Source organism: Cnephaeus nilssonii (assembly GCF_951640355.1).
Source record: "Cnephaeus nilssonii genome assembly, chromosome: X".
NCBI classification, from domain to species: domain Eukaryota; kingdom Metazoa; phylum Chordata; class Mammalia; order Chiroptera; family Vespertilionidae; genus Cnephaeus; species Cnephaeus nilssonii.
The window spans coordinates 119,526,339-119,598,427 of record NC_137071.1 but is presented as its reverse complement, the minus strand read 5'-3'; the positions used below and the strand labels follow the sequence as shown (position 1 = coordinate 119,598,427).

At 41.6% G+C, this 72,089-nt stretch overlaps 1 pseudogene across 1 annotated transcript; it reads right to left on the bottom strand.

The window, feature by feature from the left end:
- Nucleotides 1-21,107: 21,107 nt before the first annotated feature.
- On the bottom strand, nt 21,108-46,479 carry LOC307095428 (ATP synthase subunit C lysine N-methyltransferase-like; annotated as a pseudogene). Its single transcript has 3 exons — nt 46,441-46,479; nt 22,011-22,030; nt 21,108-21,675 (listed from the first exon to the last, which is right to left on the bottom strand). The product of its transcript is annotated as an ATP synthase subunit C lysine N-methyltransferase-like (transcript).
- Nucleotides 46,480-72,089: the final 25,610 nt, after the last annotated feature.

Genomic DNA, 72,089 nt, shown 5'->3' with positions numbered 1-72,089 from the left:
CTTTATACATTCATCTGTTAAAGGACATCAATAAGTCTATATAAAAGGAAAACATTCAAAGGATTAAGTAATAAATAATTAACTGATAAAATATGACAATATATTTCCTTTATCTATATCATTGACTAATGAAAAATAATAACTATTATCTTTTTTGGTGAGTTAACATTGATATATTTTAAAGCCTTATATTTCTGTAAATATAGGCACATGGTTTTACTTGCACAGTTTTTCCTAAATGAGGGTATTTCATTACTATTTTATTTACTACTAGAGGCCCAGTGCACGGATTCATGCACCGGTGGGGTCCCTTGGCCTGGCCTGTGGGGATCAGGCTGAAACTAGCTCTCCGACATCCCCTGAGGGGTCCCAGATTGTGAAAGGGCGCAGGCCAGGCCAAGGGACCCCACCAGGGCACGATTGGGGCTGGGGAGGGCCTGCAGGAGGACCCCAGGGCGTGTCTGGCCCATGTCACCCAGTTCTGATCAGCCGGACCCCAGCAGCAAGCTATCCTACTGGTTGGAGCATCTTCCCCCTGGTGGTCAGTGCATGTCATACAACTAGTGGAATGGTTGAACGAAAGGTCAGACAGTTCGTATATTAAGCTTTTATTATATAGGATGGCTGTGACACCTTAGTAAACACAAAGCCATCATGCCTCAAAAAAAGATAAGAAGCAAAATGTCACAGCACCAGAGTCAGAGGATCCCGGCCAGAGAGGTAGGCTGGCCTAAGTCTGAACTCAAACTGCCATTCATTAGCTATGGGAGCAGAAGCAAGCAAGTTTTTTTTTCTCTGAGGCTCAGCTTCCTCCCAGAGTCCTGAGTGAATCGGGGTCAGCAGAGGAGGAGCAGAAAGAGATATCATTTGGCTGAAGCCTTGACTCTAGGTGGGCCTCAAATCTGGGCTGCTGCCTGGTAGTAAATTTGTGTGGAATTGCTGGGAGAATGGTCATCAAAAAGTTGATCCTAAGTGAAATTCATGGAACCCTGGCACTAAATGTTGGAAGGTTAGTGAATGTCTTCAAAATTTGAATCATCCCTAGCCATAAGGACCTTTAAGGAATAAATGAGATAATAGTCAATGTGAAAGCTTAAAACTGTACCTGATATCTGGTCAGTACTGTACTAAGTCAATGGTACTTGCTTTTATTTTGTTACTAGAGACCCAGTGCACGAAATTTGTGCATGGGTGCGATCCCTAGGCCTGGCCGGTGATGGAAGCACTAGAATCTGGCATGGAAGTGCAGGTCCCAGCTGACCTCTGGGCCCTGGGCAGCACCTGGGACCCCGGGCCCCTGCGCATCCCCCTCTGCCTGAGTCATCGGGCCCCCGCCCAGCTCCCTCAGTGCCTGGGAGCCAGACAGCGGTCCCGCCCCCTGCCGCCCCCCCCCCTCCGGTGGTCAGCACACGTCATAGCAAGTGGTCAAACTCCCAGTCGAACTCCCGGTCGATGGGACAATTTGCATATTAGGCTTTTATTATATAGGATTATTATTGGTGGTGGTAAAACCACCTACATCTTAGTATCGTGAGCAGAGTACTAATGAAATAAAGCAAGTGAAGTTTTTAGCAAAGAGCTTGAGGCATAATGAAATTATTTCTCTTCCCTCTTCTCATTCCTTACTGAGAAATGTTCACCTCAAATTCAGACCACTCCATGAAGCTTTCACTGTTTCATGGCCCCTACCTAAACACAAATGGATTTTTCTGTGCCCATGGGTCAGGATACAGGGAAACATGGTGTGGGAGACCTGGATTGGGTCACTAGGCACTGAGCTACAGGGAAGCATCCAAGTTTGCACTGAGATTGTCCTGGACTTTGTGGACTTAAAAAAAAATTCCAACTTTATATATATACTAGAGGCCCAGTGCACGAAATTTGTGCACTGGGGGGGGGGGGGGTTGTCCCTCAGCCCAGCCTGCACCCTCTCCAAACTGGGACCCCTCAGGGGATGTCCTACTGCTGGTTTAGATGCGATCCCTCAGGGATCCGGATCAGGCCTAAACAGGCAGTCAGACATCCCTCTCACAATCCAGGACTGCTGGCTCCTAACCACTCACCTGCCTGCCTTCCTGATTGCCCTTAACCGCATCTGCCTGCCAGCCTGATCACCCCCTAACCACTCCCCTGCTGGCCCAATTGACACCTAACTGCTCCCCTGCCAGCCCGATCACCCCCAACTGCCCTCCCCTGCCAGCCCAATCATCCCAACTGCACTCCAACTGCCCTCCCATGCAGGCCCAATCGCCCCCAACTGCCCACCCCTGCCAGCCATCTTGTGGCAACCATCTTGTGGTGGCCATCTTGTGATGACGTGAGGGCAGCCATCTTGTGATGACATGGGGCGGCCATCTTGTGACAACATGGGGCAGCCATCTTGTGATGACGCGAGGGCGAGACGCCACCTAGGCTTTTATTAGTATAGATTTTATATATATCTTATTGATTTCAGTGAGGAAGATAGAGGGAGAGAGAGAAATGCTGAGAGAGAATCATTGATTGGCTGCCTCCTGCATGCCCCCTACTGGGGATCAAGCCCAAAATCCAGGCATGTGCCCTGACTGGGAATCCAACCATGACCTCATGGTTCATACATCGACACTCAACCACAGAACAACACCTGCCAGGCTCAATATCAACATAACCTTAACATAAAATAATTTTTAATGTTAACACCAAAATAAAATCTTTTTTTCAGTATTATTTTATATTGGTTTTAGGTGTACAGCATAATGATTAGACAATTATATACAAGTGTTCCCCCTAATATTTTCAGTACCTACCTGGCACCATACATAGTTATCGCAATAGTATTGGCTGTATTCCCTATATTGACTCTTCTGCAACTACCAATTTGTACTTTTTAATCCCTTAACCTCTTTCACCCAGTCCCCCAACCCCTCTCCTCTGGTAATCACCAGTCTGATCTCTGTGTCTGAATCTTTCAATTTTGTGTTTGCTCATTTATTTTGTTAGGTTCCACATATAAGTGAAATCATATGTTATTTGTCTTTCTCTAACTGATTTATTTCACTGAGCATAATATCCATATCGTTGTCTGTAGTGACTGCACCAATCTGCATTCCCACCAAGAGTGCACAAGAGTTCCCTCTTCTCCACATCCTCACCAACACTTTTTTGTGGATTTATTGATGATAGCCATTCTGAAAGGTATGGGGTGATATCTCATTGGGGTCCTAATTTCTGATGATTAGTGATGTTGAACATCTTTTCATATTCATCTGTATGTCCTCTTTGTGGAAGTGGCTATTCAGGTCTTCTGCCCACTTTTTAATTGGGTTTTTTGCTTTTCTGGTGTTGAGTTGTATGAGTTCTTTATAAATGTTGGATATTAACTCCTTATCAGATGTATCATTGGCAAGTATATTTTGCCATTCAATAGACTGACCTTTCATTTTGTTGACGGTTTCCTTCGTTGTGCAAAAACATTTTAGTTGGATATAGTCCCATTTGTTTGTTTTTTCTTCTGCTTCCCTTGCCCAAGAAAATATATCATTAAGAAAATATTGCTAAGCCCTAGCTGGTTTGGCTCAGGTTTGATTCTGGTCAAGGGCACATGCCCGGGTTGCAGGCTTGATCCCCAGTAGGGAGTGTGCAGGAGGCAGATAATCAATGATTCTCTCATCATTGATGTTTCTATCTCTCCCTCTCTCTTCCTCTCTGAAATCAATAAAAAAATATATATTTTTAAATAGTGCTAAGAGAAATGTCTGATATTTTACTTCTTTTGTTTTCTTCTAAAAGTTTTATGGTTTTGAGTTATATTTAAATCTTAAATCCATTTTGAGTTTATTCTTATATATAGTGTAAGTTGGTGGTCTAGTTTCATTTTCTTGCATGTATCTGTCCAATTTTTTCAACACCATTTATTGAATATACTGTCTTAAGGCATTGAATGTTTTTACCTCTTTTGTCAAATATTAATTGACCATGTAGGCATGGGTTTATTTCTGATCTCTTTATTATGTTCCATTGATCTATGTGTCTGTTTTTATGCCAGTACCATACTGTTTTGATTACTATAGTCTTATAATATAGTTTGTTGATTATTATAGCCTTTGTATTATAGTTTGGTATGAGTTTGCATGATACCTCCAATTTTTTCTTCTTTCTCCAGATTGAGGTGGTTATTTAGGGTCTTCTGTGATTCCATATAAGTTTTCTGGATTATTTGTTCTCGTTCTGTGAAAAATGCCATTGGTGTTTTGATAGGGATTGCATTGGATCCATAGATTGTTTTGGATAGTATATACAACAAAGGAAACCATCAACAAAATTAAAGGTCAGCCTATTGAATGGGAAAATATACTTGCCAATGATACATCTGATAAGGGGTTAATATTGAAAATTTATTTTAACGATGTTAATTCTTCCTATCCATGAGAACAGTATATACTTCCACTTATTTGTGTCTTCTTTAATTTCTTTCTTCAGTGTCTTATAATTTTCTGAGTACAGGTCTTTTACCCCCTTGGTAAAAAGTATTCCTTGGTAAATTTATTCTTAGGTGTGTGGGAGTTTTTTTGTGCAATTGTAAATGGGATTGTTTTCTCAGTGTTCCTTTCTGATAGTTCACTATTGGTGTATAATAATGCAACCAATTTCTGACTATTTTGTATCCTGCTATTTTACTGAATTCATTTATCAGTTGTAGTATTTTTTGGTGGAATCGTTAGGGTTCTCTCTATACTGTATAGTATCATGTTACCTGCAAATAATGACAGTTTTACTTCTTACTTTCCAATTTGGATGCCTTTTATTTCTTCTTAATGTGTGATTGCTGTGGCTAAGACTTCCAGTACTATGTTGAATAAGAATGGTGAAAGTGGACATGTCTGTCTTGTTCCTGATAATGGAAACACTTCTAGTTTTCCCCCATTGAGTATAATATCAATTGTGGGTTTGTAATATATGGCCTTTATTATGTTGAAATATGTTCCCTCTGTTCCCACTTTACTGAGAGTTTTTATCATAAATGGGTGCTACATTTTGTCAAATGCTTTTATGCATCTAATGATAGGATCCTATGGTTTTTATCTTTTATTTTTTATGTGGTATGTCATGTTAATTGACTTGAGGATACTGTACCAATCTTTCATCCAATAAATAAATCCCAGTTGATCATGTTCTATTATCTTCTTAATGTATTGCTGAATTCTTTTTGCTGATATTTTGTTGGTTTTTGCACTTACATTCATCAAGAATATTGGCCTAGCCGAAACTGGTTTGGCTCAGTGGATAGAGCGTCGGCCTGCGGACTGAAAGGTCCCAGGTTCTATTCCGGTCAAGGGCATGTACCTTGGTTGCGGGCACATCCCCAGTAGGAGGTGTGCAGGAGGCAGCTGATCGATGTTTCTCTCTCATCGATGTTTCTGACTCTCTATCCCTCTCCCTTCCTCTCGGTAAAAAATCAATAAAATATATTTTTAAAAAAAGAATATTGGCCTATAATTTTCTTTCTTTGTAGAGTCTTTATCTGGTTTTGGAATTAGAATAATGCTGGCCTTGTAAAATGAGCTTGGGAGTCTTCCCTCCAATTGAATTTTTTTTGGAATAGTTTGGGAAGCATAGGTGTTAGTTCTTCTTTGAATGTTTGGTAAAATTCACCTGTGTAGTCATCCAGTCCAGGACTTTTCCTTGCTGGGAGTCTTTTAAATTACTGCTTCAATTTCTATTGTTGTAATTGGTCTGTACAGATTTTCTATTTCTTCTTTATTCAGTTTTGGAAAATTGTATGTTTTAGGAATTTATCCATTTCTTCCAGATTGTCCAATTTGTTGGCATATAGTTGTGCATACTATTCTCTTATACTCCTTTGTATTTCTGTGGTCTCAGTTTTTACTTCTATTCCATTTCTGATTTATTTTTTTGGATCCTCCTGTTTGTTTGTTTTTTCTTTATGAGTCTGGTAAGATTTTTGTCAATCTTGTTCATCTTTTCAAAGAACCAGCTCTTGGTTTCATTGATCTATTTTATTTATTTTTAGTTTCTATGTCATTTATTTCCGCTCTAGTCTTTATTATTTCCTTCCTTCTGCTCACTTTGGGCTTTGTTTGTTGTTCTTTTTCTAGTTCCTTTGGATGTAAGGTTAGATTATTTATTTGAGATTTTTCTGGTTTCTTGAGGTAGGCCTGTAAGTGCTATAAATTTCCCTCTTAGGACTGTTTTCACTGTGTCCCATGGATATTGTTTTGTTGTATTTTCATTTTCTTAAGGTGTTTTGTGATTTATTCCTTGATCTCATTATTAATGCATTCGTTGTTTAGTAACCTGTTTTTTGTTTGTATGTTTTTCTGTTTTTCTCTTGTGATTGATTTCTAGTTTCATATCATTGTGGTCAAAGAAGATGCTTGATATAATTTAAATACCTCTTAAATTTATTGAGACTTGTTTTGTGGCCCATCAGAAAAAAAATTCCATGTGCTGCTTTGGGGTGAAATGCTCTGAAAACATTAATTAAATCAATCTGGTCTAGAGTGTCATTTAAGGCCACCATTTCCTTGTTTATTTCATGTCTGGAAGATCTATCTATTGATGTCAATGGGATGTTAAAACCCCTATTATGACTGTACTATATTCTTCAAAATTTGCTTTATATATTTAAGTGCTCCTATGTTGGTTGCATAGATGTCTACAAGGGTTAAATCTTCTTGTTGGATTGATCTTTTTATCATATGTAATGTCCTTCTTTGTCTCTTATGATAGCCTTTGTTTTATAGTCTATGTTGTCATATAAGTACTAGTGGCCTGGTGCACGAAATTTGTGCATGGGGGGGGTCCCTCAGCCCAGCCTGCTGGCTCCTAACTGCTCACCTGCCTGCCTGCCTGATTGCTCCTAACCACTCTGCCTGCCGGCCTGCTCACCCCCAACTGCCCCCCTGCTGGGCTGCTCACCCCCAACTGCTCCCCAGCCGGCCTGATGACCCCCAACGGCCCCCCCACTGGCCTGATCACCCATAACTGCCCTTCCCTCTTGGTCCCTAACTGCCTCTACCTTGGCCCCACCACCATGGCTTTGTCCAGAAGAATGTCCAGAAGGTCTCCTGGAAGGTCTCCCAGGCTAATTAGCATATTACCCTTTTATTAGTATAGATTGAGGTCTGGTGCACAGTTGGGGACCCGCTGGTTTGCCCTGAAGGGTGTCCTGGATCAGGGTGGGGGTTCTCTTAGGGGGCAGGGTGGCCTTGGTGAGGGGCCTGTGGTGGTTTGCAGGCCAGCCACGCCCCCATTGGGGTAGGCGTCCCTACTGGGGATGATGCCGGCCTGGGCGAGGGGCTGAGGGCTGTTTGCAGGCTGCCCATGCCCCCAAGCGGGGACCCTCACCCCATGGGGGCATGGCCAGCCTGGGTAAGGGGCTGAGGGCCATTTTCAGGGTGGCCACACCCCCTTCAGAGTAAGGATACCCACTGAGGTTCCTGGCCAGCCTGGGTGAGGGGCTGAGGGCTGTTTGCAGGCTGGCCATGCCCCCCAGCATGGACGCTCACCCCATGGGGGCCTGGCCAGCCTGGGTAAGGGGCTGAGGGCCGTTTTCAGGCTGGCTACACCCCCCAGCAAGGACCCTCACCCAATGGTGGCGTGGCCAGCCTGGGTGAGAGGCTGAGGGCTGTTTGCAGGCCCCTCCCTCAGTGGCTGGCCCAGGTGACCCAAAACTCCCAAATGCTCAGGTCGGCTCCGTGCTGCCACCCACAGGCCCCACCTTCAGCGGCTGGCCCAGGCAGGTGGGAAGCTTGGCTTCCTCCATTGCCGGGGGAGGCCCAAGCCTCCCGCCTGCTCTGGCTGGCTCTGTGACCGCCACCATCTTTGTCCCACTAATTTGCATATTCCCTCCTGATTGGCTGTGGGCATCATGGAGTGATGGTCAATTACCATATTACTCTTTTATTAGATAGGCTTGTTATCCCAGCTGTTTTGTTTTCATTTCCATTTTCAGAAAATATCTTTTTCATCCCTTTACTTTCAGTCTGTGTATGAGAGAGAAACATCATCAATAGGCTGTCTCCTGCCCTCCCCCTACTGGGGATCAAGCCCACAACCTGGGTATGTGCCCTGACTGGTGATTGAACCAGCAACCTCTTGGTTCCTGGGTCAACACCCAACTACTGAGCCACACCAGCTGAGCTTCCCTATGTCTTTTGATTGGAGTAATTAAGCCATTTACATTTAAAGTGATTATTGAAAGATATGTATTTATTGCAATATTCTTTTAACTATGTTCCTCTTTTTTTCCTTCTTAAAGAAGTCTCTAACATTTCTTGTAAAACTGATTTTGTGGTAATAAACTCGTTTAGCTTTTTCTTTTTAAAAAATATTTTTTATTGATTTTTATTGAGAAGAAGAGAGAGGGAGAGAGAGACAGAAACATCAATGATGAGAGAGAATCATTGATTGGCTGCCTCCCGCACACCCCACACTGGGGACCTTGAGACCACAACCCTGGGCATGTGTCCCAACTGGGAACTGAACCGTGACCTCCTGGTTCATAGGTCGGTGCTCAACCACTGAGCCATGCCCACTGGGCTCCTTTAGCTTTTTCTGGGAAGCACTTTATTTCTCCTTCAATTTGAAATGATAGCCTAGATGGCTAGAGTAGTCTTGGTTGTAGATCCTTGGTTTTTATCACTTTGAATATTTTGTGCCAATCTTTTCTGGCCTGAAATGTTTCTATTGAGAAATCAGCTGGAAGTTTTATGGAGGCTCTTTTGTAGGTAACTAACTGTCTTTCTCTTATGGCTTTTAAGATTCTCTCTTTGTTTTTAATTTTTGCCATTTTAATTATGATGTGTCTTGGTGTAGTCCTCTTTGGGTTTATTTTGTTTGGGACTCTGCACTTCCTGATTGTGTGTCTTTTTCCTTCACCTGATTAGGGAAGTTTTCAGTGATTATATCTTCAAATAGATTTTCAATCCCTTGGTCTCTCTTCTCCTTCTGGTACCTCTATGATGCAGATGTTATTATATGTCATGTTGTCCATGAGGTCCCTTAGACTATCCTCATTGTCTTTAATTCTTTTTTCTGCTCTGATTGGGTGTTTTCTGCTATCTTTACTTCCAAATCACTGATTTGATCCTCTGCTTCATCTTACCTACCATTGATTCCTTCTAGTGTATTCTTCATTTCAGATATTGTGTTCTTCATTTCTGGTACTTTTTTATGTTTCCTATGTCTCTTTTATGTTTACTATCTCCTTGTTTAATTTCTCACTGAGTTCATTCATTCTTCCCCTAAGTTCCTTGAGCATCCTTATAACCATTGTTTTGAACTCTCTATATAGTTTATTGCTTGCTTCCATTTTATTTAGTTCCTGGGGATATTTTTCTGTTCTTTCATTCGGGGCATATTTCTTTGTCTCAAAATTTTGGTTGCCTCTGTATTTGCTTCTGTGTATTAGATAGATCTTCTATGTCTCCCAATCTTAGTATAGTGACTTTATGTAGTAGGTGTCTTATGGGGCTCAGTAGCAGTCTCCCTTATTACTCGAGCAAGATGCTCCAGGAATGTCCCCTGTGTAGATTATGTGGGCCCTCCTGTTGCAGTTGAGTCTTGATTGCTGTTGGCCCCTCTATGCACAGGGGTGATCATCAGGCTGGCTGACTGTGAGCATTGACCCTGAATACAGTGTACAGGCTGCTGTTTGGGTGCTGACCACGTGAAGTGGAATTCATCTCAGCAGGATCTGCTGGCTGCCAAGATCTCCACTTGTGGAGCTAATTGGATCCTGCTCTGATCTTGTCTTAAGTTTTGCACTGGGTTTGTTGTTCTGGGGCTTCTTTGGAGAAATTCTGATTTAGATCCATGTCAAACTCTGCCTTTGACTAGCCCTGGGCAACCTACTTACAGCTACAACACATTCCACAGTGTGTATCTGCCAGTTCTGGGCCTTGGTGTGTGAGGGAAAGGCCAAGTTGCACACCAAGCCTGGCTTCCACCAGCATTGAGCTCACAGGCAGGTCAGCAAAAAACCCAGGGCTCCCCAATATCCACCTCTGCCTGCCTCTGCCTTTTAGACTCAGTCACTAAAAGAGCCTCTGATGGTACACAAGTTGCATAAGGTAGGTTCTCAGTGAGTCACAGGGTAGGGCTGAGTGTTGTTCATCAGATTATTCAACTTTAGTGCTAGTGCTGGATCTGAGGCCACTCAGAAAACATCCCAGGGTATAACAAGGCTAGCTACCACCCTCCAGGTGCCCGTAGACCTCTGTGGTGGGACGGGGGAGAGGTGTCTCAGGGAGTCATTGGGGTGAGAACAGCAGGGTTATCAGGCCCAAAGAGACCAAGATTTGGCTGTGTGGAGAGGCTTCTGCATTGGTCGGGCATGCAAGGGGGAAAAGGCCCCCTCCTAAAGCCACACAACTTAGTCTGTCCCAGATTCTGCCTAGACCTCCTAGAAAGCCCTAGCTCAGTGGGTAGGGCCACTGGGAGTTGGGAGGGTGGGCTAATGGATCTCCTGTGAGAGGCATTGGAGGTCAGGGTCATGGGAAGATTCAGGGAATGGCTCCAGCCCAGAACTATACAACTCAGTCACTGACACCCTCTGAGTCTGCCCACACCTCTACACCTGAGGCTCAGGCAGCTGACTCCTCCACATGGAATGAGCTCTACAGTGCATGTGACAGAGAATCTGGAGGGTGGGGCTATTACTTCTTCCAGTCTGATGCCCTATGGAGGGGAGTTTTCCACCCAAGAAAGATGGTATCTGTGATGTGGGAGAGGGATTCATCACAGGGACCCTGGTGGTTGTCCCTTCAGCTCTCTCCTGAGCCACAAACCTCAGTCTCTCTTCACATGACTGTAGTCCGCTCCAATAATTGACTAGGAATGTGAGTTGAAATGTTTGTCTATCCCTCTGCCAGAGCCCAGGATAAGTGGCTGTGAATGAGATTTTGTGCATTGGCCTTTTAAGAGTGTGCCTGGATCCTGGCCAGTGTGGCTCAGTGGTTGAGCATTGACCTATGAACCAGGAGTTCACAGTTCGATTCCCAATCAGGGTACATGCCTGGATTGCAGGCTTGATCCCCAGTAGGGGGCATGCAGGAGGCAGTCAATCAATGATTCTCTCTCATCATTGATGTTTCTATCTCTCCCTCTTCCTTCCCCTCTGATATCAATAAAAATGCATTTTTCTTTTTTTTAAAAAAAGAGAGTGCCTGGAGTTCTTACAGACTCCTGTTTCTCCCAGGTGGTCAGAATCCCTACTAATTTTCACATCCAGATGTTGTGTTGGCGCCTCTTCCCGGGTCTGGTGTTTTGGGCTGGGGAGCCCAGTGTGGGGTTGAGAACACTTGCTTCTCAGGGGGAACCTTTGCAGCTGAGATAGTCTCCAGATTCTCAGCCACCACATGTGGGAGTGAGGCCAACCCTTTTCACATCTCTGCCCTTCCTACCAGTCTCAATGTGGCTTCTGTAAATCCTTGGTTATAAGATTTCTGTTCAGCTAGTTTTCAGTTGGTTATTCAGGATGATTGCTCTATATTTGAATTATAATTCCAGTTTAGTCCTACTCTGCTCCCATCTTGGATTCCTTGGACTTCGTGGACTTTAGTTGTAGTTGCTATAAGGGCAGGAAGTGAGGTGACACAGTTTGGGTTTTCCAGATGTGGAATTTGGGGTACAAGGTGTGTAGACATCAATATCTTTGAACGGAATAAGTGGGAGCCAGGATTGGGTGAAGTCAAGTGGTGATATCAGCCTAGGAAAACCTTGGCCAACCCAACATGGAAGTCTGAGGTGAGCATTACTCATAAGAGTGTCCCACAATAAACTGAAAAGGCTGGGCCTTAAACCCTCCTCTCTCTTTCAATCACTGGAAACTGGCTGACCCGGGAAGAGCATGACCTGACATGGAGTCAGACCCCGAAGTGACTGATAACAGGTGTCTGAGCACACACTCCACAGCTGGACAGCAGATCCTTCCTTGAAAGGAATCAGGATGGCATATTCTCTGTGTCCACCACCCAGGGGAAGGGGTGGTGGTGGTGGTAAACCAACAATGGAGTAACACATAACAAACTGTTGATTGGTCAGAATAGTGAATTCTAACCATATCTCAATATGTTAAGGAAGAGGATTGGCAGCCATCTCTTGATAAAGGATAGTAGGAAAAGTGAGTTGAAATGTCTGTGCACCAGACAACTTTCCATGTGCAGTAAGATCAACTATTGCCAAATGGATCAGGTGCAATTGGTAGGGTTTTATATAGGATGAGAACAGGGAGAAGTTAGGATGAAGGGAGGAAAGGACTAGAGGTAGAGCAAATCTTAGCCCAGGGCTATCCCAGAAATCTATATGGCTCACAACAATGTTCCTCATCCCTTGGGATGATTCTTAGACTCACCATCCCACCATCCCACACCAATCTACTCAATCAGAATCTCTGGGGTTGAAAGAAACTTATAATACTAATTCCAAAGAATATATTCACCCCTATGCTCATTGCAGAGTTATTGACAATAGCCAAGATATGGAAGCAACCCAAGTGCCCATCAACAAATGAGGGATATATATATATATCCTAATATATAAAAACCCTGGGTCATAATGACCAGTAACAACCGGAGGCTGACCAACAAGAAGTCAGTGCTGGCCCCGCCCCCAAGCAAGCAGTTAGGGGCAATCAGGCAGGCAGGCAGGCAGAGTGATTAGGAGTGATCAAGTAGGCAGACGGCCCCTTGCAGGGCTGGCCCCGCCCCCCAGCGAAGAAAGAGGAAGGCCCAGGCCAGCCAAGCCATTGCACCCCAGCCTGTTGCCTGCATAGGGAGGCCACCGGTGGCAGGGGAGGGGGGGACAGCACTGCACAGATGGCAAGCAGTGGCAGCGGCGGGGGTGGGGCCATCTGCCTGCAGTCCCAGGAAGGAAAGCCCCAATAGGCCCTAATCTCAGGCCAGGCCTAGGGACCCTACCTGAGGGGTCCCGGATTGTGAGAGGGTGCAGGCCGGGCTGAGGGACTCCCTCCCCCGAGTGCACAAATTTTCATGCACTGGGCCTCTAGTATATATATATCCTCCTCTTCATTATTCAATGGAATATTACTCAATCATAAAAAAGAATGAAATCTAACCATTTTCAACAGCATGGATGGACCTAATGGGTATATGCTCAGTGAAATAAATCAGTCAGAGAAAGACAAATATCATATGATTTCACTTATAGTATATAGAATCTAAAGAACAATGTAAATGAAAAGCAAAGATAAACAGACTCATAGATATAGAGAACTAATGGTTGCCAGAGGGGAGGGAGTTTGGGGTACTGGGTGAAAAAGATGAATGGATTGAGAAGTACAAATTGGTATTTACAAAATAGTCACGGATATAAAGCACAGCATAGGGAATATAGTCAATAATATTGTAATAACTATGTATGGTGCCAGGTTGGTACTGGAAATACCAGGGGGAACACTTGCAAAGTATATGATTGTCTAACCATTATACTGTACACATGAAACTAATACAAATTAATATTGAATGTAAAAAAACAGTAAGGAAGTAATCAATTAGGTTCCATCCTCTTCAAAATTTCATTTACTTAAACTTTATATTAACTGAAAAACTTTTTGCTGTCTTAAACAAAAAAGAAATGTAAGATAATAAATGTGGTGTTTTAAGAAAAAAAAATCTCTCAGGTTAGAACCAAGAATCAGCATGTTTAAACAACCCCAGTGCTTCTTCTGCAATTTGAGAACCCTGCAAAGGATAGGTCAGGATAGATGCATGCCTATGTTCATGGAATACACTCTACAAGACTGCACAAAGTACTTTCACTGTATAGAGTCTGTAAGAAGAGATGATCCAACTAGCATCCTCAATCATAAGACTCTAATGGGAGAGATGGCAAATCCAGTGGAAAAAGAACCAATGGCACAGGACATGAGGACATATGTAAGATTTTGTTATTGAACTTCTCAACCAATTACCACCATATAGAGTAAATCATCCATAAATGTTGAATGTTGTATTGCATATGCCACAATCTGAATTGGATCCTGAGTTATGAAAATAAAGTAAGAACTCTCTCTAGTCAATGTCCTGAACTCCTAGCTCCAAGGCAGAAGTCCTTAACCCAGCACCCATAGATAGCATTTAAAGGGGCTCATGAACTAGGATAGGGGGGTGGTGGTAAACATAGCTTCTTTATGAGAACCAGCCATTCACCAAAATTTAGGATTTCCTTAAATCAGTGATGGGCAACCTTTTGAGCTTGGTGTGTCCAACTTCGCCAAAAGAACTGAGTATAACTCGGGTAGTGTGTCACTTTGAGGAAAAAACATTATTTCGCAAATGTTTCATCCTCAGGAGCAGCAAATGTTTCATCCTCGGCATGCAGCCACCTCAGCGGCCGCGTGTCATCAGAAATGGCTACGCGTGTCAGTGCTGACACGTGTGTCAGAGGTTCGCCATCACTGCCTTAAATCATGGATATAGGCAACAAATCACAGTAGAATTAGCAATACCTATGACTTGGTCATCAATAGAAACCATGCATATGTTTTGTATCACTTTATTTATTTATTTATTTTTTGGCTTATGGAAATAATCACTTTAAATGAAATCTTTTAGGCACTTGGGTGTAGAAAGTGCTGGAGTGTTTTGTATCACTTTAATATTATTGTAGATATCTTAAAATATGGTTTACTCATCAGTACTTTAATACTGTTACTTTTTCGATTTCTAGATCTTGATATTTAGTATGTTCATAGAGAAGTACATGCATTATATCACATATTTCTTTTAATTATTTTGATAATTTTATTTTTATACTAGAGGCCCAATGCACAAAATTCATGCACGGGTAGGGTCCCTATGTCTGTCTGGCCAGCGATCAGGGCCGATCTGCAGGATGACTGGCAGGGCGATCGGGGGTGGGGTGGGGGCCCTGGTGGCACTTGCCTTGGCTGACCTGGCACCACCCCTTGCCACCGCTACTGATTGGGGCCTGCGGGCTGGGGGCAGCTCCTCCACTGAGTGTCTGCCCCCTGGTGGTCAGTGTGCATCACAGTGACTGGTCATTCCGCTGTTCAGTCAATTTGCATATTAGGCTTTTATTAAATAGGATCATTGGTTCCTTGGTAATCATATATATAATTTTATACCTTTAAACTTTATTCTATGTCAGGGTCTATAGACTTAATCAAATTTGTAAAGAGGTGCATAGCACACAAAAAGTTAAGAACTCCTAAACAATAAGAAAACCCACTGCATGGGAGAACATATTTGCCAATGTTATCACAGATAAAGGTTTAATCACCAAAATTTACAGGGAACTCATACAAATTAACAAAAGGAAGGTAAACAATCCAATAAAAAAAATGGACCAAGGACCTAAATAGACACTTTTCAAAAGAGGACATACAGAAGGGCAAGAGACATATGAAAACATCCTAAAAGTCACTAATCATCCAAGAGATGCAAATCAAAACAACAATGAGATACCATCTCACACCTGTCAGAATGGCTATCATCAACAATCAACAAATGACAAGTGCTGGCGAGGATGTGGAGAAAAAAACCCCTGGTGCACTGCTGGTAAGAATGCAGACTGGTGCAGCCACTGTGGAAAACAGTGTGGCATTTCCTCAGAAAATTAAAAATGGAACTGCCAGGAGAGATCAACCAAAGGACTTGTATGCATGCATATAAGCCTAACCAATGGACACAGACAACAGGGGGTGAGGGCATGAGTGGGGGTGGGTGGGGGGCAATGGGGCGATAAGGACACATATGTTATACCTTAATCAATAAAGAAAAAAAATTTTTAAATGAAACTCCCATTTGACCCAGTAATCCCACTTCTAGAAATATATCCCAAGAAATCAGAAACACCTATCAGAAAGGATAGATGCATGCCTATGTTCATAGCAGCACAATCTACAATAGCTAAGATTTGGAAACAGCCTAAGGGCCCATCAGCAGATGAGTGGATTAAAAAACTGTGGAACATCTATACAATGGAATACTATGCTGCTGTAAAAAGAAGGAACTTTTACCATTTGCAACAGCATGGATGGAGCTGGAGAGCATTATGCTAAGTGAAATAAGCCAGTCAGAGAAAGATAAATATCACATGATCTCACTCATTTGTGGAAGATAATGAACAACATAAACTGATGAACAAAAACAGATCCAGAGACAGAGAAGCATCTATCAGACTGTCCAACCCAAGAGGGAAGGCAGGGTAGGGGGTGAGAGGGAGAGTAAGAGATCAACCAAAGGACTTGTATGCATGCATATGAGCATAACCAATGGACACAGACAGTAGGGGAGTGAGGGCATGTGCTGGGGGGTGGGAGCGGCCGGGGAGAGGTCAATGGGGGGAAATGGAGACTTATGTAATACGTTAATCAATAAAGAATTTAAATTTTAAAAAGTTAAGAACTCCTATGGTTGAAAAGTCTATGTAGCTAGTGGTTACCTACATTAGGTCATTTGTATTTCAACCACCTCCTAACCCCATACAACACAACTACTCTCAACATTTTGGCCAGTTACTTCCTGGATAAGACACATTAGAAAGAAGAGACAGAAAATTTTGCTTTAGGTCCTTTAAGTTGAGTCATGCAGTTATTTCATTCATTCATTCATTCAATTCAACAAATGCTTATTGAGCACCTATTATGACTTAGGCACTATGGTGGGTACTGAGGATACAGTGATAAATAAGATAGATATTGTCTTTCTCCTCAAGGAGTTTACATTGTAGTTGGGGAAACTAGTGAGAAGCAAGTAAACAGACAATAAAATTTCCAGATTTATTGCTTTATGCAGGGGTAGAGACCCTTTTTTCTGCCATTTGGATATTTATAACATCATTTTCTGGCCACAGAAAATTATCAACTTAAAATAAATAGCCTGCTAAAATATATATATTTTTAAAATTAGCCTGCTATATTTAGTCAAACATTAACTCACCCCTAATGTCTTGGCAGGGCCAGACCAAATTATTTCGCAGGCCTTATACTGCTCATGGGGTGGATATTCCCCACCCCTGGTGAAAAAAAAAAAAACACAAAGAAGGGATAGAGATAATAATAGTCAGTATTTATTGAGTGGAATACTTAATATGTGCCAAATATTGCTCTAAGCTTTATACTGACTAGCACAAATTTATATGGTTCCCATAGGTTTAGTATTCCCATTTTAGAGATAAGGAAATTAAGGCACATAGAAGTGACCAATGCCATAACAGCTAGAAAATGACAGAGCCCAGGATTCAAATCCAAGCATCAGTTCATTTTTAGACATGTTAAGTTTGAAATGTCTATAAAATATCTAAGTGGATAAGTTGAATAAGCAAGTGGGGATATGAGTGTGGGCATAAAAAAGGCCCAAGATGAAGATCCAGATCCAGAAGTCATAAGCACAGAATTGGTTTTTAGAACCATAGAGTTAGATGAGATCCCCTAGGAAGAGAGTGCAGGTAGAGAAGAGAGGTAAGTCCAGGACTGAGCCCTGAAGCACTTTAACATTTAGAGCTTAAGTAGAGGAGGGGATACATCCAAGTTAAGATGAAAAGTCCCCAGAATCCATGAGAAGGAAGGACATTTTAAAGAGAATAGTGTAATCAACAGGGTCAAAAGTTCTTCATCATCACTGTATTATTACTCTAGGACCATGTGGGATTTGTAAAGGGGACCCAGTTTAAGAAATGATAATCCAGTGATATGTAGTATAACCATGATGGCTATATATTCTTGGTTTGTCTGGGACCGTCTTAGTTTACACCATTGTCCTACATTTAATCCAATTTAGCATTTGTCTCACGTTTTTTATTTTTTAACTGTTACAGTTGTGCTAAGATAATTTGGTTTGGGTTTAATAGGTCTCCTTTAACTTCCAGTTTCTACAGACTTCTTTCTCTCTTTGGCTCTTACATGATTAAATCTGAAAGACAATCAGTGATAATCCATCTCTTTTCCTAACACTTTCCAAATCTAACATAATTAACCTCCTCATTAGGGAAAGCAAGCATGGAGCTCACTGATGAAAGGAAAGATGCCCAGATAACAGCAGCTGGGGACAGCTAACAACCTTAGTTCTCAGGTAGTAGTGGAATAAATATTTGACACTGTCCAGCTACCAGCCACATCACTCCCTTCCTCTCTGAAATTAATGAAATATGTGCAGGAAATAAGAGCTAAGCAGTCCTGCATACAGTATAGAGAGCATTCTAAACATTCTTGCAACAGTGGTTGTGTAATTTATTAGTATGTAAATCCACAACTATTTATTTTATTGTTTGATAATGCTTTTCTATATTGCAAAAATACTCAGCAGTAATGAGCACAAATAAATGAAAGTATTTGTTTATGAAAATGTAGATACTAAGATGATGTACATGAAACTCATGAAAATGTCGATTGCTGTTTATCAGCCAAGGGGACCAGAGTAATATAACTGACTACACAAAACTAGGAGACACCTATCTGCTGAAGAAGCATCATCATCTATCTCAGAATTCAGTAGTTATTTTAATGTGCTCAAGGACCCCACATGCAGATACAGAAGATTTACATATCTCTGTGAAGCATAACTTTTCATGTAAATCAACTGGTTGTTCTAAATTCATTTTGCTCATTTTTATTATAAATTTTCTTGTGCTTGTATGAAAACTGAAGCAATAGCTGTTGGCTGAATTAGCCAAACAAATGGTTCCATGACACCAGCTTTATATCGGTGTCTTCAGGTGCTTCAAATAGATGAGAAGTGAAATTAATAATGAAAATTATTTCATCCCATGCATGGAATCAAATAACAATGTTGGAAGTTAATTCTGATGAAGGTGAAACAAAAATGCTATTTATAAGTTCAGTAACAAAGTTTATCATTCAAGATAAAAATATTTGTTTTATTTTTTTCAGTGATAATATGGACATAAATTTTAGCAGAGGAAAATATTTTTATATGAAAATAATGTTCTTACTCAATTAAGAAATTTATACAGCAGGAACATCGTCGAGATTGGTTATAGTGCACATATAATTAATAACTGCATCCAAACCAACTGCATGCCCAGGTGGGGTGTCGGTCCCCAGTGGGGGGCATGCAGGACGCAGCCAATCAATGATTCTTTCTAATCCTTGATGTTTCTCTCTCTCTCTCTCTCTCTCTCTCTCTCTCTCTCTCTCTCTCCTCTCTCTCTCTCTCCCCCTCTCCCTTCCTCTCTGAAATTAATAATATATATATATATATATATATATATATATACATATATATATATTTAAAAATAGTATGATTTACAGATATGAACTAATTGAAGGTGTGAACAATTTCAAATTCATTAGCCTTAAAATTCAAGTTTGAAAATGATTGCAGACAATTTTATTATTAAAAATTTTTAAATAATCAAACTGCCCTGGTCAGTGTGGCTTAGTTGGTTGGAGTGTTATCCTGTATACTGAAAGGTTGCAGGTTCTATTCCCTGTCAGGGCACATACCCAGGTTGCGACTCTGATCCTGGTTTGGGGCGAGTTCAGAAGGCAACCAATTGATGTTCTTTCTCACATTGATGTTCTCTCTCTCTCTCTCTCTCTCTCTCTCTCTCTCTCTCTCCTTTCCCTCTCTCTTTAAAAATCAATAAGCATATCCTCTAGTGAGGATTAAAAATAACAATAAATCCATATTGAAAAAAATACACACTTCACAAAAATATCAGTGATTATTATGAAGGCAGGACTAAGAAACTGATCAGACTATGTGCATAGGTAGCAATAATAATTTACTTTACTTACACTATTTTTAAATGTTCAGATAATTAATATAAATAACTTATCTCTTGCTTTAATATACACCTATTTGATTTTTTAATGACAGATATTACTTTTGACTATGTGTTGTTGTGTGTGAGTTTCTTTTTTTTTTGCACACTGGTATAATAAGTCAATTTTTGGTGAAAAAATATTTTTTAAATCTAAAAAAATATTTATTGTTTATAAAATTAAATCTTTATTCTTGAAAGTATTGCATATGCCACCCTTTCTCCCCCATTGACCCCTCTAACCTGCCCTCGCCCCCACCCCAGGCCTTCACCACCCTGTTGTTTGTGTCCATGGGTTATGCATATATTAGTATGTATACAAGTTTTTTGGTTGATCTCTTCCCATCCATCCACCCACCCCCACCTTCCCTCTGAGATTCGACAGTCTGTTCCATGTTTCTATGTCTCTGGATCTATTTTGTTCATCAGTTTATTTTGTTCATTAGATTCCACATATGAGTGAGATCATGTGATACTTGTCTTTCTCTGACTTATTTCACTTAGCATAATACTCTCCAGGTCCCTGAATGCTGTCTCAAAGGATAAGAGATCCTTCTTTTTACTGCTGCATAGTATTCCATGGTGTAGATGTACCACAGCTTTTTTATTCACTCATCTACTGATGGGCACTTGGGCTGTTTCCAGATCTTAGCTATTGTAAATTGCACTGCTATGAACATAGGGGTGCATACATTCTTTCTAATTGGTATTTTGGGTTTCTTAGGATATATTCCTAGAAGTGGAATCAGTGGGTCACATGGCAGTTTGATATTTAATTTTTTGAGGAAACTCCATATTGTTTTCCATAATGGCTGCACCAGTCTGCATTCCCACCAGCAGTGTACTAGGGTTCCCTTTTCTCCACATCCTTGCCAGCACTTGTCAAAAAAATATTTTAAAACTATGTAGTATTTTTAGAGCCTCCTTCACTCTCCAAAGTGTCTCAGTTTGGACAATTATCACTTAACTGTAGCATACTTAGCACATTAGCTTTGTCAGCAGCTGGTCAGGGCTTTAATCCCAGCTCTGCAATTTAGTAGCTATGTAACCTTAAGTATGTTACTTAATCTCTCTCAAACTCAGTTTCTTTGTCTTTAAAATGGGGATGATAATAATGGCAACTTGCTCATTGGGTTGTTGTGAAAGTGAAATGATAACGTGTATAAAGGCACTTAGCACAGTGCCTTGGCATATAGTGCTCTCAATAAACAAATTGTTATTATCACTGTTGTTACTATTATTGAGAAGTTATGGTCATGATTTCTGTCAGATTTTCTTTTCTTTTCTTTTCTTTTTTTTATAGAAAAGCACTCTCAATAAATTTTATATTCGAATGATTAACCTTCAGGACCTGTTTTTGCTCCTAAAATGTTCACATCATAAGCCCACACAGTGCCTATCCCCTGTCCAGTGACCAGGTCCAGGGTCCAGTTTGGGGAAAGAAAACTGGCAAGTGATGACTCTAGGGTCACCCTCAAGTTCAAGCTCAAGTTTCTTCTTTAACCGCAGCATCAACTGAGGCACCCCCAAAGTAACAACATTTGAGTACTGTGAAAAAGTAACCTTTCACAAAATTGAAGTATAAAATTTGGCTGAGTCCTATACCCCTTCTCCCCAATCACAGTATCTGGAGTACCAAACTAGCCATGGGCTTAGTTCATAGCCAACTAAGTTGTGAATCCTTCTTTTGCAGCTATCACAATCAGTCCATCACCACTACCAATGTCCACCAGAGGTCCTCTTCTGCTTCACATTTTCCCATTTCAATCTGCATTGCAATTGCAGATACAAAAGGCATGCAAATTTTTCGGAGGGCTGGTATTATAAATGGAGTGACCACAGGCATGCACAGCCACCAGTGTTCTACCAAACCATCCCAGTAAATAAGAAGTCCCACCTGCTTTTCTTCAAACTGTTGGGTTCAAGACTTGTAGGTAGTACATATACTAACAGACTTTCTTCTTTAAGTGTTTCTGGAGGTGTACCTCTTCCTCTGTTGTCAGATTTTCTTTATTACTGACTTGGTGTCCTAACAAACATTAGCAGATTGGTTGCTTGACCTTGACTTTATCTAGAAAAGAGACCCAGTGATCAGGAAATCCACCAAATTAAATTATGGCATAGGTCATCATTTTCAAGAATATTTTCCTTAGACTATTGGACCTGCAAGATGCTCTGCAGTCAAATGACACTGGGAAACCATAGCCATGTCTTGCAAATTCATAATATTGTATCAGTACCGCATAAGTTCTGAGAAATCCTATAATTAAAAAAATAATTTGTTTAAGCCCCATTTTCCAAATTTATCTACACTAATGAAAGAGAAACATGCAAATTGACCATCCCTCTGCTACGCCCACCAGCCAATCAGAGTGAGTATGCAAATTAACCAAACAAAGATGGAGGTTAATTTGCATACATAGGCGCGGAGCGAAGACTAAAGACAGCTTAGAAGGAAGCCAAGCACTGCAGAAGGGAGCGAAGCAGCGGAGATGGGAGGGAGCCAAGGCAGTGGAGAAGGGAGCGAAGCCCGCTTCGCTCTGGCTGCAGGAAGCCCTATTCTTGCAGGAATCTTCCTGCAATGGGCCTCTAGCATAATATAAATGTGTGTATGTGTGTATGTGGTGCCTCAAAATTGATGAAGTCTTCTACAAACATATTTTGTGAAACACAGATATAATCTAACTTCTTAATTTAAAAAATGTGAGGCCCAAATGGGAGGAAGACTTTCCCAAGGCCACACAATAGTAATGGGTATGTGGGCATGGATTCCAAATCTTCAAATCCTTGTGCCTTTTTTTCCAGAAAAGTCTTTTTGTATGTAATAATCTTTGTGCACATATACATTTTCCTGGGCTGTATATTAATTAGCAGATGTGTAATACCTTTGAAAGTCCAAAGACAAGAACATTTTATAATTGCCACAGGTTTTGTATTGTGAACTTACAGTTTAACAGCCTCCATCCTCTCTTGGACTGAGGATTTCTGTTCTTTTTTATTTTTTTTTATTTTTATGAGTTATTTGAGCCAAACTGATAACAAGTGCCAGGAAGCAAAACCTCAACAGATTGAGAAAATGCTCCCCCCAAAATGGCAATTTTGCACTTTATGTTATACATTACAATAAAAAGAGAAGACGTAAGTGGGTTAAAGGAAATCCATTGGTGACAGATTAGGGAGGCGGGAGGAAAGCAAAGCAGGGGGTAGGGGTGAAGGGACCTCTGGGATTGGATAAAAACTAAAATGATAGACCCATACTTCTTTTACATAGGTGGGTACAGGTTAGTTAACAGTCAACAATTAACATGATACAATAACAATCAGGGGGTTTGTGGTCTCCAGTCTTGTACAGTGCCTGTGCTTTGAGGAATCGGGAAAAGGGGAAATAACAGTGTTATTGCAAAGGCATTTTTTAAATAAATCTTTATTGTTCAGATTATTATAGTTGTTCCTCTTTTTTTCCCCCATAGCTTCCCTCCACCCGGTTACCACCACACCCTCTGCCCTTACGCCCCCTCCCCACTGTCCTCATCCATAGGTGTATGATTTTTGTCCAGTCTCTTCCTGCACCCCCCACATCCCCTTCCCCCTTAGAATAGTCAGTCCACTCCCTTTCTATGCCCCTGATTCTATTATGTTCACCAGTTTATTCTGTTCATCAGATTTTTTATTCACTTGATTTTTAGATTCACTTGTTGATAGATATGTATTTGTTGTCACTTTGTTGTTCATAATTTTTATCTTTACCTTTTTCTTCTTCCTCTTCTTAAATAATACCCTTCAGCATTTCATAAAATACTGGTTTAGCAGTGATGAACTCCTTTAGCTTTTTCTTATTTGTGAAGCTCTTTATCTGACCTTCAATTCTGAATGATAGCTTTGCTGGGTAGAGTAATCTTGGTTGTAGGTTATTGCTATTCATCACTTTGAATATTTCTTGCCACTCCTGTCTGCCCTGCATAGTTTCTGTTGAGAAATCAGCTGACAGTTGTATGGGTACTCCCTTGTAGGTAACTAACTGTTTTTCTCTTGCTGCTTTTAAGATTCTCTCTTTTGCCCTAGCTGGTTTGGCTCAATGGATAGAGTGTCGGCCTGTGGACGGAAGGGTCCCAGGTTCTATTCCAGTCAAGGGCACATGCCTAGGTTGCGGGCTCGATCCCCAGTAGGGGGCGTGCAGGGGGCAGGCGATCAATGATTCTCTCTCATCATTGGTATTTCTATCTATATCTTTCTCCTTCCTCTCTGAAATCAATAAAAATATTCTTTTAAAAAAAGATTCTCTCTTTGTTTTTTGCCCTTGGCATTTTAATTATGATGTGTCTTGGTGTGGTCCTCTTTGGATTCCTTTTGTTTGGGGTCCTCAGCACTTCCTGAACTTGTAAGTCTATTTCTTTCACCAGGTGGGGGAAGTTTTCTGTCATTATTTCTTCAAATAGGTTTTCAATATCTTGCTCTCTCTCTTCTTCTGGCACCCCCATAATTTGGATGTTGGTATGCTTGAAGTGGTCCCAGAGGCTCCCTACACTATCTTCATATCTTAGGATTCTTTTTTCTTTTTGCTTTTCCGGTTGGGTGTTTTTTGCTTCTTCATATTTCAAATCTTTGACTTGATTCTTGGGATCCTCTAGGCTGCTGTTGGATCACTGTATATTATTCTTTATTTCAGTCAGTGTATGCTTAATTTCTAGTTGGTCATTTTTCATATCCTTGAGGATCTCACTAAATTTCTCAGAGGTTTCTAGAAGATTCTTGAGTAACCTTATAACTATGGTTTTGAACTCTATATCCAGTAGTTTGCTTTCCTCCATTTCCTTCATTTGTGACCTGTTTCTTTGTCTCCACACTTTGGCTGCTTCCTTGTGTTGATAGAGTGGCTTTGTGTGCTAGGTGTCCTATAGGGCCCAGTGGCTCAGCCTCCCTAATTACCTGAGGTGGACACTCTTGGTGCACCCCTTTGTGGGCTGTGTGCACAGTCTTGTTGTAGTTAAGCCTTGATTGTTGTTGGTATCACTGGGAGGAGCTGACCTCCAGGCCAATTGGCTGTGAGGATCAGTTGTGTCTACAATGGGAGAATTTCTGTGCTGGAGACACCCTTATGGGGCAAGACTTGCTTCAGTGGGGCTTTGGCGCTCACTGAGTCTGCCCCCTGAGTGTGTCTCTTATGGATGTGAAGCGTTGAAATCTGGATGATCTCACTCTGACCACTGGGTGCACTGGTTCTTGGATCTCTAAGGAGGTGCAAAGTCAGCCACTCCCTGAGGCCACCCAGCAGGAGCTACAGAGAGATCTGCAGATTCCTCCTCTTTGTTTGGGGTTTGGAGGTGCCCAGATGAGGCCCAGCTGTGAAGCAATGCAAGCTGTTGTCCAGCTTTGGGCCTTCTTTTGGAGGCTCTGGGGCTCTTTGACCCAGCTGCAGTACGTTAGGTTTCAGATTGCAAAGGGCCAGGCCATTCATATGCAAAAGCCTCTGCGCACAGATTGGGTGGGGTTGTAAATTGGATGGGGCGGGGTCTCAGGGAATCACCAGGGTGGAGCAAACAGCAATGGCTGACTGTCAGTCCTGCCCTGAAGAGTTCCCTGGGTCTCTGTGTCCCACGGCCCCATGCAGGAACAATGAATGGTGCAAGCACCTCTGAGAGAAAGCCGTCCTCGTGTTCCGGCCCGATGCCAGACAGTCCAGTTTCTCCCTGTTTGAGTCTGGGTCCCCAGAGTCTCACCCAGAACTGGAGTTCAGAGTAGTCAGGAGCTTGTATCTCCCTCCCAATTGAAAAAGACAACAGCGTACTCAGTTGCCAGACCTTTTTTGCGCGTGCCTCCGTACCTCTGCACTTTACTTCACACCTCCGTACCTCCTCCCAGTCTCAGTGTGCTTTTCTCTTTCCTTCTAGTTGTATAAATTCCACTCAGCCAGCCTTCCCGTGGTTCTGGATAATATCCGTTTTGTCTTTTAGTTGTAGTTTTGAAGTGGTTGTGTGAGACAGCAAGTTCAGGTGTTTACCTATGCTGCCATCTTGGTTCTTCTGCAAAGGCATGTTTTAACAAGTATGTTATCCTAAATTCAAAAAGACAACAGGCCCTGGCCAGGTGGCTTAGTTGATTTGAGTGTCATCCCATATACCAAAAAGTTGTGGGTTCGATTCCTGGTTAGGGCACATACATAGTTTTAGGGTTCAGTTCCTAGTCATGGTGTGTACAGGCGACAACCCATCAATGTTTCTCTCACATCAGTGTTTCTTTCTCTCTCTCTCTCTCTCTCTCTCTCTCTCTCTCTCTCTCTCTCTCTCTCTCCTGTCTCACTAAAAAGCAAAACAAAACAACAGCAAAAATCAGCCCCGCCAGTGTGAGTCAGTGGTTGAGCATCGACCTATAAACCAGGAGAGGTCAGCATTCAATTACCGGTCAGGGCACATGCCAAGGTTACGGGCTTGATCCCCAGTAGGGGGCATGCAGAAGGTAGCTGAGATTCTCTCTCATCATTGATGTTGCCATCTCTCTCTTCCTCTCTGAAATCAACAAAAATATATTTTTTAAAATCAACAAAAACATATCCTTGGGTGAGAATTTTATAAAATAAATGACAAGCTTAGTTAAGGTGAAGATTGACCTTTGTTAAGAAAAAATACTTCCAGAGAACATGACTACTTGCCATGAACTCCCTTTAATTAAAAGGTTTAAAATCCCACCATCCTATGTGGTTACTTTAGGTCTCTGAGTTTGTAAGACCACCATGCAGGCCTCTCCTGAGCTAGTCAGGTTTAGTATATGGCCCCTTTTCATCCATAGCTGATATGTATGAAAAGCATTAAAATGTGTATACACAGTAATTATACTTCTATGAGTTTACTTAATTGAGATGTGTGCAAAAAATATGTTTATGAGTATTCAAGAGAACATGCTATATTCTTTTCTCACATAACACTATAGCATGAACATTCTCCATCTCAATAAGATATTATTTATAAATATCTTTATTAAAAGCTGCATAATATTTCATATTGGAATGCCACACTATTTAGTCACCTCGCAAGTGTTGAATATCCATTATTTCTGAAATTTCATCATCATTAATAATGTTGCAATGGATACCTTCTCTGCATAATTTTCAGAATAGAATCACTGGGTAAAAGGTTGGGTGCACTTAAAATATGGATGCATATGTTTAAATTTCTTTCAAATTAACTTTGAGTTTTAACTCAATTTCAATTAGCAGTATACAGTATATGAACAATATCACTGAAATTTTATTAGTGTTTTAAAAATAATTAAAAAAATATATTTTATTGTTCAGAGTACTATAGCTGTGCCCCCCTTCCCCCCCCCCCCCCCCCCCCCCCGCCCAGGGACTTTGTCTCTTGAAGTGATGAGAGTTGAATGCCAGAGGGCGCTCTTACCTTAGGCCAGTGATGGGCAACCTTTTGAGCTTGGTGTGTCAAACTTCGCCAAAAAACTGAGCATAACTCGGGTAGTGTGTCACTTTGAGGAAAAAACTAACTCCAAGACTCTAGTCGCAAATGTTTCATCCTCAGGAGCAGCAAATGTTTCATCCTCGGCATGCAGCCGCGTGTCATCAGAAATGGCTACGCGTGTCAGTGCTGACACGCGTGTCATAGGTTCACCATCACTGCCTTAGGCTATCAATTTAGATTCAAGCAGCGGGAGGTTACAGAAGCAGCAAGTTTCAGGAAAATTAAGTTTCCCTCTCTCCCTTCTTCCTTCTCTCTCCCCTCCCTCACTCCCTTCCACTCTCTCTAAAAATCAATGGGGAAAAATATCAGTTATGGCAGGGACCATAGACCACAGTTAATAGGGTAATGTCTCTTGAAGTGATGAATATTGAACGCCAGAGGGCGCACTTTCCTTAGGCTATCAATTTAGATTCAAAGGACAGAAAGGTACAGAATCAAGTTTCAGAAAGATTGAGTTTCCCTCTCTCCCCTTCCCTCCCTCCCTCCCTCCCTCCCTCCCATCCACTCTGTCTAAAAATCAATGGAAAAAATATCCTCCGGTGAGGATTAACAAAAAATGTAATCAATCAATTTTTAAAAAGAAGATTGAGGAATCGCTGGGTGATAAGGCAGTTCCATTTTTAATTTTTTGCCACTTCTGGGAATATATCTAAAGAAACCCAAAACACTAATTTGAAAGAATATATGCACCCCTATGTTAATTGCAGCATTATTTACAATAGCCAAGATTTGGAAGCAGCCCAAATGCCCATCAGTAGATGAGTGGATAAAAAAGATGTGGTACAGGGGGTCAACAGAGGTGGGGCACAGACCTTCACCCCCCCAAGTTTGCAGGGGCCTGAACCCTCACCCCTGCTGAAGGAGATCTCCTGCCCCCATGGCTGCTCAGCTTCACGTGCCCAGCTCAAATAGGGACCCAGGTAACAGAGACTTGGCCGACAGCAGATGCCCTCTCACTGCAACAAGACTTGATGGAGATGTCTTGCACCCATGATCTGGGGAACTGGGGTCTATGATATCTAAATCCAGCCTAGCACCAGGAATGCTCAGGGCCTACTCAAGAAGGCAAATAATCCTCTCCACTAATAATTACAGGGTAAAACAAGATGGTTGTTAGAGTATTAAATTTGACAGTAAAATAGTAGTCAAGTTTTCAGACTAATTTAAATTGGCCAATCAAAATAAGCAAATACTCTAGAAAAATCAATTGTACTGGACAAAAAAGCTGTTCCTAAAGTGTTAACTAAAATTTTTATTGGTAGTTCATCTCATGGTAAAATTGCGTAACATATAATGAACCTAAAGCAGTCACATTTTAGTGCAAAAAAGTAAAATTTAAAAGCTATCAACATTACAGCATAAAATTTCCAAAAGCCTCCCAATATTTAAACCAAAAAAAGGGGGGATAGTAGAAGAATATCATGTAAGGAAAAATATCCTGCAAATAAATTACATCTAGAAAATTTTTACTTTAGAAAATTAACTTTCATTTGTAATGCTAACAGCAAGACACCCAGGTAAAACATACATGGTGTCAAAACAAGCCAAAGGAAAATCGTTTGGGCAAAAAAATGAAAAAGGATCGCAAGTCAAATTTATAGAAAATATTCCTTTATTAACTTTTGGTCGAGAATATGTTTGTATATTTTCAGAAAACAACTCCGAGACCATGTGGATTCCTGCAACAGAGAGGAATTGACAGGAGTGCTCCAGCCATGAAGTCAGAAGAGAAACAGTCCAGAGATGGAAGACACTGACCATGCCTTGCCATACTAGCAGTCAGCAGATGTGTGTCACTGCAGATTGCCCAGGACCAAACCAGAGAGGGTCGGACCTGCATTACCACCATTTGTCCACCATCCAGAACTGAAATATAATTGCTGTTATGAACACATAAACAACTGTTGGACATAGAAATTGGGACTCAAAAGAACTGTTGGCCCAGAAAGAAACTCACTATAGACTGATTCATTTGCCTCTCAGCATAACCATTATTGCTTGTCTCATTTTTGGTTCCTATAAGTGTATTCCTAGTATCACATGAGCTCACTCATCTAGGGGAAAAGATGAACAACATAGACTGAAGAACAAGAACAGCATTGATCAGACTGTCAGATCTCAGAGGGAAGGTAGGGGAGGGTGGGGACAAGGGAGATAGATCAACCAAAGGACTTGTATGCTTGCATATGAGCCTAACCAGTGATCACGGACAACAGGGGGAGGGGGGCATGCGTGTGGGGGGATTTGGGAAGGGAATGGGGGGGTTGATGACAAATATGTGATACCTTAATCAATAAAGTAATTTTTAAAAATGCAGATTGCCAGATAGCACACACAGACCTTCTGATTCAGTAGATTGGGAGTAGGGCCCAAAATAATGAATTTTAATAAGTTCTTAATGCTGAAGCTGTTGGTCTGAAGACCACTCTTTGAGAACCAATGCTGCAGAGAGAGTGTGTGTGTGTGTGATTTATTTTCTCTCAAACCTGTCTTGGCATCAGGATTTAGCATGCTAAACTTTTTTTGTCTGCTTACTCTAACTCATGATGGATTGTTCTTAAATATTTTTAGGCTAAATTCATGTTAAGTGGAAATATTTTTTCCTGTGGCCTAGATTATTAAAAATACCCTCCAAAAGTGGGGGGAAAAAAAAGATGTGGTACATTTACACAATGGAATACTACTTGGCCATAAAAAGGAAGGAAATCTTATCTTTTGTGACAGCATGGATGGACCTAGAGAGTATTCTGCTAAGTGAAATAAGCCAGTCAGAGAAAGACAAGTGCCATATATGATTTCACTCATATGTGGATTCTAATTTTAAAAATAAACTAACAAAATAGAAACAAACTCATAGAGAATACTGACAGTTGTCAGAGGGGAAGGGGATTGTGGAGCTGGGTGAAAAAGGTGAAGGGATTAAGAAAAAACACACCTCATAGACATAGACAATAGTATGGTGAATATCAGAGGGGAAAGGGCTGGGGAGGTAGAAGAGGTTAAATCGGGGATAAATAGTGATGGAAGGAGAAGACTTGGGGTGGTAAGCACAATATATAGATGATGTAATATAGAATTGTACACATGAAAGCTATGTAATTTTATTAACCAATCTCACCTCAATAAATTCAATACAAAATAATAAAAATAAGACTGAGGAAGTCAGAAGACACTGTCACTGTAGAAGCAGTGATAATAAAATTAAAGTCATGGGAGACAAATTAGAAAAGAAAGGAGGCCAAATAGGACTATATCAATGTATAAAACTTCTGTTTCATAATTTTTAAAAAACTAACATTAAAAAGTAATGTGAGCCCTGGCCAGTTTTGCTCAGTGGTTCAATTCCCAATCAAGGGCATGTATCTTGGTTGCAGATATGATCTCCAGCTCCGGTCAGGGGGCATGTGGGAGGCAACCATTCGGTGTGTTTCTCTTTCTCTCTTTCACCCTCTCCTCGCTCCCTTCCACTATCTCTCTGAAGATTAATGGAAAAAATAACCTCGGTTGAGGATTTTTTTTAAAGTAATGTGAAAAAATACGTGTGTATGTGTGTGTATGTATATATACACACATATATATATCCTATACAAATCTATGAGACCACAAATTTCTAACAACCAAAGTATATCAAGTTCATATTAGATGAAATTATATAGAAATAATAATTGGCAATATTTACTAAGCATATTCTATGTGTTAGTTATCTTACACTACCTCATTAACACTTAAGTCTATGAGGTAGGTATAGAGAAGTGTCTTCATTTTACACATAAGAAAACTGAGGCTTAAAATCCTATATAATAAAAGGCTAATATGCAAATCGACCGAACAGCAGAACAACCGGTCGCTATGACACGCGCTGAGACTGGATCATGGCTGGCGAGCACAGCAGCAGTGGTAAGAGTGGGCCTAAGGTGCGAGAGGGTGCAGGCCAGGCTGAGGGACACCCCCCCCCCCAACCAGTGCATGAATTTTGTGCACCGGGCCTCTAGTTTTAAATAATTTGCCAAAGTTTACACTACTAAGTAAAAGAGACAGTTGAGACTCTGTCTCCCTTCAGAGTATTCAACTACTCCTAACTTCCTCCCCATGGCTTATAAGGCCCAGTGAAGCCTGGCTCCCACTTACCTCTCCAGTCTTTCTCATCACAATTTGTACAGCAGGACAGAAGTACTTTCAGTTCCTTGAGCAGGTCATATTCCGTGCATAGGAATCTCTTCCCTCCATCTTTATCTGAGTCAATCCTATTCATCCTTCTGGTCTCAGCTTGGACATTATTCCCTCCAGAAGTCTCTGCTTTCCAAGTCTGGCTTAAATAACCTGCTTCTGTGCTTCTATAGTTCCCCATCATTTCAGCACACTGCATGGCAAGTGCCCATTTCCTGATCTGTGCCCTCTGTTAGATTGAAAATTTGAGGAGAGCTGAGACTAGGTTTGTCTTGCCCCCACTGCATTCCCAGCTACTGACACAATGCCTGGCATATGGTAAGTTCCCTAGACATGCCGAAACGCCTCTACTTGAGATATTTCTTAGAGCCACAAGCTGTATGGAGAGCAAATGTCATCAAGTCTCTGCCACCAGCAGATAGTTATTTACTCTCATTTTGGTCTCTGGAATTGGTGCTCATCAGACATGTTTGCAGTGATTTTTCTATATCTTTTTCTTTTTAAAAAAAAATATTTTATTGATTTTTCACAGAGAGGAAGGGAGAGGGATAGAGAGCTAGAAACATCGATGAGAGAGAGACATCGACCAGCTGCCTCCTGCACACCCCCCACCGGGGGATGTGCCCGCAACCAATGTACATGCCCTCGACCGGAATCGAACCTGGGACCTTCCAGTCCGCAGAACGAGGCTCTATCCACTGAGCCAAACTGGTTTCGGCATGCAGTGATTTTTCTTAGGTTTGAGCAGTTTAATGAACATTATTAACATATATCTGATACATACAAAAGCAGTAGAGAGTGTTGAAAGTTCCAGTAGGAAAAATCATAGGGCTACAATAGAAATGAAATTAGAACAAATATATATAAAAATTACCAGTGTTGCACAAAAATATACATGGATAATTGAAGAGCAGTGAACATTCTAATGGGCAAACTCTGGATCATGCAACGTGTGAAGAATGCTGTGCCTATGATGATCAAAAGAATAAGAGCCGAAACCGGTTTGGCTCAGTGGATAGAGCATCGGCCTGCGGACTCAAGGGTCCCGGGTTCGATTCCGGTCAAGGGCATGTACCTTGGTTGCGGGCACATCCCCAGTAGGGGGTGTGCAAGAGGCAGCTGATCGATGTTTCTCTCTCATCGATGTTTCTAACTCTCTATCCCTCTCTCTTCCTCTCTGTAAAAAATCAATAAAATATATTTTTTTAAAAAAGAAATCTTAAAAAAAAAAGAATAAGAACCATGTATTTTTGACTAAGGAAATGAGAGTCCTAAGCTAACTCCTAGAGTACCTTATTGGGGGCAGGGTGCAGGGTGCAGGGTGGAGCTACAGGTTTTTGCCCACTTTCAAGACATCTTTTTTCAACCCTTTTATGACACACTGCTATCCTGAGCTTCTCTGAAAACTATTAATGTGAAATCTTAAATTTAAAGGTGTAATGGCTTTGAGCCAGGATAATCAATCTTTATGAAGAAGGGCCACATCCTTAAAAAAAAAAAAAAAAAGCAGTGAATTTCTCCCCATTGTGCACCACCTTGGTCTATTTGTATAGGCTTTTACAACATATTGTTATCTAGATTTAGTAATGGTATTACTACTTTTTTATGTTTTTGTTGGTTTTTAGAGAGAGAGAGAAAGTGAGAGGGATAGAGATATAGAAGCATCAATGAGAGAGAAATTTCATCAAGTGGCTGTCTCCTGCATGCCCCCTTCTGGGGATTGAGCCCACAACCTGGGCATGTGCCCGTTCCAGGAATTTAACCAGTGACCTCTTGGTTCCTGGGTCAAAGCTCAACCATTGAGCCAGACTGGCCGGGCTATTACTACTTCTTGAGTGCCTGTTAGAGGTTTGGCACTTCTGAATACTATCTCATTTAAGCCACAATGTACCTGTGAGACTTATATTATTTATCAAATTCTACAAGTTAGGAAATGAGCGCTCTGAAAGGATAAGTATCTTCCCCATAGTCACACAACTTTGAAGTGTTTATGTTGGAATTGGAAGTATCATTTGTTGGGTCTGACATGCCTATTACACTACACCAGTGTGCTTCCCCTGTTATCTAATTTTATCTTCACAACAATCATGTGAATGAAGGTAAGAAAATTATTTTCCCCATTTTAAAATGAAAGCAGTGAAGCCCAGAAATTATCAAGGTCCCACTACTAGGTAATAATAGAGATAGAAGTAAACTAAGAGCTTGTGTCTCTAAGTCCAGTGCTTTTTCCATGTCACTGTACCTTTATTTCTACATTTATTTGTTACAGGCTAATGATAGGAGCCTTTACAAGGGTTGGACCTTCTTAATGGCCAAGGTGTATGTGCCTGGGGTGAGGTAATGAAGGGGCTGACTTGCTGTGTTGGTGGGATTATTTAGGGGTCAAAATCCAAGTGGCCCCAGCCCTTGGATTTTATCCCCTAGCTCAGTGATGGCGAACCTCTGACACGCGTGTCAGTGCCATTTCTGATGACACGCGGCTGCTGAGGCGGCCGCATGCCAAGGATGAAACATTTATGTTATTTAAACTATAAATATCGCAAAATAATGTTTTTTCCTCAAAGGGACACACTACCCGAGTTATGCTCAGTTTTTTGGCGAAGTTTGAAACACCGAGTTCAAAAGGTTGCCCATCACTGCCCTAGCTGCTAGGCACTTCCCACTGCCCTGGCCTTTGGTAACATTCCTAATCTGTCCAGTAGAAATTGCCCATTGCTGACATTTAGTCTTGAGTTGAAATCTATGGAATATTATTCAGCCATGATTAAGAAGAAAATCCTGCCATTTGTGATAACAGGGATGGACCTTGAGAATGTTATTCTAAATGAAAGAAGTCAAACAGAAAAAGACAGACTTTCAGCTATAAAATGAGTAAGACCTGAGGACCTAATGTAAAACATGGCGACTATAGTTGATAACACTTTATTGTATAATTGAAATTTGCTGAGAGAATTTAAATGTTCTCACCAAAAAAAGGAATAAAAAAATAAATATATGAGGTGATAGATGCATTAATTAACTAGACAGTGGGAGACCTTTCACAGTGTATCCTCTCTAATAAAACAGTACTATGCAAATCATCACTCCGCTACACTCACTAGCCACACCCACCAGCCACGCCCACCAGCCAATCAGAAAGCAAATATGCAAATACACCTAACCAAGATGGCTGCAGCCTCGGAGATCGTTGGTTGTTGGAACAGGGCTATTGGAGCCGAAGATCAGAGGGGAAGATCGGAGCCAGCGGGAGTCCCCCACAGGTGATCAGAGCCACCTGGGGGTCCCTGCCCAGGGCCCGAGCCTCAGCCAGAGGCTTGCAGCCTTGGCTGGGGGTAGAGCCCCTCCCATGGGAGCCAGCTGGGGGTCCCTGCCCAGGGCCCGAGCCTCAAACAGAGGCTTGCGGCATTGGCTGGGGGCGGAGTGGGGCGATCAGAGCCAGCTGGGGATCCTGCCCAGAGCCCAAGCCTTGGTCAGAGATTTGCAGCCTTGGCCATTGGGGCGGGGCCTGGCGATCGGAGCCAGCTGGGGCCCCCTGAGGGCGATCGGAGCCAGCTGGGGGTCCCTGCCCAGAGCCCAAGCCTCGACCAGAGGCTTGCGGCCTTGGCCTTGGATGGAGCTGGGCGATAGAGCCAGCTGGGGGTCCCTGCCCAGAGCCCAAGCCTCGACCAGAGGCTTGTGGCCTTGGCCTTGGATGGAGCTGGGCGATCGGAGCCAGCTGGGGGTCCCTGCCCAGAGCCCAAGCCTCTGCCAGAGGCTTTAGGCCTTGGCGGGGGGTGGAGCCCGTGAGCGGAGCCAGCTAGGGGTACCTGCAGGTGATTGGAGCCAGCTGGGGGTCCCTGCCCAGGGCCCAAGCCTCAGCCAGAGGCTTGCAGCCTTGGCTGGGGGTGGAGCCAGGCGATTGAACCAGCTGGGGTCCCCTGCGGGAGATCGGAGCCAGCTGGGGGTCCCTGCCCAGAGCCCAAGCCTCTGCCAGAGGCTTGCGGCCTTGGCTGGGGGTGGAGCCAGCTGGGGGTCCCTGCCCAGGGCCCGAGCCTCAAACAGAGGCTTGAGGCCTTGGCCAGGGGCAGAGCCTGGCAATCGAGCCAGCTGGGGGTCCCCTGCCAAGGGCTGGAGGCTTTAGGCCTTGGCAGGGGCGGAGCCAGAGATCACAGGAGATAGGTGTGAACTACAAAGGAAATACCTTTTCTGACCGCTCATTGGGTAAGCTCCCTGTATGCCACTGGTAATATTCTTAGTAACTTGGGTATAAGAATCCAAAAAGGTGATCTAGGGCTTTTCCACCACACTCCTGGAGAAAAAAACGAAGATCTGCTGCTGGAGGGCTAAGAAATGTCATATCCTGCCCCAGCCGGTTTGGCTCAGTGGATAATGCCTAGGTTTGCCAATCGTGGAGTCCAGGTTAGATTCTGATCAAGGGCATGCACCTAAGTTGCAGGCTCCTCCCTGGCTGGGGCCCAGGTCAGGGCTCATGAAGGAGGCAAGCAATCTAAGTATTCCTCTCACTTTGATGTTTCTCTCTGTCTTTCCCTTTCTCTTTCACATGCTCTAAAAGTCAAAGTCAACATATACTCAGGTGAGGATAAAAAAAAAAAAAGAAAGAAAGAAATGTCATATTCTATGAAAGACACATCTTTAAAATGCCTAAAGAAAGTTGTCATTTTTTCTTGGTGAAGGGACTGGAGTCCATGTTGATGAAAACACCTTGGTGGCTGCAGTGGCTCCAGCAGCGGGGTGATGGGGCTGGTGCCTTTCCCTGATCAGCCTGGTTGTCTCTCACAAAGGGAGGCCAGACTGCGGCTTAGGCCCGCTCCTTATGGGGAGCGGGCCTAAGCCGTCAGTAGGACATCCCCTGAGGGCTCCCAATATGTGAGAGGGGGCAGGATGGGCTGAGGAGACACCCCCCCCCAGTGCACGAATTTCGTGCACCAGGCCCCTAGTACATATATCAAATCACCACAATGTACATGTTAATGTCATACAATTTAGTTTGTCAGTTATATTTCATTAAAGCTGAAAATTTTGGGGAGGAAGATGGCTACCGACGGGAAGGCAGACTGCAAGATAGTGCGTGAGTGAGAGAATGAAGAAAGGGTGTGTAGTCGCACGGGGAGTGTTTGTTTGTGAGTTGAAGGACAGCTATACTCCAGGGGACTGTGGGGGATAGCAGGACGGGGTTCCCCTGACTGGGCAGCCTCCACTGCTGCTGGGATCCCTCCTGGAGCGACCAGCTTTGACGCGGAGATTGTGCCATCTTGAAGGAGAAAGTGGGTGTTGTCAGAAGTCTGAAAATCCGAGAATCTACAACACCAGCACCCAGTGATCAGCGGGGAACCCTGGAACACCGGTCCCAAGTGGCGCGAGCACGTGGATTTGGTGGTGCTCTGTGCCTCCTCACGGAAAGGTCAGATTTCCCCTGGGATAAGGTGAGGTCTGTGGTCGGGGCAGGAGAGAGAAACGCACACGCAGGGAAGTCTGCGCCCAGAAAGAATCCGCAGCCGGCCATTGGGGCTGGCGTGATCCGCGAGTGTGGAAGGGGATCCACAAGGCTGCTGACAGAAGGGAACTCTAGAAAGCGGTCCATAGCTGAACTGGGCATAAAAGGGCAGCCTACGGATTTTAACAGTATGCCGGCTGCTTGGACCCAAGGGGGAAAAAGACCTCAGGGACTTGTGCCGCAGCGCTGGCAAGCATGTGCTTGCTCTGGCTCTTTCCCCCCCCCCGCCCTCTTTAAATCTTGCTTTTGATTGCTAAGTCCAATACATAGGATCATCCAATTGATGAAACTCTAAGAGACTGCAGGGGAAAGTTGTTTTTGTGGAACCTGGGGATCAGAGCGGGGAATAACGATCAGAGAACCAGCTCTGGGGCAACCCACTCCCCCAAACCGGTATTAAGTACCACAGGGAAAACAAAATCTAAACACTAGCTAGAGAGGACCTATAGACCCAGAGGTCAATCCAGAAACACTGCCACCCAGGGGTTGAATCACAAATTGACTCTTGTGTAAACACAAATAAAGGAGTATAAGAAACAGAGAAGTACAGCCTGCTTGAAAATCAGGACTGTGGCTTACAACACTGAGGAGCAGTGGAATGCAGGGAACTTCAATACGGTCCTGACTAGGAAACAGGCGTGCCAAACAGAATAGTAGAGGAAGTGAATGACCTTCACTACTGCACATTTTTATTTTTATTTCATCTTTTACTTAAGAAACTATTTTTTTTCTTTTTTCCTCACTTGATTTTACCTTCTTAATTATTACACTTTTATTTATAATCAGTATTATTACTACTACTATTTTTCCTTTTTATTAAAGTGTCATTTTATTTTCTCTTTATTTTATTTTGGGATTAGTGTTCTACATTCTATTTTCATCTTTCCTTTAGCACCATTTTACTCTATCTCAACTTTACCTTTATGCCAACGCTCTCTTCCTCACTTTTCCCTTTTTGTTGTCCTGTTTCTCTTACCCTATTCCTGCTTTAGATTTCCTTATTCCTTCTTTTTACCCCCTGTTAAAATTTCACCCTACTTATATGTCTAATTTCCAATCCCCTGCTCTAAGTCCATACATACATCTCTCTTCTCTTTCTTCACTATCCAAATTTTTTCTCTCTGTCCTTTTGTTGTTGTTTGCTTGATTGTTGATTATATTGGGGGTTTTTTATGCTTGTTTGTGAGATTGTTTCACTTTTTGTTTTTGTTTTGTTTTGTTTTTTGCTTCTGTTTTCCCTCACCTCGCCTGATATTCGTTGTTGTTTGTAGTTTGCATTCATCTCTAGGTATTTGTTGCTGGCATTTGTTGGGATTAGTGGCTGTTCTATTGGAGTTTTCTCCCCATATAAATAGTTGTTTTCCCTCTTCTTTTTTATTCTCTTTCTTTTCTCTTACTTTTTTTTCTTTTCCCAATTTCATTTTTGCACTCCTTTTTTTTCTCTTTTCTCTTTTTTTCTCTTCTTCTTTCTTTCTTATCCTCTAATTCTCTTTTCTCTGGTGGTCACCTTTATTTGGGGTTATTAGTATCATGAATACATTTGTGTTCAGTGGTGTGTGCATTGTGCCTTGTTGTGTTGTATTTTGTGCCCTTAAATCAATGCAGGAGAGAGAGAACTACATAACCAAACACCCAGAGAAGACAGATCATGGGGAGACAAAGAAACGGCCCACATATGACAGAAAAGCAGGCATCACCAGAAAAGGAAGTAAACGAAATGGAGGCTAGCAACCTGTCAGAAAAAGAATTCAGAGAAATGGTCATAAGGTGGATGAAAACAATGGAGACAAATTCGACAATATGTGTAAGAACCAAGAGGAAATGAAGAAGAACCAAGAAGAAATGAAAAATGACATAGCTGCTATAAAGAACCCAATATAAAGCATCAACAGTACATTAGAAGAAGCAGAGGACCACATCAGTGAGCTAGAAGACAAGGTTGGAAAAAAATACCCAAGATGAGCAGTTTCTAGAAAAAAAAATTAAAAAGCAGGAGGAGAGCCTAAGGGAACTTTGGGACAACACAAAACAAAACAACATCCTCATAATAGGGGTCCCAGAAGGAGAGGAAACCGAGCAAAAAATAGAAAACCTGTTTGACAAAATAATGACAGAAAACTTCCCTGATATAGGGGAGACAAATCCAAGAAGCTCACAGAGTCCCAAACAAAATGAACCCCAAAAGATCGATGCCAAGGCACATCATAATTAAATTGGCAAACACCAATGACAAAGTAAGAATCTTAAAAGCGGCCAAAGAGAGACAGAAAGTTACCTACAGCCGAAACCGGTTTGGCTCAGTGGCTACAGCGTCGGCCTGCGGACTCAAGGGTCCCAGGTTCGATTCCAGTCAAGGGCATGTACCTTGGTTGTGGGCACATCCCCAGTAGGGGGTGTGCAAGAGGCAGCTAATCGATGTTTCTCTCTCATCGATGTTTCTAACTCTCTATCCCTCTCTCTTCCTCTCTGTAAAATTTCAATAAAATATATTTTAAAAAAAGAAAAAGAAAGTTACCTACAAAGGATCCCCCATCAGACTAGTGACAGATTTCTCAAAAGAAACACATCAGGCAAGAAGGGAATGGAATGAAATATAAAAGTCATGCAAAGGAAGGGTCTGAATCCAAGAATACTGTACCCAGCAAGACTATCAATGCTTCCCAGACCAAAAAGGACTAAGGGAGTTTATTACCACAAAACCAGCAATGCAAGAAATGCTAAAGGGTCTGCTGTAAAAAGAAGAAATAGGAAGCACGTAAGGAAAACAGGGGTAAAGAATAAAAATGGCAACAAACAAGTATCTATCAATATCTTTAAATGCAAATGGATTAAATGCCCCAATCAAAATACATAGGGTAACTGAGTAGATAATAAAACATGACCTATATATCTGCTGTCTACAGGAAACCCACCTCAGAAGAAAAAGACACACACAGACTGAGGGTGAAGGGATGGAAAAGGGTTTTTCAGGCGAATGGAAATGAAAAAAAAAACCTGGGGTAGCAATACTTATATCTGACAAATTAGATCTCAAAGTGAAGGACATAAAAATAGATCAGGAAGGCCACTTCATAATACTAAAGAGAGCAATCCAACAAGAAGAAATAACTCTGGTAAACATATATGCACCCAATACAGGAGCACCCAAATACATAAAAAAACTTCTGGAGGATATCAAGGGGGAGATTGACAGCAATACAGTCATAGTGGGGGACTTTAATACCTCACTATCACCATTGGACAAATCCTCTAAACAAAAAATCAGCAAAGAAACATCAATCCTAAATGACTTGCTAGATCAGATGGAATTAATTGGCATCTTCAGAACATTTCACCCCAAAGCCACAGAATATACATTCTTCTCAAGTGCACATGGGTCATTTTCAAAGATAGACCATATGTTGGGTCACAGGCAAAGTCTCTTCAAATTCAAGAAGATAGAAATCATATCAAGCATCTTCTCAGATCACAATGGCATAAAACTGGAAATCAACTACAATAAAAACAATCCAAAAAAAATCAAACACTTGGAGACTAAATAGCATGCTATTAAACAATGACTGGGTTACCAGAGAGATCAAAGAAGAAATAAAAAACATCATGGCAACAAACAACAATGAAAACACAACAATCCAAAATCTATGGGACACAGAGAAAGCAGTCTTGAGAGGGAAATTCATAGCTCTACAAAGCCTACTGCAAAAAACAAGAATCTATGGCAATAAATTACCTAACCCTACAACTCAAAGAGAGCAACAAGAAAAAGCCCAGTGTAAGCAGAAGGAAGGAAATCATAAAGATCAGAGCAGAGATAAACGACATAGAGACCAAAGAAACAATACAAAAGATCAATAAAACCAAGAGCTGGTTCTTTGAAAGGATAAACAAGATTGATGAACCTCTAGCCAGGCTCACCAAGAAGCAGAAAGAGGACCCAAATAAACAAAATCAGAAATGAAAAAGGCGAAATAACAACAGACCCCACAGAAATACAAAGGATTGTTAAAAAATACTATGAACAACTCTATTCCAACAAACTGGACAACCTGGAGCTAATAGACATATTCCTAGAAAAATACAACCTTCCAAAACTCAATCAGGAAGAATCTAAACATCTCAATAGGCCAATAACTATGGAAGAAATTGAATCAGTCACAAAAAGCTTCCAGCAAACAAAAGCCCAGGGCCAGGCGGCATCACAGGGGAGTTTTACCAAACATTCAAGGAAGAACTAAAACCTGTCCTCCTCAGACTATTCCAAAATATTCAAGAGGAAGGAACACTTCCAAACTCATTCTATGAAGCCAGCATCACTCTAATACCAAAACCAGAATAAGACAACACAATGAAAGATAATTACAGGCCAATATCCCTCATTAACATAGATGCCAAAATCCTAAACAAAATTCTAGCAAATTGGATCCAACAGTACATCAGAAAGATCATACACCATGACCAAGTAGGATTTATCCCAGGGATGCAAGGATGGTACAATATCTGCAAATCAATAAACGTGATACATCACATAAACAAATTGACAAATAAAAACCACATGATCATATCAATTGATGCAGAAAAAGCATTTGACAAAATCCAACACCCATTTTTTGATAAAAACTCTCAGCAAGGTGGGAATAGAAGGCTCATACCTCAACATAATAAAAGCCATATATGACAAACCCACAGCCAACATCATGCTCAATGGGCAAAATCTAAAACCATTTCCCATAAGAACAGGAACAAGACAGGGATGCCCAGTCTCACCACTCCTGTTCAACATAGTACTGGAAGTATTAGCCATTGCAATTAGACATGAAGAAGAAATAAAAGGCATTCAAATTGGAAAAGAAGAAGTAAAACTGTCCTTATTCGCAGATGACATGATATTGTACATAAAAAACCCTAGAGACTCAATCAAAAAACTATTAGACTTAATAAATGAATTCGGCAATGTAGCAGAATACAATATTAACACCAATAAATCTATGACATTTCTATACACCAATAGTGAACTTACAGAAAGAGAGACTAAAAAAGCAATCCCATTTACCATCGCACCAAAAAAATTAAGATACCTAGGAATAAACTTAAGTAAGGAGGTAAAAGACCTATATGCAAAAAACTACAGGACACTGAAAAAAGAGATAGAGGAAGACATAAACAGATGGAAGAACATACCATGTTCATGGTTTGGGAGAATCAACATCATTAAAATGTCCATACTACCCAAAGCAATCTATAGATTCAATGCACTCCCCATTAAAATACCAACGGCATATTTCACAGACCTAGAAAGAACTCTCCAAAAATTCATCTGGAATTAAAAAAAAGACTCCAAATAGCTGCAGCAATCCTGAGACAGAAGAACAAAATAGGTGGAATCTCAATACCAGATTTCAAGCTGTATTACCAAGCCACGCTTCTCAAAACAGCCTGGTACTGGCACAAGAACAGGCATATAGACCAATGGAATAGAATAGAGAACCCAGATATCGACCCAAACCAAAATTCTCAATTAATATTTGACAAAGGAGGCATGAACACACAATGGAGTCAAGACAGTCTCTTCAATAAATGGTGTTGGGAAAATTGGACAGATACATGCAAAAAAATGAAACTAGACCACCAACTTACACCATACACAAAAATAAACTCAAAATGGATAAAGGACTTAAACATAAGACAGGAAACCATAAAAATATTAGAGAAATCCACAGGCAGCGAAATCTCGGACATATGCCAAAGCAATTTCTTCACTGATACCGCTCCTAGGGCAATGGAAGCTAAAGAGAAAATAAACAAATGGAACTACATCAAAATAAAAGGCTTTTTTACAGCAAAAGAAACCATCAACAAAACAACAAGAAAGCCCACTGTATGAGAGAACATATTTGCAAATGTTATCACAGATAAAGGTTTAATCTCCAACATTTACAGGGAACTCATACAACTTAATAAAAGGAAGATCAATGATCCAATAAAAAAATGCGCAACTGACCTAAATAGGTACTTTTCGAAAGAAGACAGAAGGCCAAGAGGCATATGAAAACATGCTCAAAGTTACTAATTATCCGAGAGATGCAAATCAAAACGACAATGCGGTACCATCTCACACCTGTCAGAATGGCAATCATCAACAAATCAACAAACGACAAGTGCTGGCGAGGATGCGGAGAAAAAGGAACCCTCGTACACTACTGGTGGGAATGCAGACAGGTGCAGCCACTGTGGAGAACAGTATGGAGTTTCCTCAAAAAACTAAAAATGGAACTCCCATTTGACCCAGTAATCCCACTCCTAGGAATATTCCCCCAAGAAACTAGAAACACCAATCAGAAAGGATATATGCACCCCTATGTTCATAGCAGCACAATTCACCATAGCTAAGATTTGGAAACAGCCTAAATGCCCATCAGCAGATGAGTGGATTAGAAAACTATGGTGCAACTACACAATGGAATACTACGCTGCTATAAAAAAGAAGTAATTCTTACCATTTGCAGCAGCATGGATGGAACTGGAGAGCATTATGTTAAGTGAAATAAGCCAGGCAATGAAAGAAAAATACCACATGATTTCACTCATTTATGGAAAATAAAGAACGTTATAACCTGATGAATAAAAAGATAGATACAGAGGCAATAAAGCACTGAACAGACTGTCAAATTACACCGGGAAGGCTGGGGAGTGTCGGGGATGGGGGGAAAGAGATCAACCAAAGGACTTGTATGCATGCATATAAGCACAACCAATGGACACAAGACACTGGGGAGGGTGGGATGAGGGCATTTGACCGGGGTTAGGGGAGGCTGGGGGAAAGTCAATGGGGGGGAAGGAGATATATGTACTACTACATGTAATACTTTAAACAATAAAAAAAGCTGAAATTTTTAAATTTAGTTATTTGAAAAAGATAATACATGAGAGTATGTCTGCTTTAATTTTGACTGAGAACCAATCTGAATATGAACAATCAACATGTGTAGTGTGCAAATAAACATTTAAGGCCTGACTATACAACTTTTAAAACTTCTTATCCTATTCATAATATATAATAGAGAGAGAAAAAAAGAATATTTAATATTTATTTGTAAAGTATGTGGCCATATTATGTATCATGGAAGGAGACAGCTGGGGTAGGGAGGGGAGTATTTTTAATTTTGGTTTCCACATATTAATATGTAGAAATACATTTGAATTTTACTTATCTTGTATCTTGCAACTTTTCTCAATTCACCTATTAGTTCTAGAAGATTTTTTGTAGATTCCATGAGATTTTCTGTACAGAGTCTATACTATTGACAAGCATGTTATCTTTGAATAAGGACAATTTGCCCTAGTTGGTTTGGCTCAGTGGATAGAGCATCAGCCTGCGGACTGAAGGGTCCCAGGTTCGATTCTGGTCAAGGGCACATGCCTGGGTTGTGGGCTTGATTCTCAGTAGTGGTGTGCAGGAGACAGCCGATCAATGATTCTCTCATTATTGATGTTTCTATCTCTCTCCCCCTTTCCCTCTCTGAAATCAATAAAATATATTTTTAAAATAAATAAATAAGGACAATTTTATTTCTTCCTTTTTAAACTATATTCTTTTTATATCTTTTTGTCTTAATGTGTTGTATTTTCAGTGCTGTGATGAACAATAGTGGTGAGAATGAACATCTGTGGCTTATTTGTAGACTAGAAGGAAAGCAGTATTTCAACATTATTGTGATGTAAGCTGTCATCTTTTTGTAGATATTTTTTTATCAAGTCGAGGCAATTCCCTTATCACGACATACTGAGAGTTGTTTTTTAATCATAAATGGGTGTTGAATTTTCTCAAATGATTTTTCTGTTCCTATAAGATTTTTCTTCTTGAACCTATTGATATGGTGGATTTCATTGATTGAATTTTGAGTGTTGAACCAGTCTTGAATACCTGGAAAAAACCTCATTTGGTAATGGTATATACCTGTTTTTTATAAATTATTGTATTTAATTTGCTAATATTTTGTTGAATAATTTTTTTGTCTAAGTTCCTTAGAGATACTGGCCTGTGGTTTCTTTATTCCCTTTCCTTCCTTCCTTCTTTCCTTCCTTCCTTCCCTCCTTCCTTCCTTCCTTCCTTCCTTCCTTCCTTCCTTCCTTCCTTCCTTCCTTCCTTCCTTTCTTTCCTTTTTCTCTTTCTTTCTCTTTCCTTCCTTCTTTCCTTCCTTCCTCTCTTCTCTCTTCTTGTACTGTCTCTAGCTTTTGTATCACATTAATAGTGGCCTCATAAAATAAGTTGGAAAGTTTTATTTTCTGGAAGAGATTGTGTAATTTGATGCAAACTCTTAAATTTTTGTTAGAATTCTCCAGTGAAACTTTATGGGCCTGGAGATTTATTTTTAGGAGCTTTATACTTATGAATTCAATTTATCTAATGGTTATAGGATTATTCAAAATATCTATTTCATTTAGTTTAGTTTTTTAAAAATATTTTTAATTGATTTCAGAGAGGAAGGGAGAGGGAGAGATAGAAACATCAATGATGAGAGAGAATCATTGATCAGCTGCCCCCTGCACACCCCAAATTGGGGATCAAGCCTGTAACCTGGGCATGTGCCCTCACCAGGAATTGAACCATGACCTCTTGGTTCATAGGTTGACACTCAACTACTGAGCCATGCCAGCCCGGCTCATCTTAGTTCAGTTTTGATAGTTTGTGGTTTTATAGTTTGTGGTTTATAGTTTGAGGAATTGGTCCATTTCTCCTATGTTGAATTTATGAGTGTAAAATTGTTCATAATATTCACTTGTTATCCTTTAAATGGGTAACAGGATGTGTAATGATACCTCCTATTTCATTCCTGATACTGCTGATTTGACTTTTTTTACATTTTTTATTTATTGATGAGAGATTGAGATCAATTTGTTGTTCAACTTATTTATGTATTCATTAGTTGTTTCTTGTATGTGCTCTGACCAGGGATTGAACCCGCAACCTTGGCATATCAGGATGGTGCTCTAACCAACTGAGCTACCCTGCCAGAGCTATTTCTTTATTTCTATACTAGGAACCCAGTGCACGAATTCATGCACCTTGAAAGGAACCGTGGGCTGCGAGGCTGCAGAAGGCACAGGGGCAGGTCTCGGCCCATTCTCTGCAGCCCTGGTCCCCTGTCTGCCAGTAGCCCTGCTCCCATCACCACCACTCCCACAGGCTCGCACCCGCTGACAGCACAGAGCAACTGGGGCTGGTGCCAGCAGCGGGTGCGAGCAGCGGCTGCTGCCCCAATTGCCCCTCAGGTGCAGGGGGAGGTGGAGAAGCACCCAGGAGCGATCAGGGCCGGCAGCCGCCTCGCACTAGCAGCTGGTGCGAGCGGCAGCTCCGGCATGGGCTGTGTGTGGGAGCAGGGCTGGCACTGGCAGTGGGTGCAAGCAGCGGCTCTGGTGCCAGCAACATGTGCAAGTGCCGGGCTGGACCACGGCACGCAGAAACAAAGAATTTTCAGTAACCACCAGAGGCTCATCCCGATGACAGCGACTGGTGCCCCACCTTGGTTTGGCATCCCCGCTCACCTGCTCCACCATCTTGCGGTAATGACCAATGCCCACCATGTTCCGCACACACCCCTGGTGGTCGGCACACATCATAGCAACTGATTGTTCAGTTGTTCCGCTGTTCTATTTGCATATTAGCCTTATAATATATAGGATTTATCAGTTTTGACAGAAATGTATTGAGTTTATTGACTTTTTGTGTAGAACTGGGCTTTTGTTTCATTGATTTTTTTTCTATTGTATTCTTTTGTTGTTGTTAATCCTCACTTGAGCATATTTTCCCCAAATGCTTTTCAGAGAGAGTGGAAGGGAGGGTGAAGAGAGATGTGTGAGAGACACATCAATCATTGTTGCCTCCTGCACAGGCCCTGACCCAGGGATTGGGAGTGAACCCTCAACTCAGGTACTGCCCTTGAGTGGGAATCAAACCCACAACCATTCAGTGTGAAGTCTGATGCTCTAACCACTGAGAACACTGGCCAGGGTCTATTGTATTCTTATTTTCAATTTTATTGATCTCTGCTCTTTTTTATTTCCTTTTTCTGCTTACTTTGGGTTAATTTTGCTCCTCTTATTCTAGTTTTTGAGGTAGGCATTAAGATTATTATTTTTTTTTAATTTCTTTATTGATTAAGGTGTCACATATTTGTCCTCATCCCCCCATTCCCATCCCACACCCCTCCCCATGGATGCCCCAACCCCCTGTTGAACTTAACCATTGGTTAGGCTCTTATGCATGCACACAAGACCTTTGGTTGATCTCTCCCTTCTCCCCCCACCCTCCCCTATCCTCCCTCTGAGGCCCGATAGTCCGATCGGTGCCTCCTTGTTTCTGGTTCTGTTCTTGTTCATCAGTCCATGTTGTTCATCATTTCCCCTAGATGAGCGAAATCATGTGTCACTAGAGATGTACTTATAAGAATTGAATGTGCGACGGGCAATAATAGTTATGCTGACAGGCAAAAAATCAGTCTGTAGTGAGTTTCTTTCTGGACCAACAGTTCTTTTGAGACCCAATATCAATGTCCACCAGTTCCTTATGAGTACATGTCGGCACTGACCCCTCAGCTCTGGATGGTGGACAAATGGTGATAATGCAGGTCCGACTCCCTCTGGTTTGGTCTCGGCCGGACCCAGGGGGGGCACGGCTTCACCCGGACCCGGGACCCAGGCTCACCCGGATCCAGGGGCCCGCGGCCTCACCCGGACCCGGGACCCAGGCTCACCCGGATCCAGGGGCCCGCGGCCTCACCCGGACCCGGGACCCAGGCTCACCCGGATCCAGGGGCCCGCGGCCTCACCCGGACCCGGGACCCAGGCTCACCCGGATCCAGGGGCCCGCGGCCTCACCCGGACCCGGGACGGCATTAAGATTATTGATTTGAGATTTTCTCTCCCTTCTAATGTTTTCTGCACATGATGTCTCTAGGTGGAAGAAGGGTTGTAGACCCAGTGGGGAAGAAGAGTGCTTCTCAGACAGGTTTGGTGGGATCTTCTAGTTACTACCCCAGAATGCAATTTCTCTGAGAGGGGGAACTGAGTTTGAGGCCTAGCAGGAAAGGAGAGGGATTCTACTGACTGCATATTGTCAGTGGGGCTTCTGATCATCTCCCTTCTGGTTTGGATAGATAGGCTTCTCTGGTGGTGTCAGTAGGACTTCCTTTTGATCCAGGGGAGGAATAAGCATAATTGGGTTACCTTCTGTCACTAGGTTAATGATCAGAAAAGGTTAGGCCTGTATCACCCTCTTCTGTTGGGAGCGTTTCATAAGATGCTCTGCTGATGTTTGTTCCTCTAGTCCTGGGGTCCCAAACCAGTTCAACTTCTTCTTACTACCTTTAAGGATTATCCTTTGGTAACTTCCTGTGTTATTTAGTAGGGAAGTGTATGTAGAGATTAATCTATGCCATCTTGTCTGGACTTTAAGTCCAGACAAAATTACTATTGTAATTTTTAAATTATGCTACTTGAAGCCTCAAGAATAAATGTAATTGCCCTATGTGTCTGTGAGAAGTAACAAGAGTCCTAGAGAATGCCAAAATATAAAGGAATTAGAGATAGTTTATATAATAATAACTGTAGTCTGGGACGTTGTATAATGACAAGTATAGTTATGACAGAAGCATCATTCTGCATAGGAATTATATAAAAAACAAGCCTTCCTTTTGAGATCAAGTATAAGACAAGGATTCCAATTATTACCACTGTCATTCCACACTGTAATGTAAATTCTAGCCTGAAGTATAAGACAGTAAAAAGATGCAAAATCTATAATGCTTGGAAATGAGGAAACAAAACTCTAATTTTTCACAAATAATATGATTGTCTGACTAGACCATCTACAAAATAGAAAGATAACATTTTAAAGTTTGGCAAGGTTGCCCTGACCGGTTTGGCTCAGTGGATAGAGCATCGGCCTGCGGACTGAAGGGTCCCAGGTTCGATTCCAGTCAAGGGCATGTACCTTGGTTGCAGGCACATCCCCAGTGGGGGGTGTGCAGGAGGCAGCTGATCGATGTTTCTCTCTCATCGATGTTTCTAACTCTCTATCCCTCTCCTTTCCTCTCTGTAAAAAAATCAATAAAATATATTTTAAAAAAAAAGTTTGGCAAGGTTGCCAAATCAGTTTGGCTCAGTGGATAGAGCGTCGGTCTGCGGACTGGAAGGTCCCAGGTTTGATTCCGGTCAAGGGCATGTACATTGGTTGCGGGCACATCCCCCGGTGGGGGGTGTGCAGGAGGCAGCTGGTCGATGTCTCTCTCTCATTGATGTTTCTAGCTCTCTATCCCTCTCCCTTCCTCTCTGTGAAAAATCAATAAAATATATATTTTTAAAAAGTTTGGCAAGGTTATTATATGCAAAATTAATATACAAAAATCAATTGCGCTTCTATATGCCAACCACAAACAGAAAAATGACATATAAATCCTTTTACAATAGCATAAAAACCAAGTATTTAAGATTAAATCTAAGAAATGATGTATAAAATCTTCATTGAAAATATCATAAAAATGTATTAAAATGTTTTAAAGTACAAAAACAGATAGCTGGCAATATTTGACCTGCAAGTCATAGCTTCTTTTTTTTATTATATTTTTATTGATTTCTGAGAGGAAAGGAGAGAGAAAGAAAAGGAGAGAGAGAGAGAGAGAGAGAGAGAGAGAGAGAGAGAGAGAGAGAAACATCAATGATGAGAATCATCGATCGATCAGCTGCCTCCTGCACACCCCCCACTGGGGATCGAGCCCACAACCCGGGCATGTGCGCAGACCGGGAATCCAACCATAACCTCCTCGTTCATAGATCGAAGCTCATTCACTGAGCCATGCTGGCCAGGCAATTCATAGCTTCTTGATTCCTGTTCCAGAACAGTGGCTTTCAAACTTCAGAGTGCACCATAATCACCAATAGAGCTTTTGAAAACACAAATTCCTTAGCTCTACCCTCCCGTAGATTCTCAAATTTAGTAGGTCTGGAATAGAGCCTAAAATTTGCATTTCTAATAAATTTCCCGTTGATAGTGATGCCATACTTTGAGAACCACTTCTGTAGAAGAACAAAGTGATAGAATTTGCTTTGCCCAATATTAAGATATATCATAAAGTCATAGTAACTAAGATAGCATTAGTTCATAGACTGCAAAAATACCAATGGAACAAACTGAGCATCTAGAAATAGACCCACATGTACTAGTATATGGACACTTGAAATATGACTGAGGTGGCCCTGCAGGTCAGGGGAGAAACAAAGTTTTTCCCCCAATAAATGGTGCTCAATTGGATTTCAATATTGAAAAAAAATTTAAACCTGACCCTAACCTCACTTCGTACTCCAAAAATCTATTCCAAGTGGATTATAAATCTAAATGTGAAAGTTAAAACAATAAAGCTTCTGGGAAAAATATTCTAAAGACCTTGTGGTAGGAAAATATTTCTTAATATACCAAAAGCACTAACCATGAAGTAAAAGATGGATAGATTGGACTAAAGTAAATTAAGAACTTCTGTTCATCAAAAGACAACATTAGGAAGAAGCATCGCCAAGGGGAAACCAAGATGGTGGCATAAGTAAACACCTGAAATTGCTGCCTCGCATAACCACTTCAAAACTACAACTAAAAGACAAAGCGGACATCATTCAGAACCACAGGAAGGCTGGCTGAGTGGAAATTCTACAACTAGAAGGAAGGAGAAAAGCACACTGAGACTCAGAGGAGGTGCAGAAGTAAAGTGCAGAGGTACAGAGGCGCACGTGCACGCGGAAATGGCTGGCAACTGAGTATGCAGTTGTCCTTTTCAATCAGGAGGGAGACACAAGCTCTGGACTGAAACTCCAGTTCTGGGCTAGACTCTTGGGACCCAGACTCATACGAGGAAAAACTGGACTGTCTGGCTTCGGGCAGAACTCAAGGGCGGATTTCTCTTAGGGGTGCTTGCAGCCATTACCGTGAGACACTGAGACCTGGGGGGCTCTTAAGGCAGGGCTGAGGATCAGCCATAGCTGTTTGCTCTGCCCTGTTGATTCCCTGAGACCCTGCCCCACCCAAGCTGTGCACAGAGGCTTTTGCATATGAATGGCCTGGCCCTTCGCCATCTAAAATTACCTAACAAACTGCAGCTGGGTCAGAGAGCACCAGAACTTCCAAAAGAAGGCCCAAGGCCCACAGCAGCTTACATTGCTTCACAGCTGGGCCTCATCTGGGCACCTACAAACCCCAAACAAGAAGAGGAATCTGCAGATCTCTCCGTAGCTCCTGCTGGGTGGCCTCAGGCAGAGCTAAATTTGCACCTCCTTGGAGATCCAAGAGCCAGTATACCCAGTGGTCAGAGTGGGACCATCCAGATTACAACTCCTCAGATCCATAAGGGACACACTCAAGGGGCAGACTCAGTGGAGCACCAAAGCCCCTCTGAAGCAAGTCTTGCCCCATAAGTGTCTCCAGCACAGAAGTTCTCCAGCATAGACACAGCTGATCCTCACAGCCAATTGGCCTGGAGATCAATTCTTCCCAGTGATAACAACAACAAACAAGGCTTAAGCCCATTCTCTGTGACCCTGCCAGGCCCCTCCTGCCACAGCCCTGGTCCCCTGTCTGCCAGTAGCCCTGCTCCCGTACAATAAGACTGTGCACACAGCCCACAAAGGGGTGCACCAAGAGTGTCCACCTCAGGTAATTGGGGAGGCTGAGCAACTGGGCCCTATAGGACACCTAGCACACAAAGCCACTCTATCAACACAAGGAAGCAGCCAAAGTGTGGAGACAAAGAAACAGGTCACAAATGAAGGAAATGGAGGAAAGCAAACTACTGGATATAGAGTTCAAAACCATGGTTATAAGGTTTTTCAAGAATCTTCTAGAAACCTCCGATAAATTTATTGAGATCCTCAAGGATATGAAAGAGGACCAACTAGAAATTAAGCATACACTGACTGAAATAAAGAATAATATACAGAGATCCAACAGCAGACCAGAGGTTCGCAAGAATCAAGTCAAAGATTTGAAATACGAAGAAGCAAAAAACACCCAACCGGAAAAGCAAAAAGTAAAAAGAATCCAAAAATATGAAGACAGTGTAAGGAGCCTCTGGGACAACTTCAAGCGTACCAACATCAGAATTATGGGGGTTCCAGAAGAAGAGAGAGAGCAAGATACTGAAAACCTATTTGAAGAAATAATGACAGAAAACTTCCCCCACCTGGTGAAAGAAATAGACTTACAAGTTCAGGAAGCGCACAGAACCCCGAACAAAAGGAATCCAAAGAGGACCACACCAAGACTCATCATAATTAAAATGCCAAGAGCAAAAGACAAAGAGAGAATCTTGAAAGCAGCAAGAGAAAAACAGTTAGTTACCTACAAGGGAGTACCCATACGACTGTCAGCTGATTTCTCAACAGAAACTATGCAGGCCAGAAGGGAGTGGCAAGAAATATTCAAAGTGATGAACAGCAAGAACCTACAACCAAGATTACTCTACCCAGCAAAGCTATCATTCAGAATTGAAGGTCAGACCAAGAGCTTCACAGATAAGAAAAAGCTAAAGGAGTTCATCACCACCAAACCAGGATTACATGAAATGCTGAAGGGTATTCTTTAAGAAGAGGAAGAAGAAAAAAAAGGTATAGGTAAAAATTATGAACAACAAAAAGACATCAAATACATACCTATCAACAAGTGAATCTAAAAATAAAGTGAATAAAAAATCTGAAGAACAGAATGGACTGGTGAATATAATAGAATCAGGGACATAGAAAGGGAGTGGACTGACAATTATCAGGGGGAAGGGAGTATGAGGGGTGCAGGAAGAGATTGGACAAAAATCTTACACCTATGGATGAAGACAGTGGCGGGGGGTAAGGGCATGGGGTGGGGTGGGGAATCAGGTGGAGGGGAGCTATGTCAGTGGGGAGAGGAACACCTGTGATAATCTGAACAATAAAGATTTATTTTAAAAAAAAGAAAATATGCCTTTGCTTTTGTGTTGTCTTTAAAAATCTAGCAAATTTTATACTGCCCTTTTAGGTATAATGTTAACCATTGTGATGAATTTTCAGACAACTACTAGTAATTATCTTTCAAAAATATTTTCAAGGTTTAAACACAACAATGATTTAATGATCTAAACTTAAAAACTTTCTTACTGTCTGAAAAATGTTTTAAAAATGACTTCCACATATAGTAATAAACAATAAGGAAATGGTTTTATGCATAGCAGAAATTTAATCAAAACAGTTAAAAACTAAAAACCTCACTCTTTGATACACACACACACACACACACACACACACACACACACACACTCTAGGGGCCTGGTGCACGAAATTCGTGCACGGGGTGGGGGGGTGGTCCCTCAGCCTGACCTGCACCCTCTCCAATCTGGGAGCCCTCAGGGGATGTCCTACTGATGACTTAGGCCTGCTCCCCATGGTTCTCTGCTCTCTGCGGTCCTGCCTGCTTGACGCCACTGCAGGCCCTTGGTGTCTGCTCTCTGTGGGAGCCTTCTTACCCTTAGCTGCCGGTGCCAGGGGCAAGCAGGGCCCTCCTGTTTACTCTCTGGCTCGCCACTGCAGGGGCAAGCAGGGACCTGGTGTCTGCTCTCTGTGGGGCCCTGTGGGGGACTGCTTGCCCCTCGCTGCTATGGCCAGGGGCAAGCAGGGCCCTGCTGTCTGCTTGCTCACTGTGGGGGATGTTCCCGCCCCACCCCCGGCTGCTCTGTGCCTGCTCGCATAGGCCCGGAGTGGCCAGGGGTCCTTCCAGGACTCCAGCCGCTCCGGGCCTCTGTGCAGGCCTACAAGCTCAGAGTGGCCTGGCTCCCGAGGATGCCTGTCCCCGGGATGCAGGCCGCTTGGTACCGGCGCGCGCGTAAGCAGCCACAGGGCGGGAACATCCACCGCGTTGTCATGGCAACGCAGCGGATGTTCCCACCCCACCCCCAGCTGCTCAACGCCTGTGTGCGTAGGCCCGGAGTGGCCTGGGGTCGTTCCAGGACCCCAGCTGCTCCAGGCCTACGCACAGGCCTACAGGCTCAGAGTGGCCTGGCTCCCAAGGACACCTGTCCCCGGGACGCAGGGTGCTTGGTGCTACCCCACCCCCAGCTGCTCCACACCTGCGCATGTAGACCCAGAGAGGCCGGGGGTCATTCTGGGACCCCAGCTGCTCTGGGCCTATGCGCAGGCCTACAGGCTCAGAGAGGCCTGTGTCCCGATGATGCCTGTCCCTGGGATGCAGGCCACTTGGTGCCAACACGCGCACAAGCAGCTGCAGTGACCCCAGCTGCTCCGCACCTGCATATGCAAATTAACCCGCCATCTTTGTTGGGTTAATTTGCATGCTCACTCCTGATTGGCTGGCGGGTGTTGCAGAGGTATGGTAAATTTGCATATTTCTCTCTTATTAGTGTAGATATATATATTGTTTTCAACTTAATGCCTCATTGCCTACTTAAGACTGATCAGGAAATATGAAAAAGATTTTCCTCTATGATAATGGACACACGATGTATAAAGATGTAATTTGTGACAATAACTACATAATGGAGGAGGGGTAGAGGTGTATAGGAGCAGAGTTTTATATATTACTGAAGCTAAGATGGTATTAATTCATACAAGTTTGTAAGAAATTTAAGGTAGAAAGAACAATCCTCAGGGTAACCACTAAGAAAATAACTAAAAGATATACTGAAAAAGGAATGAAAATAAAATAAAAATGGTATACTGCAAAAATATCAAATACAAAAGAAGGCAATAATAAGGGTATTGAGGAACAAAAAAGACATGATATATAGCAAACAAAGCAAAATGGCAGTTCTTCATCAGTAATTATTTTATTTTTTAATTGATTTCAGAGTGGAAGGGAGAGAGAGAGAGAGATAGAAACATCAATGATGAGAATCATTGATAGGCTGCCTCTTGCATGCCCCCTACTGGTGGATCGAGCCTGCAACCCAGGCATGTGCCCTTGATCGGAATCGAACGTGGACCCTTCAGTCCACAGGCCAATACTCTATCCACTGAGCCAAACCAGCTAGGGCATCAGAAATTATTTTAAGTGTAAATGAATTAAAGTCTCCAATTTAAGGCAGAGGTTGAAAGAATAAATTTAAAAAACATTTAACTATGGGCTGTCTACCAGAGACTCACTTTATTTTTACATTAATATCCTTTTCAAAAAATATAGTTTTACTGATTTCAGAGAAGAGGGGAGAGGGAGAGAGAGATGGAAACATCAGTGATGAGAGAGAATCATTGATTGGCTGCCTCCTGAATGCTCCCTACTGGGGATTGAGCCTGCAACCCGGGCATGTACCCTTGACTAGAATTGAACCCGGGACCCTTCAGTCCACAGGTGACGCTCTATCCACTGAGTCAAACCAGCTAGGGCATATCAGAGACTCACTTTAGATCCCATGACACAAATAGGTTAAAAGAAAAAGAATGGAAAAGATATTTCATGCAAATAGTACCCAAAGGAGAGCTAGGGTGGTTTTACTAATATCAGACAAAACAGACTTTTAAGTAAAAAACTGTATTATTACAGCCCTAGCTGGTCTGGCTCAGTGGATAGAGCATCGGCATGCAGACTGAAAGGTCCCAGGTTTGATTCCAGTCAAGGGCACATGCCCAGGTTGTGGGCTTGATCCCCAGAAGGGAGCGTGCAGGAGGCAGCTGATCAATGATTCTCTCTCATCATTGATGTTTCTATCTCTCTCTCCCTCTCCCTTCCTCTCTGAAATCAATAATAATATACTGTATATGTTTAAAAAACTGTATTATTATAAAAGACAAATGATATTAGGGTGACCAAAAGTAGGTTTATGGTTATGAGTATGCAAAACACAGTTTATTCTTGTATTATTTAATTATTGTGTTATTGTATGAACAACTGTAAACCTACTTTTGTGTATTATTGTGTGAACAACTGTAAACCTACCTCTGTATATTAAAGGCCAATCTAGCAAGAAGTAAAACAATCATATATATATGATTGTTTTACTTCTTGCTAGAAGTAAATACACACACACACACACACACACACACACACACACACACACAACTAACAATCCCAACATATATAAAGCAATAATGGACAGAACTGAAGAAATAAATAAACAGCTCTATAATAATAGTTGGATAATTTAATATTCCACTTTCAATAACGATAGAACAACTAGGCAGAATATCAATAAGAAAATAGAGAACGCCATAAACCTACTTGACTTAGCAAATATATATAGCACATTCCACCAAAAATGGCAGAATACACATTATTCTTAAGTCCATATTAAACATTCTCCAGGATAAATCATATTAGGCCACAAAACAAGTCTCAATGAAATTTAAAAGACTGAAATCATATATAGTATCTTCTCTGACCACAATGAGATATAATTAGAAATCAATAACAGAAAAAACCCTGAAAATTTCACAATATGTGGAAATTAAACAACAAACTCTTAATCAATGGATTAAAGAAAATGTCACAATGGAGATTAGAAAATACTTTGAGGTGAATGAAAATGAAAAGAACATACTAAAACTTATGGAATGCAGCAAAAGCAGTGCCCAGTGGGAAACTTATAGCTATAAATGCCTACACTAAAAACAAAAGATTTCAAATCAATGAACTAACTTTACACCTTAAGGAACTACAAAAAGAAGAGCAAAATAAACCAAGAGCTAGCAGAGGGAAGTAAATAAAGATCAGAGTGGAAATAGAGAACAACAACAACAAAAGCAACAAAGACAAAAGTTTTTTGTTTTTTTTAAAGATCAATAATCTATCAACAAGAAATCCACAAATGGCAAGTGTTGACCAGGACATGGAGAAAAGGGAACCCTCGTGCATCCCAATACGCCAAGGTTGTAGGTTCGATCTCCTGGAAGGGCACATACAAGAAGGAACCAATGAATGAAAAAAACAAAATTGCCTGGCCATCGTGGATCAGTAGTTAAGAGTCGACCAATGGACTAGGACCGTGGTTGGCAAACTGCGGCTCACGAGCCACAAGCGACTCTTTGGCCCCTTGAGTGTGGCTCTTCCACAAAATACCATGGCCTGGGCGAGTCTATTTTGAAGAAGTGGCGTTAGAAGAAGTTTAAGTTTAAAAAATTTGGCTCTCAAAAGAAATTTCAATCGTACTGTTGATATTTGGCTCTGTTGACTAATGAGTTTGCCGACCACTGGACCAGGAGGTCGTGGTTCAATTCCCAGTCAGGGCACATGCCTGGGTTGAGGGCTCGTTCTCCAGTGGGGGTGTGCAGGAGGCAGCCGATCAATGATTCTCTCTCATCATTGATGTTTCTATCTCTCTCTCCCACTCCCTTCCTCTCTGAAATCAATAAAAGTATAGGTACTTAAAAAAAGAATTAGCAATTTGTAGTTACAAAATAGTCACAGGGATGTAAAGTACAGCATAGGTAATATAGTCAAATATTGTGATAATTAGGTACTGTGCCTGGTGGGTACTTGCAGTATTGGTGGGGGGAGCCTTTGTAATGCATATGATTGTCTAACCACTATGCTGTACACCTGAAACCAATACAAAATAATATTAAAAGGAAACTGTACTTAAAAAGAAAAAAGAAGTCCTCAGTAGACAGAGCATAGGCCTTCGGACTGAAGGGTCCCAGGTTCGATTCCGGTCAAGGGCATGTACCTTGGTTTCAGGCACATCCCCAGTAGAGGGTATGCAGGAGGCAGCTGATTGATGTTTCTCACCAATGTTTCTAACTATCTATCTCTCTCCCTTCCTCTCTGTAAAAAAATCAATAAAATATATTTTTAAAAAAGAAAAAAAATCAACAAAATTGACAAACCTTTAAACTAGGAAGAAAAGAGAACAGGCTTAAATTACTAAGTTCAGAAATAAAAGTAGGACATTACTATCAACCTTAAATAATTGAAAGGATTATAAAAGAATGCTATCAACAAATTAGACACAGCTGAGGAGACAATTTATAACAATGAAGGACAGAGGATGCCTGGAGAACAATAGGAATGGGGATCTGGACTTGAGAGGGACAGGCCAGTGGGCTGAGAGGGTGAGGAGGAAGCTGTGTTGCACCAAAGCCACGACCCTTGGAAACAGGCGTAACATCCAACTGTGGAAAGGAAAAGCCACAGGGCTGCTGGTGGCCGGGGAATATGGACCTAAGACCACAGCCCGGAAGCCAGAAAGGTGGCCTGAGCAGAAACCTGCAGTTTCATGGTTGTTTTGTCCTTGCTTTTATTCGCTAAACCCAGAACACAGGACTTTTCAGTTGCAAACACTCACCCAAGGCTTAGGTGCAGGGAGAGAGGCACAGACTTGAGGTGCCTGTGGAGAGGCTGGGAGGGGAGCAGGGCAGGAAGACGTGGCCAAGAATCCTGCATTGGGACATTCTAAAGCTTCCAAACCTAAGCGGCCATTTCTCCCTGGAAGAGCTAGCCCCTCCCAGTAGCCTCAAGGCAGGTAATACAGGCTGCCACACCCTGCCTGCATTTTGAGCTATAGGAAGGAAACAAAGGCAGAGGCCAAGTTTATGGGTCTGAATAGGCCCAAAGAGCCCTCAGTAATTGGATTGGAAGAGGGGCCTGTCTGCCTGCTATTCTGGGAACCAGACTGATTAAAAACTCCAGGTTGCCAGCCAACCCCATTGATTTCCTTACAAGGATCTCTGAACAACCAAGGCCAGAGTAATATTTTGGGCCACTCATGGAGGAGTAGGTCTGGGTCAGGAAAAAAAACACCCATCTTACTCCCTGAAAGCGAAACAGCACCAACCCAACCTAAAGCCCTGTCAGAAACAGACACTTGAGTGATTAAGACTAACAGCTGGCAGACAGGCAAAGAGAGAAGATTGGCCCCACCTGCTTGCAGCCAAGGCCTGTGGAGACAGACATAAGCAGAGGACCTGTGGATCACTTGGAGCTTCAAGGAGGGGGCTAAAAGCCAAAATACAATGCCTGACAGGGGCCAGCACCTAAGTACCTAATAGAAAGCCCATAATTTAAGGTGACCAGACGTCCCGCTTTTGGCAGGACAGTCCCGATTTTTAACAATTTGTCCCGCGTCCCGTGGCGTTTTAAAAAAGTCCCGATTTTTGGAAAGAATGCATGGCAAGCTAGGGAACGGCGGGAGAACGGGAAGGGAATATACGGTTTTCGGCGGCCATGTGGCTATTTAGCCAGGATATGAGTTTTATATTATTTTTGTTAATTTTATAATGTTAAACTTTAATAATAACAAATAATTGTTGAGAACTGATTATCGAGAACTGCTTATCAAAGTTCGCATTGTTGATCAGTTGTTAGAATTCGACCACCATTGTTTGGACTTAATGAACAATGGCATTTTTTGGGATTGGCAACGACGAAAACATTTTGTAACTGTCTCTCAGGCGATACACATGGTACTGCGTGCTAGTAAGCTAGTTAAACAAGTGATGTCATTACAAATCAGCTATTCAGATAATTTAGGTAATTTATTTATTTATTTCATAAATACATAAATTTTCTTGAATTTAGCAGAAAGTACTCATATTATTTATATTTTATAGTGGCGGCACAAAGTCTAGCGTCAGCCTTGAAAGTGACACTTACGACTTATGTTACGCCAAATTCATGACCTTTTAAACAACGACAGCAATCTACTAAAAAAAATTCACTCAAATGAGAAATATGCCAAAGAATAAAATAATACTATACATAATTTTTTGTTTATTATATTTGTAAATTGTACTTATGTTGAAATTTTAAAAAATATATTACAATACTAGTTTTGCGTTCTATGAAAATTTTTGTTGCTCCATATAGACCAAATTTTTAATCAAGAACCCCCCCGCCCCACCCCCCCTGGTCAATGGTGTCCCGCTTTACCAATGTTAAATCTGGTCACCTTATATTAATCACAATCATTCCTTCATATCTATGGACTGTACATCACAAGTTGTCAAAAACTTATTCAACAAAAAATTTGCCTGTGCTAGAACAAAATCCGAGGCAATTGTGTGTAATGTGCTTTCCCCATATGCATTTTCAGAATTAAACAAAAATCTAGAAAAAATTAATTTTATATCCATATATTGTGACGCATCTAATCATAAGGATATAAAGTTATTTCCAACCATTATTAGATTTTTTGATTCGAAAACTGGAATAAAAATTAGAATTTTAGATTTCGTTTCTTTGCCCGGCGAAACTTCTGAAATAATTTTCAATTCCATTATTAATATTTGGAAAAAAAACAATTTAAAACATAAAATGATTGCATATTGTGCAGACAGCACGAATGCAAAATTTGGAGGAAAAGCGAGAAGAGGTACAAATAATATTTTTTATAAATTAAACAAAAACCTTAATCAAAACATTGTTGGTGTTGGTTGTGCAGCGCACATAATACATAACGCCATTCAAACAGCTGCTGACTTGTTGCCTGTAGATGTGGAAAATATTGTTATTAAAATATATTCTTATTTCTATATATACACTGTGCGTGTTGAAATGCTTAAAGAATTTTGTGAAACTGGAAGTCGAATATCAGAAAATACTTGGATACAGTAAAACGCGCTGGTTAGCTCTTTTGCCAGCTGTCGAAAGAATTTTGAAAATATACGATCCTTTGAAATCCTACTTTCTATCACAGGAAAAATGTCCTAGAATTTTAGAAGAGTTTTTTGAAAAAGAATCTTCAAAAATTTGGCTAGAGTTTGTACACAATCAAGCAGCTCTTTTTCAAAATGCTATAAAACTTATTGAAGGTGACAACAAAATTTCGGTAATCGAAGTAGCAAATGAAGTTAATAATTTAAAATTTCAGTGTCAAGAGCGGTTAGAAAATAATTTTCTTCCGTTAACTATCCGTAATAGTATAAGCCAGCTAGAAAAACAAGGTGCAATAAATCGTGCAGATATCATGAATCACGTCAAAAAGTTCTATAGTAACTGCATAGATTATTTAGAAGAGTGGACAGTACATTACAATGATATTGAACATTTTCATTGGGTTACATTAAAACAAGAACTTAATTGGAATGATGTGCAAAAATCATTCGATCATATTACTCAAAATTTCCCATAGAGTAATATTTCCGAAAATGATCTTTTTAATGAGGTATCATTATTAAAAAAATATATTGATAAGGAAAAGGTTAAATCTTGGGCATCAGCAAAAATCACAATAGAGAACAAATGGTTAGAAATATTTCATCATTTTGAAACAAACCATGTTCCTTACAATAATGCACTAAAAATTGTGGAATATGCGCTGTCCTTACCAGGAACTAATGCTGCAACTGAACACGTTTTTTCTACGGTAAATAAAGTGTGGACATTAGAAAAATCACAATTAAGTGTTGAGACTTTGAAAGCCATTTTATGTGTGAAATATAATTTAACAAATTCTTGTGAAAAATTTCATGACCTTTTAAACAACGACAGCAATCTACTAAAAAAAAATTCACTCAAATGAGAAATATGCCAAAGAATAAAATAATACTATACATAATTTTTTATTTATTATATTTGTAAATTGTACTTATGTTGAAATTTTAAAAAATATATTACAATACTATTTTTGCATTCTATGAAAATTTTTGTTGCTCCATATAGACCAAATTTTTAATCAAGACCCCCCCCCCCCCCCCCCCCGGTCAATGGTGTCTCGCTTTACCAATGTTAAAATCTGGTCACCTTACCATAATTAGAAGACAGAAGAGTGGGGTCCTAAATCAGCTCCCATGGGGTATTAAAATTTGGCTGAAGCAAATGACACTTCACTTTTTTTTATTTTTCATTTTATCCTATTTTATTTTTTTTTTTACTTTTTTGCACCTTTTTCTTCCTCACTTCTCTTTCCTTTGGTTTTCTTCTCCTGTCCTCATTTTAGTTTTTCCCTTTCCCTCTCCCCACTTTTTAAAAAATGGACCCTCTTTATCTGCTTTATTGATGTGTTAGTATTCTAGTCTCTGTTGGTTTATTCATATATCTAACTTCCTTTTCCCTGCTCCTACTTCAATTCCCCTTCTCTTTACTTCTCAAATTTTTCTTTTTTTCTCTTCTCTTGCTCTTTTCTTCTCCTAATTTTTAACTTGTTTCACTTCCTAGATATAGGCCTATCTGCTCTCTCTATTCTTCTTTTCAAAAAAAGAGGGGAAAAATTTTTTTAATTTTTATTTTTCCTTCTCATTTCTTTTCTCCCTCCTCTATTCTAAACTGTTGTGGAGCGAACGCGAGTAAACGACCACTGGAGTCCAGACCAAATTAAAATTTAGGGAGCCTTTAATAACCGGCCGGCTGACTGCTCTCTCTCCATGCAGCAAGCCCAGAGAGCAGCCCCGACCCTTTGTGTCCGACCATATTTAAACCCATTCTCTACATCCTGTTTTTGCAGAGCAAACAATTTAAAACAAAGCAGTTTTTCTTAAGTAACGTCAGCATGTAATTTACAGGGTCCTGGTGCCTGGTGGAGTAAGTAACTGCATCCCGTTATCAGGAAAGTTGACAGTGATCTATCTTGTAAGGTTTACTGGCATCCTGATCTCAAGAAAATTGACAATAATTTATCCTGTAAGGCTATTTTGTTAGTTGCAGCTGGGATTTATGGCCAAGTCGACTAGGAGAAAGCATGCTCAAAAATTCTCACTCTCTAACATTCCCCACTGGTTTTATGTACATGAGTCAACTCATTGACTCTTTTGGGTCATTGTTAGCGAGGGAGTTATATTGACCTATGAGGACTATAGGCTTGACAGAATTAATTCCCTGCTGAATAAAGTCAGTGGGCCTGTTTATAAGATAAGGGCCCAGAATGAGGGCCAGGACTAATCTTTAGAGGGTCGGAAAAGTCCTGGACTCTCTATTTTACCTGGGCTATCTTAAGCCAGGTGTGATGAAGCCACATCGGGGTCCCGTCGACCTTGACTGCTGTGGGGGTGGTCCTTTCCAGGTAGGAGTCAGTCCTTGTGTGGCAAATTTCTTTACCCAAACAGAGTCACCAGGGTGGAAGGATGGACCGGATCAGAAGTTGATATACATGCTTCTGGACTGCTTTCTGGGTAGACTGTAAAGCCTGTAAGAACTTGAATAAAGACTGGTTATGGATTTCAGCTTTTCTAGATTGGGTAGATCAGGGTCTGGAAGAGTCACTAGAATCTGTAGAGGCCCCACTGGTTTTAGGGCAGCCTCCCGGGCAACTTCATCTGTGGCCCGGTTCCCTCTTGCTTCTATGGAGACCCCTTACCTTGTAAATAGCACTATGTACGTGAGCCATTGTAAATGCATACCTGCTATCAGTATAAATTGTTACTGATTTTTCTTTTGTCTACCAGAGAGCCTGAAACTGGGTGACTGAAGTGTTTGACATCCAGCGCTCCAGTGTGTTCCAGAGTAAAGCCTCGACTTCATGTGGGGCAGTTAGGATTAGTTACTGCCCTAGGGTTAACTTATTTGCTTTTTCGATAAGCATGGCTGTGGCTGCTACCACCTGGAGGCAAGTATGTCACCCAAATGCAAAGGGGTCAAGTCTTTTGGACAAATAGGCTACTGGCCTTTTCTAAGGGCTGAGACTTTGGGTGAATACCTCTTTGGCTATGCCCCTTGTCTCACATACATAGAGGTGGAAAGACTTAGTTACATCTGGTAGCACTAGTTGGCCCATCGTCCTTGCTCTGCTCATGTCTGTCTAACTGCCTAATGTATTACCTCAAGGATCCTGGCTCTGAATTCTTTTAGGGAAAATGGACGTTGAATTTCTTCTGTAGCTGCTTCGTGCTGAGGAGGGACGAAGTTTTCCCTCAGAGCCAAGAGATCCTTGTTGTCTGTCAGAGGGACGATGAGGCCTGGGCACAGAAGGAGGTGGGCTTGTGACCTGGCAGAGACAAACTGTAACAAATGGTCTGGTGGAAGGGAAAGAAAACATTTCAGTTTTAATAACCTCTATTGAAATAGAATTTTTCTCCTCAAAATTACCTCGATGTTTATCAAAAGAGCCAGATCAAGACCAATTTATCTATTGTATTTAATTTGCCCTGATTGTTTGCATAAACACAACAAGAATGGTAACTGACTACATTTGCCGGAATTTCATGATTGAATCTTAGTGTGCCCCATAGGGCCAGGAAACCAAGCCATCCAGCTGCCGTCCAGCCTGCCTGTAGTATCTGCTGAGTTAGGTGAATCCTTCACCTACAGCGACTCCACCTGGGCCCACACCCTAGGTTTTAAGGCCAATCTCAGTAGCCCTCCTACTTGTCGAGACCTAGAGTACGTGGGGGTCCCGCAGGGATGCAGAGGCGCCCTTATTGCTCCCCTGGCTGGTTGTCCATTGGAGGATCCATAAGCACATCTGCCAGCTCTTTTTGCAGCTGCTGCTCACTTCCATTCCCTATAATCTTGAGTCCTGTTTTCTCGTCATCACTCCCATTATTTGTAGATGGTGTCTCATCTCCTTGCTTGGAAACCAAGACAAAATCTTCACTATTAAGAGTGGATACTGAGTCTGAGCACACACTGATTTTTCCAACAGAAGCCTTGTCATCCATGACTCAAAAATGAAGCTCAACTCATGAATGATTAGATATATTTTAAATGCCTAAAATAACCATCATCTTCTTTTATTCCTAAAGACACAGATGCCCTACCTAAAATAACCTTTACCATCATCTTCTTTTATTTCTAAAGACACAGAGAAGGTAAAGATGTCACTTCAGGAGTCTGGGGTGCAGCAGTGGCTGAAAGTGGGATCTGCTTGGCAGAATGGCAGAAGGCAGTGACAAAACTGTAGAGTATCCGGCTTACAGCTTCTTGTATTTCACATCGGAAGACGTGTATCCTAAAGAGCTCTGCATTCTAATGACTTTCAGTGAAAGCAAAACAGTCACTTTCAGGAGTTCTATCATGCCCTCTGACACAGAAGAGGATTTTGTAGATAGGATAATTTGCTATTTCAGTGTTTGTCTGAGGATCTAAGAGTCTCACAGTTCTTTCAGACACATTTGGCATTGATAGGGTTATATCCAGTGAAATCTGACACTGGCTTCTTAAGATGGGCATCATCCTTAAGGCTTCCACTTCACTCCGGGGAGCATTGACTGAGGCACAGCCTAAGTAAGTTAGCTTGCTAAAGACCACACTGTCGCCCTGACCAGTGTGGCTCAGTGGATAGAGCATCGGCCTGCGAACTCAAAGGTCCCAGGTTCGATTCCAGTCGAGGGCATGTACCTTGGTTGCGGGCACATCCCCAGTAGGGAGTGTGCAGGAGGCAGCTGATCGATGTTTCTCTCTCATCGATGTTTCTAACTCTCTGTCCCTCTCCCTTCCTCTCTGTAAAAAAATCAATAAAATATATAAAAATGAAATAAAATAAAATAATAAAAAAAAAAAGACCACACTGTCCTCATCAGCCACTGGTGTGAAAGGACTTGACCCTTCAGAATCTCCTTGTCCAGGTTGCACTGGCAGGCTCATCTCTGGTTTTTGGAGCCCTACTAATGGCACAGGGTTAATGGTGGATGAAGCTGAGAACGGATTAGAAAGAGGCCCATCTCCTTCACCATCCAGTTGCGACCTTTCCACAAGCTTCTTTTCCTTTCTGGTTTCCTTTCCTCCCATCTCCTTTTTCCCCGTTCATGGTTAATAAAACCTGTGCCATCTTTTTGGTTAGCTCACCAGGGTCTTCTCTATTGTTGAACGTCTTCTGTGCTACCTCTTCCAATTCTGACAGCATCTTTCCCTCAAAGCCTTCCAACTTTTGTAATTTTTTCTTATGTCTGGGGCCGACTGGGACACGAAAGCAATGTTAACTGCCCGCCTGTTTTCTGGCGCCTCTGGATCTATGGGGGTGTAGAGCCTGTAGGCTTCACACAAGCGCTCTAGAAAAGCGGCCGGGGATTCATTCGGTCCCTGCACAGTTTCAATTACCTTAGACAGATTGGTGGGCTTCCGCATGGCTGCTCGGATTCCCCTCAGCAGAGTCTGGTGATACCAATCAAGAGCCTCCTTACCTTGATCCGAGTTGGGGTCCCACGGGGGTTGGGAGAGTGGAAAAAGGGCCTCCAGCCGTGCCAGGTCCAACACTGACTGACCATCTGGTCCGAGGACCAGTTTCCTCCCTTACGTTCTCACTCTTTCTCTCTCTTCCGAAGTGAACAGAGTCTGGAGGAGTTGCTGACAGTCGTCCCAAATGGGCTGATGGGTAAAAAATACAGACTCCAAAAGAGAGATGAGTCCCTGGGGATTTTGAGAGAATAAGGGGTTCTGATTCTTCTAGTTATACAGGTCACTAGTCATGAAAGGGACATAAACCATAAACGGCTTACCATCCTCTGCTACTGGAGTTACCTGACGCAGGGGCAGCATCGGGACCCCTGAGGAATCAGGGGAAGGGTCCAGATGATGGGGTCTATACTCAGTCCTGCTGTGGGTGTGGGGCGAACTCATTGGGTCTTCAGGGGGACCTGCAATTGGGGCAGACGGATATGGGGGAGGTTCTGTCAAGAGGGGGTCCTCCGGGGGGTGGAGTGTGGAAGAACAGGAGGCTGTTTGTCAGTCTCAGGGCGAGGCAGCGGCTCGGATTTCCCGGCCAGCACACAGCGGCATTCCTGTGTCAGCACTTCCCTGTTCCCGTCCCGTGCCTCCGTCCCCTCGCTCGCTCCCTCCTGCCCTCCCGGCAGCACTGCTGCAGCCGGCTTCCCCTGGGTCTCTCTGGGAGGAGGTTTAGTAAGGAGGATAGTCCATCTCTGTCTCTGTCCCAATTTTTCCTTCTTCTGGGGAGGTTTCTGGCAGCTCCGTAGCCACTTGGGATTGTCAGTCAAGATGTCTATCCAAATATGGATATAAGGAATTTGGTCCGGGTGGCCGGGATTGTCGAAAATGGCACGTTGGACGTTATATGCCAGCCCTAGATCGGTGGACCCCTCTGGAGGCCATTCACTGGAATATGGGAAAGTTGGCCATTCCTGCTCACAAAATTTCTGTAAAAACAAAAGCATTAACAGAGGCTCCGTAGTCATCTGCTTGCCGCTTGAATTCCTGAAAATTTTTCAAAAAACATTGCAGGGGAGTACAGACAGAGGAACATGAACTAGACTGACCCATTCTAATGATAGAGACAATTAGACCACAATAACACAGAATAACAAAGACAATGACAACCAAACAGGATCGCCGGGCACCGTCGTGTGCCGGAATCTGGTCTTGGAAGTAGCACTGCGTCCAGCCTTCCGGAGACCCCAGATGGGCGCCCACAGAACAGAACCAGAAATATGTTTCTTACCGGTAAGAACCATATCCAGGTGGCTCCGATCAGAGTCAATCAGGAAATTTAGCAGGCGGGGTTTCTGACCTCTACCAGTCCCGGGGCTGAGGAACATCTCTCAGAGATCTCCCCCTAGGTCGGAGAGTCCGGGGACCCCGGTGGGCTCCGGTCATAGGACCAGGCAAAGGCTGGTTATCTCGCTGGGGCCTCCAAATGTTGTGGAGCGAACACGAGTAAACGATCACTGGAGTCCAGACCAAATTAAAATTTAGGGAGTCTTTAATAACCGGCCGGCTGACTGCTCTCTCTCCATGCAGCAAGCCCAGAGAGCAGCCCCGACCCTTTGTGTCCGACCATATTTAAACCCATTCTCTACATCCTGTTTTTGCAGAGCAAACAATTTTAAAAATTTTAAAACAAAGCAGTTTTTCTTAAGTAACGTCAGCATCTAATTTACAGGGTCCTGGCGCCTGGTGGAGTAAGTAACTGCATCCTGTTATCAGGAAAGTTGACAGTGATCTATCTTGTAAGGTTTACTGGCATCCTGTTCTCAAGAAAATTGACAATAATTTATTCTGTAAGGCTATTTTGTTAGTTGCAGCTGGGATTTATGGCCAAGTCGACTAGGAGGAAGCATGTTCAAAAATTCCCACTCTCTAACATAAACCATGGTCCTTCCTCTATTTATCCAATTCCTCAACCTTATTTTCTCTATTTAAGCTATTCATCTACAGATTCTACACTGCCCCTTTTTTTCTGGGTGTTTTTTGTTTGTGCTTTTTGGTTTACTTGTTTTGTTGTGTTTTCTCCCCAGTCTTTCTTTCTTTCTTTTTCTCTTTCTTACTATCATTCTTGTTCTCTTTTCTATTTCTTAATTCTCTTTTCTCTGGTGGTCACTTTTATTGGGATTATAGGTGTTTTGTGTACATTCGTGTTCTGTTCCTTCTGTGCTGTGTCTTGTGTTGTATTTTGTGCTATTCAGTCAGAACTTCCACAATGGCTGGCACAATGTGGTAGGGAGAAAGCCACATAATCAGAAACCCTGAGAAGAGACTCCATCCACGAAAGGGACAATAACATTCAAGACCCAACTACATCAGGAGAACCCCAATATCTCAAGTAGGGGGCCTCCCTAGAACTCCCAGCCCAGGATACCTGAGAGAATGCACCACTGGGTCCCACAAAACATCTACTACATAAGACCAATTTAAAAAATCTGGATGGCATAGCAGTTTTATCTAATACATAGAAACAATTACAAAGGAATAGCAAAAATGGAGAGACAAAGAAACAACCCCCAAATGAAAGAAAAGGAGGAATCACCATAAAAGGAACTAAATGAAATGGAGGCAAGAATTTTGTCAGATAAAGAATTCAGAGTAATGGTTATAAGGATGCTCAAAGGTCTGGATGAGAAATTCACCAACATGTATAAGAATCAAGAGGAAATGAAGAATGACATAGCGAAAATATAGGACATAATGGAAGGTTTCAACAGTGGGCTAAAAGAAGCTGAGGACCGGTATGAGGGCATGTGCTGGGGGTGGGAGCAGCTGGGGAGAGGTCAATGAGGGGAGAGAAAGGAGACATATGTAATACATTCAACAATAAGTTATTTAAATTTAAAAAAAGAAGCTGAGGACAGAATTAACGAGTTAGAAGACAAGGTAGGAAAAAACATCCAAGCAAAGTAGCAACTGGAAAAAAATTAAAAAGCAGGAGGAGAGTCTCTGGGACAACACAAAACAGAACAACATCCACATAATAGGGGTGCCAGAAGGATAGGAAGCTGAGCAAGGAACAGAAAACCTATTTGAAGAAATAATGACAGAAAATTTCCCTGACTTTGGAAAGAAAGAAGTCACACAAGTCCAAGAAGCACAGAAAGTCCCAAACAAGATGAACCCAAGAAGACTGATACCAAGACACATCATAATTAAATTGGCAAATGTCAATGACAAAGTAAGAGTCTCAAAGGCTGTCAGAGAGAGACAGAAAGTTACCTACAAGGGATCTCCCATTAGACTAACAACTGATTTATCAATAGAAACACATTAGGCCACAAGGGAATAGAATGAAGTATACAAAGTGATGCAAAGCAAGGGACTGAATCCAAGAATCCTCTATACAGCGAGGCTTTCATTCAACATTGAGAGTGAATTCAGGAGCTTCTCAGACCAAAAATGGCTAAGGGAATGTATTACCACCAAGCCAGCAATGCAAGAAGTGCTAAAGGGACTTCAATAAAAAGAAGAAATAGAAAGACAAGAAGGAACATAGGCATAAAGAATAAAAAAGGCAACAAACAAGTACCAATCAATAAAAACCTTAAATGTAAATGGATTGCATGCTGAATTGATAAAAAATATGACCCTTATATATGCTGTCTACAAGAGACCCACCTCAGAACAAAGCACTCACATAGACTGAAAGTGAAGGGGTGGAAAATTTTTCAGGCAAATAGGAATGAAAAAAATGCTGGAGTAACAATACTTATATCTGACAAAATTGACCTCAAAGTGAAGGCAATAACAAGAGATAAAAATAACACTAATGTGATCTTTAACAAGAGGATATAATTCTGGTAAACATCTATGCACCCAATACAGGAGCACCCACATACATAAAAAAACTTCTGGAAGATATCAAGGGAGAGGTCGACAGTAATACAATCACAGTAGTGGACTTTCATACCCCATTGACATCACTTGATAAATCTTCTAGACAAAAAATCACCAAAGAAACAGCAATCCTAAATGACTCACTAGGTCAGATGGAACTAATTGACATCTTCAGAACATTTCACTGCAAAGTTACATAATATACATTCTTCTCAAGTGCACATGGGACATTTTCAAAGATAGACCACATATTAGAATTCAGGCTAAGTCTCTCCAAATTCAAGAAGACTGAAACCATATCAAGCATCTTCTCAGATCACAATGGCATAAAATTAGAAATCAACTACAATAAAATAAAAAAACTATCAAACACATGGAGGCTAAATAGCATGCTATTAAACAATGAATGGGTTACCAAAGAGATCAAAGAAGAAACAAAAATCACCCTGGAAACAAATGGTAATGAAAACACAACTATCCAAAATCTATGGGACATAGTGAAAGCAGTTCTGAGAGGGAAGTTCATAGCACTACACGCCTACATCAAAAAAAAAAAAAAAAAAAAAAAAAAAAAAAAAAAACAAGAAAAAATGGTAATAAATGTTCTAACCCTACAACTTAAAGAACTAGAAAGAGAGCAACAAGAAAAGCCCAGAGTAAGTACAAGGAAGAAAATAATAAAGAGCAGAGCAGAAATAAATGACACGGAGACCAATGAAACAATACAAAAAAATCAATAGAACCAAAAGCTGGTTCTTTGAGAGGATACACAAGATTGATGAACCTCTAGCCAGGCTCACCAAGAAACAAAGAGAAGACTCAAATAAACAAAATCAGAAATGAAAGGGGGGAAGTACCAATTAACCCCACAGAAATACAAATAATCGTAAAATATTTTACGAACAACTCTACTAAAAAACTGGACAAGCTAGACAAAATGGACATATTACTAGAAAAATATAATCTTCCAAAACTCAATCAGGAAGAATCAGAAAACCTAAATAGGCCAATAACTACCAATGAAATTGACGCAGTAATCAAAAAACTTTCAGCATACAAAATCCCAGGTCTGGACAGCTTCACAGGAGAGTTTTACCAAACATTCAAAGAAGAACTAACACTGATCCTCCACAAACTATTCCAAAAAATTCAAGAGGAAGGAACAAGTCCAAGCTCTTTCTATGAAGCCAGCATTACCCTAATCCCAAAACCAGATAAAGACACTATAAAGAGAAATACAGACCAATATCCCTGATGTACATAGATGCTAAAATCCTCAACAACATATTAGCAAATCACATCCAGCAAACATTAAAAAGATCATACACCATGACCAAGTGGGATTTATTCCGGTGCTGCAAGGCTGGTTCAGTATCCGCAAATCAATAAATGTGATACATCACATAAACAAATCGAGAGACAAAAACCACATGATCATATCAATTGATGCAGAAAAAGCATTTGACAAAATCCAACACCCTTTTTTGATAAAAACTCTCAGCAAAGTGGGAATAGAGGGATCATACCTCAACATAATAAAAGCCTTATATGATAAACCTACAACCAACATCATACTCAAAGGGCAAATACTAAAACCATTTCTCATAAAAACAGGAACAAGACAGGGATGCCCACTTTCACCACTCCTGTTCGATATAGTATTGGAAGTGCTAGCCATGGTGATCAGACAAGAAAAAGAAATAAAAGGCATCCAAATTAGAAAAGAAGTAAAACTGTCATTATTCACAGATGTCATGCTATTGTACATAGGAAACTCTAAAGACTCCATCAAAAAACTACTAGATTTAATAAATGAATTCAGCAATGTAGCAGGATACAAAATTAACACCCAGAAATCTATGGCATTTTTATACACCAATAATGAACTCACAGAAAGAGAAACTAAAAAAAAAAAATCCCATTTGCCATAACAACAAAAATGTTAAGATACCTAGGAATAAACTTAACTAAGGCGGTAAAAGATCTGTACCCGGAAATCTACAGAACGCTGTAAAAAGATAGAAGGAAATATAAACAAGTTGAATATACCATGTTCATGGATTGGTAGAATCAACATCATTAAACTTTCTATACCAGTGTTCACCAACCGGTGGTCCACGGACCACTGGTGGTCTGTGAGGTCCGAAAGGTTGATGACTGCTGGTCTATACTACCCAAAGCAATCTATAGATTCAATGCAATTCCCATTAAAATACCAATGGCATATTTCACAGACCTAGAACAAACTCTCCAAAAATGTATATGGAATAAAAAAGGACCCCAAAATAGCCGCAGCAATCCTGAGAAAGAAGAA